The sequence below is a fragment of the Gadus macrocephalus genome, chromosome 22, assembly GCF_031168955.1.
Source record: "Gadus macrocephalus chromosome 22, ASM3116895v1".
Classification (NCBI taxonomy): domain Eukaryota; kingdom Metazoa; phylum Chordata; class Actinopteri; order Gadiformes; family Gadidae; genus Gadus; species Gadus macrocephalus.
In genome coordinates, this window is record NC_082403.1 from 13983978 (window position 1) to 14055763 (window position 71786).

At 43.8% G+C, this 71786-nt stretch overlaps 4 protein-coding genes across 5 annotated transcripts in view; all 4 read right to left on the reverse strand.

Moving 5' to 3' along the window:
- Positions 1 to 4211, reverse strand: part of LOC132450926 (toll-like receptor 13) — a 4329-nt gene extending 118 nt beyond the window's left edge. Inside the window, exons 1-3 of the mRNA XM_060043120.1 lie at positions 3646 to 4211; positions 2223 to 2340; positions 1 to 897 (exon numbers count right to left, since the gene is read on the reverse strand). The exon at positions 1 to 897 is cut by the window's left edge and continues 118 nt beyond it. Of these exons, the coding sequence (XP_059899103.1) occupies positions 636 to 897; positions 2223 to 2340; positions 3646 to 3883 (618 nt within the window). The 5' untranslated portion in view covers positions 3884 to 4211 and the 3' untranslated portion in view covers positions 1 to 635. The remainder of the gene's footprint in view (positions 898 to 2222; positions 2341 to 3645) is intronic.
- LOC132450924 (toll-like receptor 13) lies at positions 2501 to 7527 on the reverse strand. The gene has a single exon (XM_060043118.1). The coding sequence runs from the start codon at positions 6149 to 6151 to the stop codon at positions 3953 to 3955; it is 2199 nt and encodes a 732-aa protein (XP_059899101.1). The 5' UTR covers positions 6152 to 7527; the 3' UTR covers positions 2501 to 3952.
- A 14914-nt stretch (positions 7528 to 22441) lies between these two features.
- Positions 22442 to 32780, reverse strand: LOC132451553 (toll-like receptor 13). 2 transcript variants are annotated; one of them, XM_060044097.1, is made up of 4 exons: positions 32644 to 32780; positions 27244 to 29895; positions 24681 to 24798; positions 22443 to 23352 (listed from the first exon to the last, which is right to left on the reverse strand). In XM_060044097.1, exons 2-4 carry the CDS (start codon positions 29747 to 29749, stop codon positions 23091 to 23093), a joined length of 2886 nt encoding a protein of 961 aa, XP_059900080.1. In that variant the 5' UTR covers positions 29750 to 29895; positions 32644 to 32780; the 3' UTR covers positions 22443 to 23090. The 2 variants fall into 2 exon arrangements, with proteins under 2 accessions (XP_059900081.1, XP_059900080.1); XM_060044098.1 differs by lacking the exons at positions 27244 to 29895; positions 32644 to 32780 and having other exon boundaries at positions 22442 to 23352; positions 24681 to 25541.
- A 25206-nt stretch (positions 32781 to 57986) lies between these two features.
- On the reverse strand, positions 57987 to 68339 carry LOC132451554 (toll-like receptor 13). The gene is made up of 4 exons (XM_060044099.1): positions 68286 to 68339; positions 64445 to 67085; positions 61776 to 61893; positions 57987 to 59430 (listed from the first exon to the last, which is right to left on the reverse strand). The coding sequence occupies exons 2-4, from the start codon at positions 66924 to 66926 to the stop codon at positions 59169 to 59171; spliced, it is 2862 nt and encodes a 953-aa protein (XP_059900082.1). The 5' UTR covers positions 66927 to 67085; positions 68286 to 68339; the 3' UTR covers positions 57987 to 59168.
- Between the last annotated feature and the right edge of the window lie 3447 nt (positions 68340 to 71786).

Here is a 71786-nt window from a genome sequence, read left to right on the forward strand (position 1 = left end):
GATCTTTTAGTTATTAATTATCCATCATAAAACTTGATTCTTATACAAAATATTTGATTATTATAAACTTTTATCAATGGTGCTATCTACACAGCAATGTGCATGGGCAAAGTCAGGCTTAGAAATTCTAATAACATTGTTGGGTACACAGACACAAGTGTCACAGACATTTTTTGCACACCTGATCTGGAACATATCTTGAAATGCAGGCCTTTCCATACACTTAGGGAACTTCACTCTTGTTATAGGCCTACATACCTTTGCATGCTAATGATTGGTTAGCATTTGAGCTAATAAACTCAGCTATTGGCAAAGAACAGAACTCCCACCCTGAAGGAGTCTTCATTGTCGAAGACAAACCTCAGGTCAGTTCTCCCCAGATTTCATCAGAAGTAGAAATCAGTAGCCGAACCGCACAAATTGGAAAACATTAGACAATGTTTACACCGATGTCGCAATGAATAAAAATACAAATCCACACCAAATGTACCCATTAACTAGATTAAGAAGGGGTTTTACAATACACAAAAACAAAAAAGCTGTCAAGTGGAACAGTTTCACTTTCCCTCCATAGAGACAGACCTCGGGTGTCTGTAGTATAATCCCTCACCCCGCCCCAAGCATTTCTTAGCCTTTTACTGGTCTGGTCTCTCTCCAGGGGGTCTGTCCTCCACTGTGAGCAGTATATGCTCCCCCATTGGGTGCTCCTGGGTCTCCAGGGCCTGCCGGAGCTTCTCCCAGAACAGGTTTGGGTGTGCGTCTGCGCGGGACCAGCTCAGGTAGGTTTGTCTCTTCAGGAGCCTCCTCATGCGGTAGTACGGAGAAAGCTGCTGCATGGGAATGTCCTCCAGGAACACCAGGATCAGCACGTCCTTCTGCTCGTCAAACAGACGGAAACTGGGGAAGTCGAACAGGGAGAGTTGTTTTCTAAATTATTTGTGAGCTCTTTAAACTTTAGGGGAAGGTCGGCCTGGGCTCATGCCCATATGAAGACATCATTGTACCCCTGGGCACCCAGCCCCATCCAGCAGCACACAAACCATACCTATCTACAGGGTTGAATTGGTCCTTGAGTAGAAATACTTTCTGATTGTACTCAAGTGCTTTACTTGATTATGTTTTTTGACACATTTTCAACTTGCTACATTGTCCACGGATTGATGTAGACAATCATTGATCAGCAAGTCAGTTATGAGAAAATAACCAGGTGGTGATGTGGTGTTTTAAACGTTCAGCCCCCTAAAGTGTGGTTCTTTTTTTGACCTGCTCAAACAGGGTAAATGCAGGATTCTTTCCAAAGACACCTCATGCACCATGGGCAGTCACTGAGACACATTGCAAGAAAATAAGTTACAGCATTATTGTTTTTTGTCACTTGTCCGATCCTTATGCACTGTATTATTGCCATACAATCTTTTCCCTTTAAAATATTTAATCAGGCCCAGTTGCCCACATGATTATGGTTAACATAACACCCTTAACATTCTCAATGTCTTAGCAATACATGTTCCCTGGACCCTGACTGGCCTTATGTCTTCGATTTAATTGAGGTGGGTGCTGTAGCAGGGGGCATGTTTCCACTGTTGAACCGGACTGCTTGTCTTATAGAGTGACTGATTCCCTATGGGTTAACCTCATTACTGAGGCCTTACAGGTGGTGTAAATATGATTTGAGAGTAGAGAGAGAGAGAGAGAGAGAGAGAGAGAGAGGAAGAGAGAGAGAGAGACAGAGACAGAGACAGAGACAGAGACAGAGAGAGAAAGGAAGAAACATTTTGAAGCAAGATTCTACTCCCTTTCACCCTACGTTTTAGGTCAGTCAGGGCAGAGATACCCTGATTGGTCAGAAATAAGGGCCGGGAGTGGCCTAAAATCTAAATTGAGCCATGCAGAGGCTGGTGTGGTGGATCCTAATAGCTGCGCATTCATAAATACTTCCACCCAAATAAAAGCTCTTGATTCTTAACTATAGCAGCTTTTAATTAAGAAGGCTATATAAACCAACTGGGTTTGCCGGCTGAACTTCTGGCTCAGTGGTCCGAGCATTGTAGCTCATCTGCAGGATGTGTCGACACAAATTTGTAATTTAGGCTTTGGTCCGATGCACTTTACAGTTTGAGGGAAGATGTATGAGGGTCGTACAATATGACACATGTACACATGTGAACCTGATTTAATGAACAACCATATTCTGGAGATGCATGTAAACTCTGGGATCTTACCTGGCAACCTGGATCTCTCTGGAGCACCATTCACTCTCGAGGTAATCGCGACTGACCACACAGATGGTCTTCCGGCTGCCATAGATGGCGTCTGTAATGTTTTCCATGATGGGTTTGCCTGAAAAGCATCGGTCAGTGAAAATACGTTCAAAAAATATTTGAAGTACCCTTCTCTGTACTTTCTCTTGGTCCACTCTCTCACTAGCCAAACTGATCTTAGTTGCCTAAGAACATTTGGCTAGTCAGTCATCTCAGGTCCAGCCATCTGACTGTTATAGCAGAGCTTCTTGGGTGAGATGGCACAGAGCCTGGGCCAGAAACCAACAACTGTGATGGGTGAGTTACGCCATGCTTCCTCTTACGTCATGGTTATGATGTTCTACCGTGTTTGTGTTGGTCAGATACTAGCCTACAGATCCCCACCTCAAGAAACATGATTGGATGAAACAAATTAATCGAAAAGTAAGGGAAACGCACCGTTCTGAGCTTTTTCGTCATCAGACTTACAATATGAATAAAAAGTCGTAGTAGTGAGATTAGTGAGTCAGTCAACGCTAGCCAGCTTTGAGCTATCCATTAGCTTACTTGCTAATGCAGACATACATCTGCTCTGTTTCACACTTTACTTCTTAGGCCAACAATACTGATTTAAAATGATACAATATTAGTTTATGTAAGTAGTATAAGTTATATAATAAAACCAGATTGCATTCATGTTATGAGGGAGTTTTAAGTGATTTTGCATCTCTGAGAGTTTTCCTGTCTGTTTAATTTGTGTGGCCCTTCCTCTACGTTTTAGCTTGTCAGTTGTGCTCCTCATGCAGTCCCCTCTGTATGACGCCATTCCATGGTCTCAAACGCAACATAAACTGTTGTGTTAAACAGCCGTTTCCATTTATTTGATATTATAAGTATTTCTTTGACAGATTTTATAGTCTTAATACGAAACTCTTTGGCATGTTCTTGCATTAACATTGAGTTAAGAAGAAAATATTTTATTTTATTTTAAAAGCGCAACAAGGCATCTTGTAACAGCTTCTTATTCTACAAAATTGGATGATAGGACATGTAATTAAAGAATTTATTTGATATTAATCAGTTCAGTACTGCCATTCAATATGTGTTTTCCTTTACATTTACAAATGTTTACTTTTAATAAAATGAAATATATTTTTTAATATTTTGCAGTGTAGTTAATTTATGACCTATTTCTGTTCAAACCATTAACAGATCTGTCTGGTTTCCGATATGTGTCGTCCCCCCCGTTGTTAAACTCATTCCTACGCCCCTGGTTCAAATACATTAAATCTCTAAAAAATCTCCTACCATGTCCTATCCACTGGCAAGTACGATGTATGAAAAAGTGTAGGCTAGCTTGTATGCTAATGGAGGTGCAGAGGATGTTCAGGGTAGGGCTCCTCACCTGGCTGGAAGTCTCGGTGGTGCAGACACAGTCTCCAGCCCTGCTCGTCCTCCAGCTTGGGCAGCAGCTCCCCCAGCACCCAGCCCTCGTCCTTTGTGTTGTAGGAGACGAAGGCGTCGTATTGATGAGCACGCTTGTCCTTGTTCTTTGAGTTGTAGAGGAACGCCAGCATGAGGTAGTACGCGTAGACCAGATGCCATTGCAGGAAATGGTGAGTGAAGGAGACTGCTAGGGTCATGATGACCGCGCATGCCGTGGAAATATAACAGATGAAGTCTGTGTCTACTGTACAAGAACGGACGTCAATCTACAACAGTTTTCTACCTTTAAGGTTTGGAGGATAGCTGCATTCAAAGTTGTATGCATTAAACACTTGTGTTTGCTTGTTGGTGTTTACCCATTGGAGGAACCACGCATTGTCACAGTTACAGGTGAAGCTATTACCCTGCATATCCAGGTCAGTAAGTGCTGGCAGAGACAGCATCACTGGCTCTCTAATCACAGAAAAGATATTATACCCCACCTGCAACACTTCCAGCTCTGTGAGGTTAGAATGGAGCAGAAAATCTAGAGACCTCAGGTTTGTCATTGAAATGTAAAGACTTTTTAGTTTTTGAATTGGGGAAAACAAATTGTCGGGAATGTCTGTCAAAAAAAAAAAATTTTTAGACAAATGAAGCACATTCAAATTAGGAGTATAGTTGAAGGTGTGTGGGTGCACGGATCTAAGATGGTTACTTTGCATGTATAGTATTGACAGATTTGTCAGGCCTTGCAGAAAGTTTTGAGGGAAGTTGGACCACTTATGAGGTCTGCTTTGAGCTGAAATAAACAAAGTATCTAGCTGTGAAAGCTCAGCAAATGGTGGAAACGGAATAGGCTCTACCGATGCATATTTAATTTGATTGCTCTGCAAATTCAATGTCTTTAAAGCTTTCAAATCACCAAAAGTAGCGTTTGTAATTTCAGTTATTTTATTTGATTCAAGATTAAGATTTTTAAGACTGGCCAGTCCAAAAAAAGTCCCATCATTAAGTTGTTCTAATTGATTCCCTTTTAATGTCAAAGTCTGGAGGGAACTAAGAGATTTAAATTCTCCATGATCTAGAACAGTGAGTTTATTGTTCAACAAAGAAAGAGTTTTAAGATTTGGCGTGTTTTTCTTGAAGGTGCCGTTTAAATGATGAATGCTGCTGTTTTGCAACATTAATTTATTTAAATTGACCAAATCTTTGAAAACACAATCATTGAGTGCCAAGAGAGGATTATTGTGTAGATAGAGAACCCTGAGATGGATCATATTGGCAAAATCATCACAGCCAAGAACATTGATGTTATTGCAGCTGAGATCCAGTTTTGAGATTTTACTTTTCCTTACAGCATTGGGGACCGATGTGAGACAGTTAGACTCTATGATTAAAGTGTTCAGCTGCCTAAGAGATTGAAACGAATTCTCAGAGATCGTAGTTATCTCATTCATCCCCAAGTCTAATATTTTCAGATAAGTACACAAGTGCAGCATGTCTGATGTAATCAATTTGATGCCATTATTTCGGATTTCAAAAGAGCTCAGCTTTGGGATTTTGCAGGAAACATTGATGAGAACTTGCAGGTTGTTATTTATATGGTTTAACTGCAGATACCTCAGTGAGGAGGAGGAGTTAAATGACTCCAGCACTTCCTGCAGTCCATGAATCGAGTTGCGAACCCCACTGATATCGAGTCTAACCACACTGCTAAGGTACGATGTGTCATTCACCTCCCAAACGATGCCATTCTTTATACCATCCTCAAGGTACAACGTTTTGAGTTTGGGAAAGATACCTGCAGTGAGCCTAAAATACATGAGCTCATTCTGAGACAAATCAAGGATAACAAGTTCTGTAGACTTATTTGACAGCTCCCATGAATTAAAAGTGGACATTTTGTTTGCTGGAATGTACAGGTTTTGTAAATGTGGTGTATGTTGTAAGAAGAAGTTTGTTAAGTGGCACATTTTGTTATGGCCTAGGTCCAAAATCTTAAGCTTGCTCAGAGTCTTGAAAGAGGCCGGTGCTACTGATTGGATCTGATTGGAAGCCAGATACAATTCTATGAGATTGACTAATCCATCAAACATACCCTCCTGTAGATTACAAAGGCTATTGTTGTTTAAAATTAACACCTTTAGAGAGATTTGAACCACAAAAGTGGCAGATTCAATCTTGGAGATCCTGTTGCTTGTCATGTCCAAGCGCATCAGATTTGGTACATTTTCCAAATCTGTTTTATTTAGTGTAGACATGTTGTTTCCAGAAAGGTCTATACTTGTGACTCTTGCTGGAATGTACTTTGGAAATACTTTCATACTGGCATTCCGACAGATGGCCTGTGAGTTCTGTGTGACCATGCAGTCCTTCAGCGTGTAACTAGCAGTGGGGAAAATCAAATTGTTCAAAAATAAATATAATATTCCAAATGAACAAAAACAAATTCCCCTAAACGGCATCGCAATTTTCGTTTTCATTCCAGCACACGAAGAGTTTTTGTTGATGTTGGTAATTTCCAATACAATGGATCTCCAGTCCTACCAGGTGGATCTTTGGTTTTGTTCATTCATTTCTTTCAGTCCGAGGAATTCCTCAGGTGAAAACCGCAAATCCTAAAAGACTGTCAAACTGACACACAAAGATACACAGACGGCGCTCATTACAATCTGCTGTCAAAATACTGGAATGGAAGCATAGCATCCTCTTGCTATGGGTTTGAGATGTATCTCAAACCCATAGGCCTACATGATGTAAGCATCCTCAACATCCTTAAATATAATCACGTGTAATTCATCTTTTGTAGGAATATAATGAATTTGAGTCATAGCCATTGTCCTCATAACAATTTTTTTACACCATAACAAAAAATATATACACAAAAGCAAAGGAAAACCTTTTTTTTTCAGGCTAAGCAGTGCTGCCCTTAAACCAATTTTAACATGAGGAGGTGATGTATCTGTTGCTCTGGTAGGGTTGCTGACACTTATTTTTAGTCAGCTAGCAGATCTGCTATACATTTATATTAGTCAACTAGTACTCCCAGTTATTATTTATATTGAGTAATCTTTCCGAGTAGAACATTCTCTACTTCTGTAACCGACACACCGACAAGTATCATTCTCACTATTAACACTTTTGTGCCACTTTTCTGAGTACATCTCTGTTTTGCTTCACTTTTATCTGTTAGCCCTGAAAATAACAGGTAGATTTAGACTTTTGACGTCCGGGTCTTGGTCTCCCCTTGAACAAAGTGTATATATGCTGAAGGCATCTCAATAAACGTATGATTTCTCTGAGTAATGATTCCTTGTATCCTATTGATTCAGCTCGCTGCTTTGCATACAGAGATTATCATGAACCAGAGCACTCAACCACATCATAGGACATCGAGAAAGCATCAGTTAAGGTCTTCCTTACCTTCTACACATATATTTAGTCAGCTAGCATGCCTACTAGATATATTTATTCAGGCAGTTAGTTGGCCTTATTTATCCAAAGGGACTTTCAGATGAGGCAGAGAACAATCCAAGCATACAATTAATGTTGCCACAATTCCAAAACATGACGTGTTGCACAACCAAGCTTATAGGGAACGACTAAATTCTATATTCTATGATTTTCATTTCATTTCAGAAAAAATCGTTAACTGGTTAAAAAAAAAAAAAAAAAAGCCCCTATATGATCGTTAACTTGTTTGATCTCTCCTCTCCAAAGGTTACTTATAATGATGACAATTTTCATCACAAACTAACCAAAGGCAAAAATAAACACATGCTTGAAATGGTCATGTTACATTCCTTTTTGCTGAAAGATAATCAACTTGAGTTTTAGCTGTATTGTAGTGAAAGAAGTGGGTTCAATTAAGTTAAATACTTACTGTACATATTTCTATTATCAAAAAATAATATATCCAAATCCACAAAAGCAAATGTTCCTCGATCTGGTCTGTTTCCTGATGTGTCCGGCGAATCAAAGTAATGTGTTATTGATAAAAGCTGGTTGAAAATGGTCTTTCGTGTGTGGTCTATTGGGTTATATATAAATGATGACACAAAAGGAAGTAGTCAAAGGAAGTTAGGAAAGGGGAACTATCTGAAGGGAACTAAACACCATCTTTATTTTTCTTAAAAAAAATACCATAAATGACACTGTCTATATGCAACCAGGATTCAACACAATAACGTCATCATCCTTGAAGCTTAATATGTTTGTTCTAATTTGTTGTTTTGTTAGACATTTTATTCATTAATGTTAAACATAACATAAAAACTGGCCTTGTATGGGAATATCCACGGGTTCGATAATCGCCCCATGTCAATGGCCCACATCATGCAGGATTCAACTGGGTGTTAGGCTGGGTCTAAGTAGGCAACATACATAAATGTGAGGTGCGTGTGAAATACATATATGGGTGAATGTGGTAGTTGTGTCTTAATGGAACGGCTCCGTCTAGTCTGCGACACTCATTAGCACCGGTGGGTGCGCCCTTCTGTGTATGTCATCCTAAAATGAGTAGTGGGTTTCATGTGAGTCATTTGCAATCATTTCGTGGGGCCTCACTCCCAGTGTGTGTTGTGGTTGTCAAGACGGCTGTGTCATTTGCGATCATTTCGTGGGGCCTCACTCCCAGTGTGTGTTGTGGTTGTCAAGACGGCTGTGTCATTTGGCGGCTGTGTCATCTCCTTTGCCATGGAGGCGGAGCAGCTGAACCGGTTCTTCGCCCGCTTTGAGGTGGAGGGAATGACAACCACCAGTCCGGCTCCAGACACCAACAGCCAGACCCTCGTCCTTCAGCCTGCTGACGTCATCCGCACTCTCCGCAGGATCAACACACGGAAGGCAACCGGCCCAGATGGGGTCCCAGGACGGGTCTTCAGAGACTGTGCTGCAGAGTTAGGTGAAGTATTCACAAATATCTTCAATCTCTCTCTATCACAGTGCACTGTCCCCGCCTGCCTGAAGACATCCACCATAGTTCCAGTTCCCAAACAGACTTCAATAACATCTTTCAATGACTACTCAGGCCTGTGGCACTGACACCTGAAATCATGAAGTGTTTTGAAAGACTGGTTCTACAACACATCAAAGCTGCACTACTACCCACTCTGGATCCTCATCAATTTGCATATCGGGCCAACAGGTCAACAGACGATGCAATCTCCACGACCCTCCACTCCGTTCTGCGCCACCTGGAGCTGCAGGGGACCTATGCACGGCTGCTGTTTATGGAGTACAGCTCTGCGTTTAATACCATCGTCTCCAGCAGACTGTTCTCCAAGATGTCCTACCTGAGTATACCACTCAACCTCTGCCTTTGGATTAAGGACTTCATGACAAACAGGCCACAGGCGGTCAGAATGGGCCCGCACCTTTCGCCCACTCTGACACTCAGCACAGGGGCCCCACAGGGTTGTGTACTGAGCTCTTTACTCTACTCTTTGTACACACATGACTGTGCTTCATCTCACACTACCAACACCATAGTGAAATTTGCAGATGACACAACTGTGGTGGGACTGATCACCAAAGGTGATGAGGCCGCTTACAGAGAGGAGGTTCAAAGGCTGACAGAGTGGTGCTCAGAGAACAACCTGAGCCTCAACATCAAAAAAACTAAAGAACTAATCATTGATTACAGGAAGAAGCAGGACACACACACACTACTACACATCAACGGGGAGACGGTGGACAGAGTGTCCAGCTTCAAATTTTTGGGCGTACACATCTCAGAGAACTTATCATGGACAATAAACACCACAGCAATAGTAAAGAAAGCACAGCAGCGGTTATACTTTCTCCGCACACTCTGGATTCAGACATCGAAAGGGTATGCTGTCGCCAGTCCCCGCAGGAGAGTTGACATAGCCAAATGCTGTGTGTGGAAGATTAGCGACTAATAATAATAGGGACACAGGTTAGAGAACTAAAGAGGCAGAGACAATAAATATACTAACTGTTTCTTTGATTACAATAATAATAACTAAATAAAGAAAACTGGAACAAAACCAAACCAAACAGCAAAACAGGAGTTATGTAACCCAGCAATCCAATGGTGAAATAATGAAACAGAAAAAGGGGAAATAACACAAAAGCAAACTGAACCAAAGCAATCAAAAAAAATAGCAAAACAGAACCAAGACAAAACCAATACAAAACAGAACAACTAAAACCATACAAAACAGCAGCAGGGGCTCCTAAAATAACAAGAGACACTTATTAATATAAGTTCAAATGGGAACTCAAAACATTTTATTGCCATGGCCGAAACACCACCCAGCCACTAAGCACAGGCATCAGAGAGTTAGTAGCCCCAATAGCACTGCTCCCAGCAACCTGAGGAAGATGGTGGAGGTTTGGGTGTCTGCCTGCGGTTGGACGGGTAGTTCTTCTCAGGGAGGCCTAACTGGTGCTTGGAATTTCAGTGCTAGTTGTTGAATACGCTGGGCCTTCGCTTGGCTGAGATGTAGCAACAACATCTGTTTGGTTTGGTGAGAGGGTGATGATGACAGGCCGCGCTGGTAGGTGGTTTCTTGGGACAGCCATGGGTTCAGAGGTCACTACAGCCCAGTCGCTTTCAAATGATGACTCATCTGCTGAGATGGATCCCATCTGTTCAGGGGGTTCACTGGTGGGACAATTAGCAGCACAATCCACTCTGCCTTTTATGAGAGAATGGTGAACATGCTTTACCTGCTGGGGGTTATGCAACGGAGCCACAGTATACACAGACCCTCCCATGCCAGGGGCCTTCAGCACCTTATACACTGTTGAGCTCCAGATGTCTTGAATTTTGTGACGGCCCCTTACGCTGGTGTCTTTGAGGAGGACCAGCTGACCTTCTTGCAGTGGGACATCACAAACATTCCTGTCATAGTGTTCCTTCCGCCGGGCAGCTGCAGCTTCAAGATGCCTGGTTGTACTCTCAAAAGCATGACGTAGCCGTGTCTGGTGTTCCACGATCCAATCATGATGGTGGCCAGGTACAGGTTCCTGTACTCTGCCCAACAGAAAATCAACAGGTAATTGTGGGTCTTGGCTAAACATCAGGAAAAACGGAGACTCACCAGTCGACAGATGTGCTGTTGTATTGTATGCAAAGGTCACTTGGAGCAGGTAGCTGGACCAGTCTCTCTTCTTGGTGATGGGCAGAGTGCGGAGAAGGCTGTGTAAGGTGCGGTTGAACCTCTCACATTGGCCATTTCCAGCTGGATGGTAGGGTGTGGTACGGCTCTTCTCAATGCCGTACATCTGGCAGAGCTGCTGGATGAGGTTGCTTTCAAAGTTCCTGCCCTGGTCAGAGTGGAGGCGACCAGGCACACCGAACCTGCAGAACCACTCATTAACCAATACTCTGGCCACTGTGGATGCCCGCTGGTCGTGGGTTGGGATGGCTTGTGTATACTTCGAAAAGACATCGATCATGACCAGGATGTTCTCTGCCCCACTCTTCGAAGGCTCCAGGATGGTGAAATCGATGGCCAGGATCAGGTTTGGACGTGAAGCAAGCAAGTGACCCATATAAGCACAGGCAGTAGGTTGCGTGTGTTTGGATACCTGCCAGCGTTCACATTCCCGACACCATTGCTTGATGTCGCGGTGCATCCCTGGCCAATTGCACCGTAGATGGACCAGCTCTGTTGTTCGCTCAGTACCTTGGTGCCCATGTTCATTGGGCAACTGCTGAAGTACCTTTGTCTTGAGCGATGTAGGGAGTACTAACTGGAGCACTTCATCTCCTCTAGGGATGGTGACACGGCGATAGAGCACCCCTCCTTGCTCCACCAGCCGGTCCCACTGTTTGATCAGCACCAGGACTTCTTTGGAAGCCTGCCGTCGCTCAGCTGCATCCGGGGCCCTCTTTCTGGTCCAAAACGTCCAAATTCTCGGATTACTGGATCAGCTTCCTGTAACCCATGCAAGTCAGGGGGGGAGTAGCAAGGGAAAGCTGAAACAGTAGCCTAGCTCGATTCTCCACAACAACCTGTTGTAGTAATTCCGGGACTGATGTGCCTGGAACTACATACTCCGATGCTTGATGGACGTTGCCTGGAAAGTGCATCTGCATTCTTGTTGCTTTGACCGGACCTGTATGTCATGGTCTAGGGTAACCAGACAATGATGGAGGACAGAGGCGTGGGTCCATTTCCACAATGATCACGGTTTATTTTACAACATAACCAAAAGGAGATCAAAACGTTGCAGCGTGGCAAGCAGGTAGAGATGCCAAAAAGGAAGGGGCCGGACTGCTGGAACAGAGCGCACCATATAGGCCACCAACGCGGCGACTCTGCCCCTCTTCATCAGTCCTAATTGGGAGACAGGCATACCGGTCCTAATTGGGAGACAGGACAATCATCGGCAAGGCCTTCCGGCCGTCACATCTCCCCCCATAAAAAAGAAATCCACCGGATTTCCGATTCGGTCAATACAGCAATTCCACTACCTACTGCTCTTAAATAAAACTCATCAACGTGGTTCATCAATCAACCATTTTTAGCAATACAAATATTCTAGGTCAAACAGTCGTAACCCACACATAAAGTTACTCAACACTACAATATACAACCTGACCAACAGCTCCTGGTCTCGTACTGACCCCCGTATTCCGGCGCCTGGAATAACTAAGGATAAGACAAAACGAGAGACTGCATAGAAAATACCACAATTGCATGTTAGACACACTAGATGGCAGGAGCGCGTGACAGCGCGTCCGCGATCACGTTCTCTTTGCCCCCGATATGCCTAATGTGCAGATTGTATGGCTGGAGGAAAATACTCCAGCGCATCAATCTCTGGTTCGGGTTTTGAAGTGAGTGAAGGAAAGTTAACGGGTTGTGATCACTATAGATGACGATGGGTGTTGGGCTACCCCCAATGTAAACCTCAAAATGTTGCAAAGCCCAAATTAATGCCAATGCTTCTTCAAATCAGGCCGCACAGACGGCAACTCCTCTTCCTCCCCGTCTCGGTTAAAGTAGGGCTTAAGCAGATTTGCGTGACACAGCTGTGTACGTCTTTTCTTATCTGGCGTGGCCACTACATAATTGTCATTTTTCTCTTGGCGAATCACCTTGTATGGCCCTGCAAATTTAGCCTGAAATGGAGAGTGTATGACAGGTAGAATGACCATCACCTGGTCTCCAGGTTTGAAAGAGCGACACCTAGCTTTCCTGTCATACACTTGCTTCATTTTCACCTGCGCTTTTTGCAGTTTCAACCTTGCCAATCCCCCAACAGCATACAATCGTCGCCTGAATCCATTAACGTAATTGGTCAAAGTCTGCGGCGGCTCATTGCTTGCACTATCCATCAGTGATGCTACTGGCCCCCGCACTGTGTGGCCAAACACAAGTTCGTTCGGGCTAAACCCGGTACTTGCCTGAGTCACCTCCCTAACCGCCAGCAGCAGCCAGGGAAGAGCGTCCTCCCAATTGCTGTTTAATTGTACACAATAGGCTCTCAGCATCGATTTGTACGTCTGATGGAAACGTTCTAAGACACCTTGACTCTGGGGGTGCCGAGCCGATGACTTATTGTGTCGGATCTTCAACAAGCGCAATATTTGTGAGAACGTTTTGGATGTGAAATTTGTACCACGATCCGACTGTATCACTGTAGGCAATCCGAATATGGAAATGAATTGGGACAGCGCCTTAACGACTGGCTTGACCTTGATTGAACGCAGAGCATATGCTGCGGGGTAACGGGTTGTTTGACACATCACTGTCAGCAGATAAATACAACCCGATTTCGAGCGAGGCAGCGGTCCGACGCAGTCAATCACAAGATGATCAAAAGGTTTAGGTGTAGGAGTTATCGGCCTTAAAGGCACGGGCTTAATCGCCTGGTTCGGCTTACCAGTTAACTGACACACAAGACAGGTCTTCACGTGTGAAGCGATGTCTCGTTTAACTCGAGGCCAATAACAGTAGCGCAGGATTCGGTCATACGTCTTTTTAACCCCCATATGACCCGCATCATCATGGGCCGTTTCTAACACTATTTTGCGCAGTGAAGATGGCACTACCAACTGCCAGTCATCTACTCCTGGCAGTCCGCTGCGTGCTGGACATCTGCGCATTAGGACATCCTCTCTAACCACATAACCATGTACGGTATCGCTGTCCTTCACTCTAGCGTATAGAGACTGTAACGAAGTGTCAGATCGTTGCGCATCGATCAGCTGTTCTCTCGGGATCGAATCAGGCAAACCAGGCAACGGTGGCAGCGCAGAACTGTCGCCATCACCTGTTTTGGCAGCAGCCCACGAGGCAGAGCGTGTCACAGCAGCCACTGGGTGCACACAGGGGGTCTCACACCCCTCAAAGAGAGATCCTAGGTTAGATTTATCAACGCTAGGCGGTGCATTGGCCCATACTCTGGACTTGGCCAGTCCGTTACCAAGAATCATGGCGGCGCCCTGTAACGGGAGCGCCGGACGTACGCCAACAGCCACCTCACCTTGGACCAAGTCGGAGTCTATATACACCCTATGCAGGGGCACAGACAAAACATTTAGGTCAAAGCCACGCACTAAAACAGACTGGCCAGTGTCGGAAGCAGGCGAGAACGGCAACGCTGACTGCAAGATAAATGATTCGACCGAACCAGTATCTCTGAGTATCTTAATCGGCACTTTCTCTCCATCCGCGCCTAGTGAAACAGAGCCATCTGAAATAAAGGGGGCAAAACTCACTTGCAATTCAGGCTCGTTCACGTTAATCGGTTGACCAGGGAGAGATATGGCCAAAGCAGATGCTTGTGCTGCGCCTTTAGTCTGAGTAGCGGTACCAAATTTGGCCTTATATTTTTGTTCATTCTCCTTTTTCTTTTTCAACGCCTCACATTGCCATTTCGTATGCCCTACGCCTAGGCAGAAGTGGCACGTTACGTTATGATCCATTTTATTTTGAGTGCGCTCAGCACGAAATCCTGAATCACCAGAAGCAGAGGGCGCATTAGACGTGGTTTCACGGGGAGCTTGGTGGCTCCACTGTGCACGTTCGTTACTGACTGGTTGTCCACCAAACAATCTTGTTTTGTGGACCAACGCATAGTTATCCGCTAAAACTGCTGCTTCAGAAAGTGTAGTCACCTGGTGTTCTGTTACATACATCGCCATCTCCTCAGGGAGCCAATTCTTGAATTGCTCCACCAAAAAGAGACTGCGTAACCCGTCATACGACTCAACTCCCGATGACGAACACCAGCGATCGAACTGAATAGACAAATCGTCCGCGAACACCCCATAAGTCTGACCAAAACGTTTGCGCATTCCACGAAACCTTTGACGGTATGCTTCTGGCACGAGTTCATAGGTTTTAAGCACTGCCTCTTTCACACACGAATAAGAACGACTCTCGGGCACACCGAGGGCTACATAGGCTTGGGCAGCACGACCACTCAAAACACACTGAAGCAGTAAACATTGCGTCGCATCAGGCCAATCGTGCAGGTCAGCCGCACGCTCAAATAAAGTAAAAAAAGTATCTACATTAGACTCTTCAAACTTTGGCAGAAGTCTTAAGTACCTCGTAACATCAATATTGCCACCATTAATAGGTGTAATAGGAGTTGATTTACCCTCCTCAATTAATGCTAAGCGCCTGTGCTCCAGCGCCATTTTTTCGCGTTCAAACTCCTGTTTTCCAACTTCGATATCGCGCTCCAATCTGCACTTTTCAACAAGAGCTTCACGCTCTAAAAGTTGCAGTTTGCCTTTGTCTATTTGCAATTGCAAAAGCTCTTTTTGCTGCTCAAACGACAAGCCAATGGGAGGCCGCTCGGGAGGAGGTTCGGGTTCTGCAGGCAGAACCTCCTTCTCAACTAGCGCGTCTCGTATAATCGTTTGCGTTACGCCTTTATTTCTCTTTGCAGAGCTAGACAACGACACTCCATAATGGCCCGCAAGCAACACAAGCTGTTCCTTGGTAAATTCCTCGAACGCCTCCAATGTGGGAGTGGCCACGAAATTATCAATCTCAGCCATGGCTGTGGCAGATGGCTCATCGCTCAGCTGTTCTTAAAAATAAATCAGACGAGACATGCAACGCGCAACTCTACCCACGTAACAAGACATCACAGAGCTCCCCCTAATTCCCCCCCGACTAATCTTACCTATCTTCTGACTGCGTCCGAGAGCCGGGGATTAGCAAAAAGGCTCTGCCCACATAATACCGCTGGAGTTCCAGCCATCCCGACTATGTCGATTCAGCCTTCCTTCCAGGGCGGTGACCACCAGCCCAGACGCAGTCGCTGGAACCTAGGCACAAACGCCGGAGCGTTCTAACTGGGGAAAACGTTGCTCTGCAATTGTTATCTTGTCACACGAGCATGAGCAGCGAACATGAAAACGAAATAAACTATGTATCCGAAAACACAACCCAACGCTAGAACGTTGGTAGGATATTGAACAGCTATCCGAGACCACTCATGATCAGACCTACCACGCCCGACCTTTACATTTAACATTACAAAAAACACATTTTAATAACCAACATCGCACACCTCTCGCCCTCCCAAAAAAAAAGAACGATCTCGGCTCAGTTACTACGTAACCAACGTAAACAATCACTGGCGTTACTCACGTGATGTGTCCATTCATTCATAAAATGGAACCAAACAAAGCCGACTAAACAAACCACGGAGCATGGCTATAGTTTGACGAGCCCCCACGTTGTCATGGTCTAGGGTAACCAGACAATGATGGAGGACAGAGGCGTGGGTCCATTTCCACAATGATCACGGTTTATTTTACAACATAACCAAAAGGAGATCAAAACGTCGCAGCGTGGCAAGCAGGTAGAGATGCCAAAAAGGAAGGGGCCGGACTGCTGGAACAGAGCGCACCATATAGGCCACCAACGCGGCGACTCCGCCCCTCTTCATCAGTCCTAATTGGGAGACAGGCATACCGGTCCTAATTGGGAGACAGGACAATCATCGGCAAGGCCTTCCGGCCGTCACACTTATTTACTCGACTTGCACACGCCAACCTCACCGTCAACCTGGCGAAGTGTGAGTTTGCCAGGGCGACGGTGACTTACCTGGGAAAAGTGGTTGGTCAGGGCTTTGTGCGCCCAGTGCGCGCAAAGGTCCTGGCCATAGATGGTTACCCACCACCTACCACTAAGCGAGAGTTAATGAGATTTCTCGGAATGATCGGATACTATCGAAGTTTTTGCGAGAACTTTTCCTCAGTCGTTGTGCCTTTGACAACTTTGTTAAAAAAGGACAAGCCTTTTGTTTGGACGTCCACTTGTCAAGCGGCGTTTGAGAGAGCCAAAGACCTTCTCTCATCTGCGCCCCTTCTGTTGGCTCCAGAAATTAATAAGCCATTCAGGTTGCACGTAGATGCAAGCAATGTGGGAGCTGGAGCCGTTTTGCTCCAAGATGATGAGGATTCCGTTGAACGTCCCATATGCTATTTCTCGAGAAAATTCAATTTGTATCAGCTGAATTACTCAACCATAGAAAAAGAAGCATTGGCATTAATTTGGGCTTTGCAAAATTTTGAGGTTTACATTGGGGGTAGCCCAACACCCATCGTCATCTATAGTGATCACAACCCGTTAACTTTCCTTCACTCACTTCAAAACCCGAACCAGAGATTGATGCGCTGGAGTATTTTCCTCCAGCCATACAATCTGCACATTAGGCATATCAGGGGCAAAGAGAACGTGATCGCGGACGCGCTGTCACGCGCTCCTGCCATCTAGTGTGTCTAACATGCAATTGTGGTATTTTCTATGCAGTCTCTCGTTTTGTCTTATCCTTAGTTATTCCAGGCGCCGGAATACGGGGGTCAGTACGAGACCAGGAGCTGTTGGTCAGGTTGTATATTGTAGTGTTGAGTAACTTTATGTGTGGGTTACGACTGTTTGACCTAGAATATTTGTATTGCTAAAAATGGTTGATTGATGAACCACGTTGATGAGTTTTATTTAAGAGCAGTAGGTAGTGGAATTGCTGTATTGACCGAATCGGAAATCCGGTGGATTTCTTTTTTATGGGGGGAGATGTGACGGCCGGAAGGCCTTGCCGATGATTGTCCTGTCTCCCAATTAGGACCGGTATGCCTGTCTCCCAATTAGGACTGATGAAGAGGGGCGGAGTCGCCGCGTTGGTGGCCTATATGGTGCGCCCTGTTCCAGCAGTCCGGCCCCCTTCCTTTTTGGCATCTCTACCTGCTTGCCACGCTGCGACGTTTTGATCTCCTTTTGGTTATGTTGTAAAATAAACCGTGATCATTGTGGAAATGGACCCACGCCTCTGTCCTCCATCATTGTCTGGTTACCCTAGACCATGACAACGTATTTGATGGAAAAGTCAAAGGAAGCCAACTGTGCAGCCCAACGTTGCTCGGTAGAACCCAGCTTGGCTGTAGACAGGTGGCTGAGGGGATTATTGTCTGTATACACCACACACTTCTGTCCCAATAGATAGTCCTGGAATTTTTCAGTCATAGCCCATTTAAGGGCGAGAAATTCCAATTTCTTGGAGCTGTAGTTTGTCATGTTGCGTTCTGTTGGCTTAATACCACGGCTTGCGTAGGCAATAGGTCTGACCTTACCCTGCTGTTCTTGGGACAGTACAGCACCCAGTCCGTTGTAGCTGGCATCAACCTCCAAGATGAAGGGTGATGAAAAGTTAGCATAGGCCAGGACAGGAGTTGACACCAACCTTTTCTTCAGCCCCTCGAAGCTCTGCTCACACTCCTCTGTCCATGCAGCATGAAGGCTTCCACCTGATGGTTTCCGGGCTTTGGTGCCAGTGAATTGAGCAACCAGGCGATGTAAAGGGGCTGCCAGCTTTGCAAACCCCTCAACGAAACGTCTGTAATAGCAGGCAAATCCTAGAAAAGAGAGCAGCTCTGACACATGGTTAGGCCTTGGCCAACCTGCAACAGCCTTGATTTTTGCCAGGATCAGTGGCTACACCTTCTTTAGAAATGATGTGACCTAGGTAGTTCACCTTTGGTCGGAAGAAGGAGCACTTCTCCAACTTGGCTTTCAGTCCTTCTTGCTGTAGGCGACCCAACACGGCATCCATGCGTTGAATATGCTCTTTCACAGTGTCCACAAACAACAACATCATCCAAATACAACAACAATGATTGACCATGTTGATCCCCAAAGATCCTCTCCATCAATCATTGGAAAGTGCTTGGGACGTTGCACAAACCGAAAGGCATCCGGTCCACTCGAAAAACCCAAAAGGGGTACAGAATGCCGTCTTTGCCTTGTCCCCCTCTGTGACAGGTACTTGATGGTACCCAGCAGCCAGGTCCAACGTGGAGAACGGGTGGGCCCCTGATAATGCATCAATGTATTCTTCAATACGGGGCAAGGGGAACGCATCCTTGCGAGTCTTGCTGTTCAAAAGCCGGTAGTCCACACACAACCGAAGGCTGCCGTCTTTCTTTTTCACAAGCACAATGGGAGAGGCAAAGGGGCTACTACTTTCTCTGATGACCTGTGCATCCAGAAGTTGGCAAATGTGGGCTGTTGCCGACTCATACTCTGAAGGTGGGATACGCCGATATCGCTGGCGCACTGGCTCATCATCTAGTAATGGAATATCGTGAGAAATGAGGTAAGTACAACCTAAATCTCCCTCATAGGCTGAAAAGATACCACTGTATTTCTGCAGTAGCAGCCTAACTTGACACTGCTCGTCCTGAGTGAGTGCTGTTAAATCAACTGCAGCGACCTTATCCTGTACTGAACTGGTAGTCTGTGAAGAGACTGTAACTTCTACCCCCTCCTCCATGAGGTTATCAGGTGAGTTGGCAAGGTGAGCTTCACTAACAGTACCTAGAATGGTATTGGGGTATAGTACAACACACTGGGTCCCCACATTGACAATGGGAATATATACAGTACCTTTAACCATGTGAACCAGGGCTGGAGAAGCCAATAGCCCTGCAGGCAAGCCACTGCTGCTGGGCTTAAACAAAATCTGATCGACCAAATGTTGGGGACCTGTGGCTGCCACAATTTTCATAGTACCACCTGGGACTCTGCAAACCCTTCCCCCTTTTACCCTTACACAACCTGAACGTTCAGGAGGGGCTTTCGTTTGGACCCGATGACACTGATGAAGAACCTGCTGAATGGGTGTGGGGGCCTGTAACACAGAAGGCAAGTCAAAGAGGGCAGGCCCATGTTGCACAAACAACTCCCCGTAACATTCTTTGATGATGTTCATTCCTAGTACACCAGGGACTAAGGATACACTATGTGGAGTGTTTCTGACAACCAACACCCACCGTCTTTTAACAGTTTTTCCACAAAGCTGCACGTCCAATTCCAGATAACCCACATATGGAATTGCTAACCCATTTGCAGCCGTCAATCTGAGCCAATTACAAGACTGGAGTTTTTCTGGGCCCCAGGGCTCAAAATGTGCAAAAAAATAAGCTCTCGGTTATCGTTGACACCATTGAGCAGGGAACCTGCACCCCTCCCATAAGTACAAAAATATTTGGACGTGCAGAAACCAATCTTTCATGACTAGCAGCCAAATTGGAGCCAGATGAGCCCCCACCTGAACTTTGGCTCAATGGTTCAGGGGGTGCAAGTTTCCCTGGTTTCTTGGGCAGGACATGGGTTGTGTGGCAGCAGGAGCTTGCTGGGGCTGTATAGCTGCATAATCCTCTCTACACTCCCTAGCAAAGTGACCTGGTTTTTGACATCTCATATAGATCACCGTTCTCTTACCATGCCCTGTTCTAGGGCCTTCCTTATGGGCTGTAAGGCTCTTCGTGAGGTGGATCAGTTGCTCTTGCTGGTTGCGGAGGATTTCCTTCAGTTCACTCAACTCAGAACTGAAGGATGAGTTACCTGCCACCTGGGGCTTGGACTGATTACCTTGTACAGTGTGCTGGTAACCAAATGCACTGGGAACAGAATAGCTTCTGCCCCTTGCACCCCCAGGCATCACTTCTTGTTCCCATCTAATAGCCTCAGTACGGACCTCTATCAGGGTGGCGGTAGGGTGGCCCCGGACAAACTGCTTTAGTTCTCTGCGAACCATCCCAACCCATTAACCCCACTTATCCTAACAAATACAAAGGACCCAGAAGGGCCTTTATTCAACAGGCAACTAACGAGTTCCCAGGATCCCCTGCGCGAACTTGGAAGAGGCGTCCACGCCAGCTCCCACCTGAGGGTTTGATCGTCCCGACGACCCCATCACCCAACACATAGTCCTTCAAGTGTTCAGGGGCCCGGCGCCACCGGTTAGGCCACTGGATCACCCCAGGAGCGGCAACTGCAGGGCCAACGGACCCATCAGGGGAGCCGCCCGGGGAACCGCAGGGAGTTCCGCCTCCCTCCCCAGCAACGACTGGGGGCGAGGGGGCGGTACGACAAGAGTCTGTCTAGGTGCAGCCCCACCACACGCCCCCGGTAGCCTGGCCCCGGCATCCGCAGGCGGTACACCAACTCGGACACTCTGTCGAGGATCTCCCCAGGCCCCTGCCAGTGGCCAAAGTATTACATGGTGGAAATCCTTATTGGAAGATTTCATAGGAGCCAGTTGAAGCCAGGAAGTGAAGTTGCTGGAGGACAACTTTCTCAATGCTTTTACTTATGAAAGGTAGATTTGATATTTGACTGTAGTTGTTAATAATAGAGGCATCTAGGCTCCGCTTTTTTATATAATATATATAAATATGTTCTTACAAGAACTTAAAGAACATAAACCAGAGAACTATGTAGAGTCAACGCCAGTTCAACTAATACATCATGAACCAAATCTCCTTACAACTGGCGCAAGTTTGAGTGACAGGTCTGATGGCCCTTCCTCACCCCTTATTACTATTGGACAGGAGTCCATCTCCCGCCCCTTAATACTAATGCTATTGGGTCAAATTGAAACATAAGGAAAATTTGGTGGCGATTGAGAGCCCTTGTCAATCAAATTACCAATCTAGCTAGGACCAACATTGATTGGCCAAACCTGCTGTTCCCACGTCCCAACGTCATGACATTTCTAATTGCCTCAGCTTTTATTTTGTAGCGAGAAACAAAGATGCAAAGTGCAAGTGTATCAAAGTAATGTCATGGTCTGTCGTGTTTTGGTGTGTTTCCCTCCTGTGTTGATTACTGTTCCCTCCCCTAATGTGTCTCAGCTGTTCCTCGTTGTGTTTGTTACTTAAGCCCTCGTCTTTCCTTTGTTCCTTGTGCTGTCATTGTGGTTAGTTTGTCCTGCATGTTCTCTGTTGTCACCTGTGTTCCCTTGCTCCTTGCCTTAGCCTTAGCCTTTGGCAGAAATAAAGTGCTGTTCTCCCCAAACCGTCTGCATCTGGGTCCTACCTGCCTGCCTGCACCCGCAACCATAACAAGAAAGAGTATACATTTTATTGAGGAAAAGTAACTGAGTAAAAGTGAAAGTTGCTAGAAATGTACACACTAAATATAGTGAAGTACAAATCCCCAAAAAACGTACAGTAACAAACTATTGCTACTTTGTTACTATACACCACTGTATACATGTGTATGTAATCATGACATATGGCATAATGATAGGATTAAGGTGTAAAAGTCGAGTGCAGCGTAACAGTGATATAGAAACTTATCCTACTTATCCATCATAAAACTTAATTCTTATACAAACTATTTGATTAATATAAGCTTTTATCAATGGTGCTATATACATGGCAGCCCTCTAGGGGTCACTACACAGCAATGTGCACGGGCAAAGTCAGGCTTAGAAATACTCAACCTTTTACAGATGGTAAAGTTGCACTTTGATTTGTGGTTTAAAAAAGAAGTTAGATTTCAAATGACCATAGTTTCCCCTTTTAAGTTAGGCCTTGATACAATAATATAGAGCTATGGGCTACACAAATAAACAATATAGAGCTATAGAGCTACGGAAAGAAACAAGCGATAACGTTGTTTGGTACAGAGACACAAGTGTCACAGACATTTTTTGCCCACCCGATCCGGAACATATCTTGAAATGCAGGCCTTTCCATACACTTAGGGAACTTCAGCCTTGTTATAGTGATGGCGGTCTACATACTTTTGCATGCTAATGATTGGTTAGCACTTGAGCTAATAAACTCAGCTATTGGCAAACGACAGAACTCCCACCCTGAAGAAGTCTTCATTGTCGAAAACAAACCTCGGGTCAGTTCTCCCCAGATTTCATCAGAAGTTGAAATGCCCAACCGCACAAATTGGAAAACATTAGACAATGTTTTCATCAATGTCGCAATGAACAAAAATACAAATCCACACCAAATGTACCCATTAACTAGATTAAGAAAGTGTTTTACAATACACAAAAACAAACAAAGCTGGTAGGGGAACTGTTTCACTTTCCCTCCAAATACAGACCTCGGTGTCTCTAGTATAATCCCCCCCCCCCCCCCCCCCCCCCCTCAACCCAGCATTTCTAAGCCTTTTACTGGTCTGGTCTCTCTCCAGGGGGTCTGTCCTCCACGGTGAGCAGTATATGCTCCCCCATTGGGTGCTCCTGGGTCTCCAGGGCCTGCCGGAGCTTCTCCCAGAACAGGTTTGGGTGTGCGTCTGCGCGGGACCAGCTCAGGTAGGTTTGTCTCTTCAGGAGCCTCCTCATGCGGTAGTACGGAGAAAGCTGCTGCATGGAAATGTCCTCCAGGAACACCAGGATCAGCACGTCCTTCTGCTCGTCAAACAGACGGAAACTGGGGAAGTCGAACAGGGAGAGTTGTTTTCTAAATTATTTGTGAGCTCTTTAAACTTTAGGGGAAGGTCGGCCTGGGCTCATGCCCATATGAAGACATCATTGTACCCCTGGACACCCAGCCCCATCCAGCAGCACACAAACCATACCTATCTACAGGGTTGAATTGGTCCTTGAGTAGAAATACTTTCTGATTGTACTCAAGTGCTTTACTTGATTATGTTTTTTGACACATTTTCAACTTGCTACGTTGTCCACGGATTGATGTAGACAATCATTGATCAGCAAGTCAGTTATGAGAAAATAACCAGGTGGTGATGTGGTGTTTTAATCATTCAGCCCCCTAAAGTGTGGTTCTTTTTCATTACAGACGAGTGGTGGATAATTGGGTGACCTGCTCAAACAGGGTAAATGCAGGATTCTTTCCAAAGACACCTCATGCACCATGGGCAGTCACTGAGAAACGTTGCGAGAAAATACGTTACAGCATTATTGTTTTGGTCACTAGTCCCATCCTTATACACTGTATTATTGCCATACCATATTTTCCCTTTAAAATATTTAATCAGGCCCAGTTGCCCACATGATTATGGTTAACATAACACCCTTAACATTCTCAATGTCTTGGCAATACATGTTCCCTGGACCCTGACTGGCCTTATGTCTTTGATTTAATTGAGGTGGGTGCTGTAGCAGGGGGCATGTTTCCACTGTTGAACCGGACTGCTTGTCTTATAGAGTGACTGATTCCCTATGGGTTATCCTCACTACTGAGGCCTTACAGGTGGTGTAAATATGAGAGAGAGAGAGAGAGAGAGAGAGAGAGAGAGAGAGAGAGAGAGAGAGAGAGAGAGAGAGAGAGAGAGAGAGAGAGAGAGATTTTGAAGCAAGATTCTACTCCCTTTCACCCTACGTTTTAGGCCAGTCAGGGCAGAGATACCCTGATTGGTCAGAAATAAGGGCCGGGAGAGGCCTAAAATCTAAATTGAGCCATGCAGAGGCTGGTGTGGTGGATCCTAATAGCTGCGCATTCACTACTACTTCCACCCAAATAAAAGCTCTTGATTCTTAACTATAGCAGCTTTTAATTAAGAAGGCTATATAAACCAACTGGGTTTGCCGGTTGCAAACTTCTGGCTCAGTGGTCCGAGCATTGTAGCTCATCTGCAGGATGTGTCGACACAAATTTGTAATTTAGGCTTTGGTCCGATGCACTTTACAGTTTGAGGGAAGATGTATGAGGGTCGTACAATATGACACATGTACACATGTGAACCTGATTAATGAACAACCATATTCTGGAGATGCAGGTAAATTCTGGGATCTTACCTGGCAACCTGGATCTCTCTGGAGCACCATTCACTCTCCAGGTAATCGCGACTGACCACACAGATGGTCTTCCGGCTGCCATAGATGGCGTCTGTAATGTTTTCCATGATGGGTTTGCCTGAAAAGCATCGGTCAGTGAAAATACGTTCAAAAAATATTTGAAGTACCCTTCTCTGTACTTTCTCTTGGTCCACTCTCTCACTAGCCAAACTGATCTTAGTTGCCTAAGAACATTTGGCTAGTCAGTCATCTCAGGTCCAGCCATCTGACTGTTATAGCAGAGCTTCTTGGGTGAGATGGCACAGAGCCTGGGCCAGAAACCAAACCAACAACTGTGATGGGTGAGTTACGCCATGCTTCCTCTTACGTCATGGTTATGATATTCTACCGTGTTCGTGTTGGTCAGATACTAGCCTACAGATCCCCACCTCAAGAAACATGATTGGATTAAACAAATTAGTTGAAAGAAAGGGAAACGCACCGTTCTGAGGTTGTTTGTCATCAGACTTACAATATAAATAAAAAGACTGACTAGTGAGATTAGTGAGTCAGTCAATGCTAGCCAGCTTTGAGCTTTTCATTTGCTTACATGCTAACGCAGACGTTCAACTGCTCTGTTTCACACTTTACTTCATAGGCCAACAATACTGATTAAAAATGATAAAATATTAGATTAAGAAAGCAGATATAATAAAACCAGATTGCATTAATGTTATGAGGGAGTTTTAAGTGATTTTGCATCTCTGAGAGTTTTCCTGTCTGTTTAATTTGTGTGGCCCTTCCTCTGTGTTTTAGCTTGTCAGTTGTGCTACTCATGCAGTCCCCTCTGTATGACGCCATTCCATGGTCTCAAACGCAACATAAACTGTTGTGTTAAACAGGCGTTTCCATTTATTTGATATGAAGTATTTCTTTGACATGTTTTATAGTCTTAATACTAAACTCTTTCACATGTTCTTGCATTGACATTGAGTTAAAGATGTACCTACATTATTGTTTTTCATGTTAAGAAGGATACATGTGCTATTTATATTATTTATCTATACAATTCATAACATTCTGTATATCAAAGATTTATTTTTTGATTTAGAGAATATTATCTGGTCTTATTTTGAAACTTACCATTGCTTATAGCTTTCTAGTTTTATGTTGCATGTATGTATGTTCTTGCCTAATAATCTGTGTATATGTCACAAGTTTAAGAGACAGACAAAAAAGATTGATTCACAAAATATCAAACCTACTAACAAACTAAGCTAATGCAAAAACTCTCTCTGTTAATATAAACAAAACATACAAGGATTCTCTGTATTGTGACTAGTCACAATGTGACTCTACATGATCATCTTTATTTTGAAACTGCTCCTGTAAAGAACTATACCAATTATAAAAGATAAAGCAATAGCAGCCTTGCGATGAATAACAATAGTTCAAATCAAGGGGTTATGAACTGCGGCGGAAGGAGGGGACGTGTCCCTTCCAATATTGGAGAGAGGCGCATTTGTCCCACCCAACAATTATACCGCGAGGAGAAAAATATTTTATTTTGCGCTACAAGGCGTCTTGCCACAGCTTCTTATTATACAAAACTGGATGATTGGACATGTAATTAAAGAATTGATTTGATATTAATCAGTTCATTACTGCAATTCCATATGGGTTTTCCTTTACATTTACAAATGTTTATTTTTAGGAAAATAAAATATATTTTTATTTAACCACACTTTTGCAGTGTGGTTAATTTATGACCTATTTCTGTTCAAACCATTAACAGATCTGTCTGGTTTCCGATATGTGTCCCCCCCCCCCCCCCCCCAATGTTTAACTCATTTCTACGCCCCTGGTTCAAATACACCATGTCGGAACGGCTCAAACTTTGCAAACTCAAACTCGCAATTGAACGCCCTGTTTAGCGCCACATTACATTAGTTATATTTGACATGAAGAACAGGACGGATATAATCAGTGGGCATTAGACAAGGTTTAAAGCCAAGAATTATTAATTCAAAGCCAAGATCTAAAAATATATATTTTTCAATGGATACATGAGATGCAGAGCGGCAAGAATTTAAGGACGATGAACTGGAGGAAGAGAGGGTGGAAGGATTGATGGGTAGGGTTAATTTGTGCTTAGAGTTTTCTTTTTTTTGTGACTCTGATATTAAGGACCAGTCAATTGACCAGTTAACCACCAATGCAATTCCATGGTCCTTCCAATGTTGTAATACCATTTTAAATTCGATCAGTTTAGTTGATGTGGTTTCATTTAATCAAGCATAATATCAATTTTTGCTTATGAAACGGTAATAAACAACATGAAAATGTATTGTTTTCTGTTACATAACGTATCACAGACTCTGATTGCCTTTACTGTACGCGGACCATTCATGCTTATTGCAGTCACCAACCGAAAGCTCATTCTGAGTCAGGAAAAAATCTCCTACCATGTTTATGATCATCTAATAACAAATCCACTGGCAAGTACGATGTATGAAAAAGTGTAGGCTAGCTTGTATGCTAATGGGGGTGCAGACTAGAGGATGTTCAGGGTAGGGCTCCTCACCTGGCTGGAAGTCTCGGTGGTGCAGACACAGTCTCCAGCCCTGCTCGTCCTCCAGCTTGGGCAGCAGCTCCCCCAGCACCCAGCCCTCGTCGTTTGTGTTGTAGGAGACGAAGGCGTCGTACTGATGAGCACGCTTGTCCTTGTTCTTTGAGTTGTAGAGGAACGCCAGCATGAGGTAGTACGCGTAGACCAGATGCAATTGCAGGAAATGGTGGGTGAAGGAGACTGCTAGGGTCATGATGACCGTGCATGCCGTTGAAATATAACAGATGAAGTCCATGTCTACTGTACAAGAACGGACGTCAATCTGCAACAGTTTTCTACCTTGAAGGTTTGGAGGGTAGCTGCACTCAAAGTTGTATGCATTAAACACTTGTGTTTGCTGGTTGTTGATTACCCATTGGAGGAACCACGCGTTGTCACAGTTACAGGTGAAGCTATTACCCTGCATATCCAGGTCAGTAAGTGCTGGCAGAGACAGCATCACTGGCTCTCTAATCACAGAAAAGATATTATACCCCCCTTCCAACAACTCCAGCTCTGTGAGGTTAGCATGGAGAAGAAAATCTAGAGACCTCAGGTTTGTCATTGAAATGTAAAGACGTTTTAGTTTTTGAATTGGGGAAAACAAATTGTCGGGAACGTCTGTTAAAAAAAAATAATTTTTAGACAAATGAAGCGCATTCAAATTAGGAGTATAGTTGAAGGTGTGTGGGTGCGCGGATATAATATGGTTACCATCCATATAGAGTATTGACAGATTTGTCAGGCCTTGCAGAAAGTTTTGAGGGAAGTTGGACCACTTACGAGGTCTGCTTTGAGCTGAAATATACAAAGTATCTAGCTGTGAAAGCTCAGCAAATGGTGGAAACGGAATAGGCTCTACCGATGCATATTTAATTTGATTGCTCCGCAAATTCAATGTCTTTAAAGCTTTCAAATCGCCAAAAGTAGCGTTTGTAATTTCAGTTATTTTATTTGATTCAAGATTAAGATTTGTAAGACTGGCCAGTCCAAGAAAAGTCCCATCATTAAGTTGTTCTAATTGATTCCCTTTTAATGTCAAAGTCTGGAGGGAACTAAGAGCTTTAAATTCTCCATGATCTAGAACAGTGAGTTTATTGTTCAACAAAGAAAGAGTTTTAAGATTTGGCGTGTTTTTCTTGAAGGCGCCGTTTAATTGATCAATGCTGCTGTTTTGCAACATTAATTTATTTAAATTGACCAAATCTTTGAAAACGCAATCCTTGAGGGCCAAGAGAGGATTATTGGATAGATAGATAGCGTTGAGACGGGTCATATTGGCAAAATCATCACAGCCAAGAACATTGATCTTATTGTGGCTGAGATCCAGTTTTGAGATTTGAGTTCTCCTTACAGCATAGGGGACAGATGTGAGACAGTTAGACTCTATGATTAAAGTGTTCAGCTGCCTAAGAGATTGAAACGAATTGTCAGAGATGTGAGTTATCTCATTCATCCCCAAGTCTAATTTTTTGAGATAAGTACACAAGTGCAGCATGTCTGATGTAATAAATTTGATGCCGTTATTTCGGATTTCAAAATAGCTCAGCTTTGGGAATTTGCAGGAAACATTGATGAGAACCTGCAGGCTGTTATTTATATGGTTTAACTGCAGATACTTCAGTGAGGAGGAGGAGTTAAATGTCTCTAGCACTTCCTGCAGTCCATGTATCGAGTTGCGAACCCCACTGATATCTAGTCTAACCACACGTCTAAGGTACGATTTGTCATTCACCTCCCAGACGATGCCATCCTCTATACCATCCTCAAGGTGCAACGTTTTGAGTTTGGGAAAGATACCTGCAGTGAGCCTAAAGAACAGAAGCTCATTCTGAGACAAATCAAGGACATCAAGTTCTGTAGACTTATTTGACAGCTCCCATGAATGAAAAGTGGAAATTTTGTTTGCTGGAATGTACAGGTTTTGTAAATGTGGTGTATGTTGTAAGAAGACGTTTGTTAGGTGGCGCAGTTTGTTATGGCCTAGGTCCAAAATCCTAAGCTTGCTCAAAGTCTTGAAAGAGGCCGGTGCTACTGTTTGGATCTGATTGGAAGTCAGGCGCAGTTCAATGAGATTGACTAAGCCATCAAACATACCCTCCTGCAGCTTAAAAAGCGTATTGTTGTTTAGAATTAACACCTTCAGAGAGATTTGAACCACAAAAGTGGAAGATTCAATCTTGGAGATCCTGTTGCGTGTCAGGTCTAAGTGCAACAGATTTGGTAAATTTTTCAAATCTGTTTTATTTAGTTTAGAAATCTTGTTTCCAGACAGGTCTATACTTCTGACTCTTGCTGGAATGTTCATTGGAAATACTTTCAAATTGTTATTCTGACAGCTTGCCTGTGTGTTCTGTGTGATCCTGCAGTTATTCAGCGTGTAACTAGCAGTTGGAAGAATAAAACTGTTAAAAAAGAAATATAATATTCCAAATGAAAAAAAAAAACTTCCCGTTAACGGCATCTTAATTTTCGTTTTCATTCCAGCACATGTGGGGGGTTTGTTGATGTTGGTAATTTCCAATACAATGGATCTGTAGTCCTAAAAGGTGGATCTTTGGTTCTGTTCGTTCATTTCTTTCAGTCCGAGGAATCCCTCAGGTTAAAACCGCCAATCCTATAAAAAGACTGTCAAACAGACACACAAAGATTCACAGACAGCGGTCATTACAAACTGCTGTCACATAGGCCTCACGTAGGCCCATAGGCCTACATGATGTAAACATCCTCAGTTAAACAAAATCACATTGTAAATAATCTTTTGCATAGAATATAATGAATTTGAGTCAAAGCCATAGTCCTCGATATTAAATGTTTTAAACCATAACAATATATAGATAAAAAAGCAAAGGAGATACAGTTTTTTCAGTGCTGGTCTTAAACACATTTTAACATGAGGAGCTGAGGAGTCTGAGTTATTATTTATATTGAGTTATTTTTCCAAGTAGAACATTCTCTACTTCTATAACCGACATTCTGCATGTATGTCACTCAGATCAGATATCTTGTTATTACGAAGGATGTCTTTCTTTGTTGGAGTTGTATTATTTTTTGTCATGTATGTATCATTCTCACTGTTAACAATCTGCGCCACTTTTCTGAATATGTGTCTGTTTTGCGTCAATCTTATCTGTTAGACCTGAAGATAACAGATAACATAAATAGACTTTTCACGCCCGAGGGGTGTTCCACGAACGGAGGTTTAACAAACACTGAGTTAACGCTGAACTCTAGGTTGATTGACCCTGTGCCGACCAACCCAGAGTTTTCGGTTCCACAGCAGCGGTTATGCATTAGTTCAATCAACTCGGGGTTGGTTAACACAGGGTTGTGCGCGTCCACGCCAAACCTAAAAAGACGTGATGTATGGATCATGGAAACCCTGATCGATATGGCGAAACGGGCCGCTTATTTCAATGAAATGGAACTCCAGGTTCTCCTGGAGAGCTATGACGAGGAGAAGGACATTATTACAAGAAAAGGGAACGCTAAAGCCTCTGCAACCCGGAGAACCAAAGCCTGGCAGCGGGTTCGCTGACCGCGTAAATGCGTTAGTTACACGTCAAAAGCATGATCCTTAATATTTGAGCCATGAATATATAAATATCCCAGTTAAGCATTCTTAAAGATCCTACCACATAACCCCTTTCTTCTAAAAAAATATGTAGCCTACTCCGATTGCTTCCAAGCGGTCAGAGGATCAAGTATAAAAATGAAGTATAAAAAACACACAAACTGGTAAGCTTTTCCCACCATCGTATTGGTATAAATTTTAACAAGCCATTTTTTTAAGCCAATCGTGAAAAGGCCGACAGTCAGCAGACTGGATCTGGCCCTCAAATTGTCTTGACCCCGGTGGAGGAGCTGTTAATAAACATAAATCCAGGGCGCCCTGGCATGGAGGGGGTGTAGGCTACCTACCACCTCAGAAAGTCAGGGGCCATACCCCACTGGTTGAATGTAGGTTTTTGTGTTTTCTTGTATTTTTTTTGCCTTCGAAGTAACACATGCAAACCGTGTGCTTGCCACAGCGCATACTATTCCAAATGTTTCTTTTTTTGGTAACTGGGTAGAAAACCAAAAAGTGACAATTCATCAACTTCACAGATCAAGATGGATTAGTGCTTGTAATGAAGCCGCCGGCTACGATCGAACATTCTCCAGTGGATGCAAGTCCGTTAGGACTATTTTATACTTTATGTTGTTAATGCCTCTCGGCATTGTAGGCCTACTCAGACAATATTGCTCTTTGTATGATAGGAGGCTGATACAAATCTTGGATGGGTCATTTGAAACGACTGAGATGTGCTCAGCATCTCCAACATAATAGCCTAGATAAAACTACCATTTGAAAAAAACGGAGGGCTACGCAAATAGTCTGGAGTGAACTGAGGCCAGGTCCTCGATTGGTAGTGTTGGCTATGTAAGGCTATTTAAATATATTAAAGATTTGCGCGAGAATCTATATCTCTCCACTCCAGCAAAAAGTCATTCGATATGCCAAGATGTCAAGCCGTGGTCTTATCAATCGCTCCCGGTGGATTGCACCGTACGTATAATTTGCGCTCCGATATCAGCAGTTCTCTCATCAAAAGGGCATACCATTGTGAACACATGAAATCTGCGGTGAACGCCGGTTGAAATACCCAAAACCGGGTTATGTTTCAAACTTAACCTGCGCAAAACCTGGTCCGACCAGGTTTGATTCAGAGCATATGTTTCTATAGCAACTAACATACCGTGATCCTTTTGGAACGGAAAAACTAGGGTTACCGCAAACCCTGGGTTAATTTACCCGGTTATGTGATAAAACCGGCTTTGTGGAATACCCCTCCGGGTTGTGGTCTCCCCTTGAACAAACTGTTATTATACTGAAGGCATCTGAATAAACGTATGATTTCTCTGAGTAATAATGCCTTAATAGGCCTTCTTTCCCTTCTATACATAAATGTATTGAGGTAGTTAGCTGCCCTCATTTATCCAAAGGGACTTTCAGGTGAGGCTTTGAACAATCCAAGCATGAAATAAATATTGGAATTAATAATAGAATTAATAAGACATGACGTGTTGCACAACCAAGCCTTTAGAGAACTACTCAATTCTACATTCTATGATTTGATTTAATTTCAGAAAAAGTAGACCTATATGATCGTTAACTGGTTTGCTCTCTCCCCTTTAACGGTTTCTTATAATGATGATTATAATGATAAAAAAATAAAAGGATTTTCAACACAAACTAACATAAAAGGAAAAAATAAACACATGCTTGAAATGGTAATAGGCCTATGTTACATTCCTTTTTTCAGAAAGATAATGTGCTTGTGTTTTAGCTGTATTGTAGTGAAAGAAGTGGGTTCAATTAAGTTTAATACTTACTGTACATATTTCTATAATTAAAAAAGATGCTCCTCGATCTGGTCTCTTTCCTGATGCGTCTGGCGAATCAAAATAATATGTTATTGATAAAAGCTGGTTGGAAACGGTCTTGTGTGTGGGGTCTATTGGGTTTCAAATGATATAGCAAAAGGAGGTAATCAAAAAGAAGCAAGAAAAGGGGAAGTAGCTAAAGGGAACTGAGCCCTGTTTCAGGTAGCTGGTTTTGAGGCAACCCCGAGTTTGTTCGCTCTGAGTTAGTGGAAACTCTGGGTTTTCCGTTTCAGGTAGCAGGTTCAGCGCAACCGAGAGTTAGTTGCTGCGGCAACATACGCCGTGGGTCTAACCTGCTCGGGAGGTGGTTAGACCCATAGACATCATGATGTCTATGGTTAGACCTACTCTGAGTTTGTTGTCAATAAGGCTGAAGGCAGCTCTCCGACAGAAGGAAAGAAATGGCATGTCCTTTTCTACGAGAGCCTGTGGACGTATGAGGCTGCGATCCTCAGAAGGAATCTCCGTGAGGAACGATTATTAAGACCCCGGTTGGATATAATTTATTTTCCTGGTAATTTTCTTCCCGAGCGCAATCGTTTTTCAGCGCAATCTATCATTTATTTAGACCACCTTCTCAGCCCCCATGTTAACTGTCAAACGCACCGGGGGCATGCTTTAAGTTTAAGTTTTGTTTTTTTATCGCAATTAACGCATGTGCAGAATGATCCGCCCCGTGCATCCCACCCGCTCTGTACTACAGTCACTTTAACGTTGTGGCTTTCCCATGATCAGAGTAGCTGACTAACCACGGACCTATAACTGCTGCAAGTCAAGAAACTCATTTTAAGAATGCAAGGCAGAAAATACCCTGGTACTGCTTTTAACCAGATGCTGTTCTTCTCTACATGCACATGCTCAGCATAATCGTCTGCATTGTTCACTGAAATAAAACCCTTTGAGTAAACTGTTAAACAAAATAACTTGTCCCACCACAGCCCGTGTTCTAATAAAGACAATCTACTTATTATGCAACCCAGTCTCACCAATATGCGTACAGATCGCACGGTTTGACACTTTCAAAATGCGTGCAGTACATACGCCAAATGACCATTTCGCGTGCATATGATACGCAAAACCCAGCATTAACTACTGTGGAGGGCGGATGCGTCCATTTCGCGTGCATATGATACGCAAATCCCAGCATTAAAGGTCCCATGACATGCTATTTTATGTATTCTTTAATATAGGTATTAGTGGGCAACTAACACAGTATTCAAAGACGTTCCCTAAATTCAGCCGTGGTGCAGAGTTACAGCCACTCCGAGCCAGTCGCACATTGAGCTTCCCCCAAATGCGCTGTTTCGGTGGGCGTGTCAAGGAGGAGGGTGGGGGTGTGGCCCTGAGCAGCTTGCAGCCACCATGCGCTCTGTTTACAGTGGATGTATCGCAATGGTGAGCCGCACACAGCCTTTAGCCGTGTTCTGTAAATATTCTAGAACACACGGGAGTCCTGGAGCTCTATATCTAAATATTATCATATAGCCTACACATATCATATAATATATATTATCACGGCCAAAAGCTGTGTGAGCCGATATTATGAATCTCAAACGACCGCGTTGGGTTCTCCGACGTTCCTGGTTCTTCAACGTCCACATCAATGTGAATACACACACTTTAAGTGTTTCTTGTCGGTTCTTTGACATGTCTTGTATTTCCACAACGAGACTGTCGTGGGGGTTATCTGAGCCATGGTTGAGAAGGAATTGGGGGAAAGGAACTTTGATTTGACTCACTGAAGTACATGAACTGCGACATCCCGCCGGTTGCCGCGAGGCACCATCGCCCGGCAGCGGGCAGCCGGCAGCAGGCAGCGCGCGGTTCAGTCGACTTCAGGTTGATGTGAAAGTGGAAGAACCAGAGACGTCGCAGAACCCGACAAAGTCGTTTGTGATTCATAATATCGTCTGGAGGCGCACACAATATGTTATATGATATAGATATCTATGTATATGATATTATTTAGATATAGAGCTCCAGGACTGTAACGCAAGTGTTGTACACTTCCTTGTTATTTGGATAACCGGTCTGCTGTTGGTGTGACGTCGGACTCTCGTATCTGGTATTTCTACAACGAGACTCGTATTGGGGGTTATCTCAGCCAAGGTTGAGAATGAATTGGGGGAAGGAACTTTGGCTTTGACTCCCTCAAGAACACGAACCACGACAAGGAGGAGAAAGGGATCTTTTCCGGGCAGCGCTTATGCACCTCCGCCTCCGGCGGTGGTCCCTCAGCGGGGCTCAAGCGGGAGACATTCGCCGCCAACAATCCCTTTCTCCTCCATGTCGTGGTTCATGTTCTTGAGGGAGTCAAAGCCAAAGTTCCTTCCCCCCAATTCATTCTCAACCTTGGCTGAGATAACCCCCAATACGAGTCTCGTTGTAGAAATACCAGACGTGTTATGCGCCATACACCAACAGCAGAACGGTTATCCAAATAACAAGGAAGTGTACAACACTTGCGTTACAGTCCTGGAGCTCTATATCTAAATAATATCATATAATACATAGATATCTATATCATATAACATATTGTGTGCGCCTCCAGACGATATTATGAATCACAAACGACTTTGTCGGGTTCTGCGACGTCTCTGGTTCTTCCACATCAACCTGAAGTCGACTGAACCGCGCGCTGCCTGCGGCCGGCTGCCCGCTGCCGGGCGATGGTGCCTCGCGGCAACCGGCGGCATGTCGCAGTTCATGTACTTCAGCGAGTCAAACCAAAGTTCCTTTCCCCCAATTCCTTCTCAACCATGGCTTAGATAACCCCCACGACAGTCTCGTTGTGGAAATACAAGACACGTCAAAGAACCGACAAGAAACACTTGCGTTACAGTGTGTGTATTCACACACACACATGTGGCGCTCGCACGGTCGAGTCTCATTGGCGGGCCAACGTCTCTGGGCGGGCCAGGCAGAGTAAGGGGAGGAGCTGAGATTCCTCATGACGTCATGAGCACATATTTCCAAATCAGCGCGCTTGAGCCTCCGTTTTTTCAAAGGCGAGCAGAACAGCTAGTGCTCGTTTTACACCAAACGCAAGTTTTAGCCACTGGGGGACCATAGGCAGGCTAGGGGAACTCATATTTATGTTAGAAAACCTCATAAATTGAGATTTTCATGTCATGGGACCTTTAACTGAATGGGAAATGCAATATTTTAGGACAGATTCACCATTAAACGTGTTTCTAATGACATTTCTAGCGAGAAATGTACTTTTTCCTTGAATAATCTTCAGTCAGTGAATGTGTATGATCTTTATTAATCTTTATTATCTGAATGGGAAATGCAATATTTTAGGACCGATTCACCGTTAAACGTGTTTCTAATAACGTTTCTAGCGAGAAATATACTTTTTACTTGCATAATCTTCAGTCAGTGATTGTGTCTGATCTTTAGTTTTATAGTTATTAGGAAGATTTTATCGGCTCGCTCGCATGTTTCAACGACGTCAGGTTGTTCAACCCAGTCGCCAAGAAAAAACGTCAGTGGTGTACGTTTCCATGAACACTGGATACGTAGCATTTCAACGTAAAAAATAGCGTGTTATACCTACAATATCCACGTGTGCCGCTGTGGAGGCGGGTTTCGGGGTTTGGGTTTCACGGCTTTCGCGGCAAATTGTGGACACGATTGTTTAGGGGGGGGGGGGGGGGGGGACTGTTGATGACCGGGGAGGGGGAGAGACACGTTTGTTGAGGGGGGGGGACGACACACGATTGTAGGGGGGGGGGACACGTTAGTTGAAGGGGGGGGGGGGGGGGGGGGGACACGTTTGTTGAGGGGGGGGGGAGACACGTTTGTAGGGGGGGGGGGCACGCTCGACAACGAGAGTTGGTTTTTATTGAACGCTCGACAACGAGAGTTGGTTTTTATTGAACGAGACTTCAACACGGAACAGCTGCGCGAAACGATGGTCACGTCACTCTCGGTGACGGTGTCGACAATAATGAACACACGAACAATGTTAATAGAACAACACACAACCACATAACATCCCGAACCCATTAACCCCACTTAATCCTAACAACAAAACAAGTTAACAAAAGCCCCATTTGTCAACTGAGAACCCCAATTCCCAGAATCCCCCGCGGCTCCGGAACACGGCGTAGCTTATATTAATCTTTATTATCTGAATGGGAAATGCAATATTTTAGGACAGATACACCATTAAACGCGTTTCTAATGACATTTCTAGCGAGAAATGTACATTTTCCTTACATAATCTTCAGTCAGTGAATGTGTATGACCTTTATTAATCTTTATTATCTGAATGGGAAATGCAATATTTTAGGACCGATTCACCGTTAAACGTGTTTCTAATAACATTTCTAGCGAGAAATATACTTTTTAATTGCATAATCTTCAGTCAGTGATTGTGTCTGATCTTTAGTTTTATAGTTATTAGGAGTTGATCGGCTCGCTCGCATGTTTCAACGACGTCAGGTTGCTTTCGCTAAACTAGCAGCTCACGTGCTTCCTGCGTTTGTGTTATTAAACTGTTACTTTATGTAACTTTTAATGATATCATCTTGTTAGAAACACGTATATCTGAGAGCCAACCCAGTCGCCAAAATCATACCTACGTTGACAGTGTACGTTTCGTGAACACTGGATTACGTCGCATTTCAACATAAAATAGCGTGTTATACACACACACACACACGCACGCACATGCACAGACACACACACACACACACACACACACACACACACACAAGCACACACAAGCACACACACGCACGCACGCACAGACACACAGACACAGACACAGACACACACACACACACACACACACACACACACACACACACACACACACACGCACACGGTGCATTTCGCTGCTAAAACCACAACAAAAAAATATTCCCTCAAATATTAGTACTTTCAAAACGTTGGCCAAAATGGCCAATAATATCATTTTTTTTTGGGATGCTTCTAGGACATTTTGGGTGGATTTTGAACGGTATGTGGGGGGCACGTTTTTTGCAGGACCTGGCAACCCTGCGCTGTTGCCCGAGATCTGGATCCACCCCGGCGTGGTGCCGTCTCCTTTTGACCTTTTGACCCCAGACTTCTGGGGGAATAGCTGAATCAATTCATTAGTCAATCAGAAGCATGTAAATATCTTTCCGGTGGCGTAAGAGGACAAACAAGGTATCCTTCAACATCTACGCTTCCAGGCGATTGCAACGGTGCCACACATGAGCATATTCGAACATGTTTAATGGTAGTAATTAGCTGTCGAAATTGGAGGCCTTAATCAATACTGAGCAGCTATTGATTTGCTTCCCGATAAAGATTTGTCACAAATGACATGTTATTTAGCATCTACACGTTGAGCTGAGTCCAATGACACCAAGAACGACACTCTAGCTAATGGTAACATGTATTTTACATGGTACACCTAGGTCTAGGAAATGATCTCGGTGTAGCAAGAGGCCGAGCTTGATCTCATTGGACTCAGCTTAACGTGTAGATGCTAATTAACATGTAATTTGTCAAAAATCTCCATCGGGAAGCAAATCTATAGCTGGTCATTATTGATAAAGGCCTCCAAAATCGACAGCTAATTACTACCCCGAAACATATTCAAATATGATCATGTGTGGCACTGTTGCAATCGTCTCGAAACGTAGATGTCAAAGGACACCTTGTTTGCTCTGCTGCACCACCGGGAAGATATTTTCATACTTCTAATGGATTGATTCATATTTTAAGGTTCTCGGAGTGAGACTTTAAGTGGCTGCAGCAGAAGTGTTGAGACGAAAGATGATATCAAGAGATTTATAGAATATTCCCATTCACATTATGATTCTTCGTCGTAACATCCGACCAAACATCCTTTACATTCACAGAGCGAAGATTATGAAAGTCCAGGCTCAGCAAGTGCTCCATCTCGTTGCACCTGCACCCAGCGGCTCGCTTGCAAGATTTTGGCCTGAAGTTCTTCCCAGACCTATACCCTAACAGTCCAATATGCATATCTGAGAATCAGGCCTCTCTTCAATAATGACAAAATGTAATGAGAGAAATACAGATTCACTTTTTGTTATCTCATAAGCGGCGTGGTGCCGGCTCCTTTTGACCTTTTGACCCCAGACTTCAAAGACGTGGCCACAGGCCAGCGGTGTCTACACACATTAAGCCACAAATGTACACCTCCATCCCGCAAAAAATGGGGCCTAGAAACTAACCTCTGTCTTATGTACATTGACTGTACTGTTGGAGGTCACGCCCCTTTTCCAGCCTTTTCGAGATAGCTAGGGATGCTAAAATGTTGACACACATTTCCCGGGGCCCCGAGAACGACATATGCAAGATTTGTAGTTCTAGCCCATAGAGAAAAAAAGTTTTCCCAAATGGACTGTCATTTGGACAAAGCCCCTTCAGAAGTGTTGCCTGCGAGACCTAATGGTTCAGAATGTGGTGGAAAAAAAGTTTTTGAGATAGGAAGGTCCTACCGCCCTGAAATTTGAATACCATATTCTAGGGCCTAACTGGGACCCCCGCACCGAAACTTGGCCCGGTCGGACCCCGAGGGCAGGAAGGGGGGGCCCTTCCTGCCCGAGACTTGGCGCGGTCAGACCCCAAGGGCAGGCCCCCCCTTCCTGCCCTCGGGGTCCGACAGGTCTTGCAGGCTACACTTCTGAGGGGCTTTGTCCAAATGACACTCCATTTGGGAAAACTTTTTATCTCTAAGGGCTAGAACTCCAAATCTCGGATATGTCGTACACGGGGCCCCGGGAAATGTGTGTAAACATTTTAGCATCCCTAGCTATCTTGAAAAGGTCGGCAAAGGGGCGTGACCTCCAACAGTACAGTAAATGTACATAAGACAGAGGTTAGTTTCTAGTCCCCATTTTTTGTGGGATGGAGGTGTACATTTGTGGCTAAAGGTGTGTAGACACAGCTGGCCTGTGGCCACGTTTTTGAAGTCGGGGGTCAAAAGGTCAAAAGGAGCCGGCACCACGCCGCTTATGAGATAACAAAAAGTTAATGTGTATTTCTCTCATAACTTTTTGTCATTATCAAAGAGAGGCCTGATTCTCAGATATGCATGTTGGATGGCTAGGGTGTTGGTCTGGGAAGAACTTCAGGCCAAAATCTTGCAAGCGAGCCGCTGGGTGCAGGTGCAACGAGATGGAGCACTTGCTGAGCCTGGACTTTCATAATCTTCGCTCTGTGAATGTAAATGTTTGGTCGGATGTTACGACGAAGAATCATAATGTGAATGGGAATATTATATAAATCTCTTGATATCATCTTTCGTCTCAACACTTCTGCTGCAGCCACTTAAAGTCTCACTCCGAGAACCTAAAAATATGAATCAATCCATTAGAAGTATGAAAATATCTTCCCGGTGGTGCAACAGAGCAAACAAGGTGTCCTTTGACATCAACGTTTCGAGACGATTGCAACAGTGCCACACATGATCATATTTGAATATGTTTCGGGGTAGTAATTAGCTGTCGATTTTGGAGGCCTTTATCAATAATGACCAGCTATAGATTTGCTTTCCGATGGAGATTTTTGACAAATTACATGTTAATTAGCATCTACACGTTAAGCTGAGTCCAATGAGATCAAGCTCGGCCTCTTGCTACACCGAGATCATGTCCTAGACCTAGGTGTACCATGTAAAATACATGTTACCATTAGCTAGAGTGTCGTTCTTGGTGTCATTGGACTCAGCTCAACGTGTAGATGCTAAATAACATGAATATCATTTGTGACAAATCTTTATCGGGAAGCAAATCAATAGCTGCTCAGTATTGATTAAGGCCTCCAATTTCGACAGCTAATTACTACCATTAAACATGTTCGAATATGCTCATGTGTGGCACCGTTGCAATCGCCTGGAAGCGTAGATGTTGAAGGACACCTTGTTCGTCCCCTTACGCCACCGGGAAGATATTTACATGCTTCTGATTGACTAATGAATTGATTCAGCTATTCCCCCAGAAGTCTGGGGTCAAAAGGTCAAAAGGAGACGGCACCACGCCGGGGTGGATCCAGATCTCGGGCAACAGCGCAGGGTTGCCAGGTCCTGCAAAAAACGTGCCCCCCACATACTGTTCAAAATCCACCCAAAATGTCCTAGAAGCATCCCAAAAAAAAATGATATTATTGGCCATTTTGGCCAACGTTTTGAAAGTAATAATATTTGAGGGAATATTTTTTTGTTGTTGTTTTAGCAGCGAAATGCACCGTGTGCGTGTGTGCGTGTGTGTGTGTGTGTGTGTGTGTGTGTGTGTGTGTGTGTGTGTGTGTGTGTGTGTGTGTGTGTCTGTGTCTGTGTCTGTGTCTGTGTGTCTGTGCGTGCGTGTGTGTGCTTGTGTGTGTGTGTCTGTGCATGTGCGTGCGTGTGTGTGTGTGTATAACACGCTATTTTATGTTGAAATGCGACGTAATCCAGTGTTCACGAAACGTACACTGTCAACGTAGGTATGATTTTGGCGACTGGGTTGGCTCTCAGATATACGTGTTTCTAACAAGATTATATCATTAAAAGTTACATAAAGTAACAGTTTAATAACACAAACGCAGGAAGCACGTGAGCTGCTAGTTTAGCGAAAGCAACCTGACGTCGTTGAAACATGCGAGCGAGCCGATCAACTCCTAATAACTATAAAACTAAAGATCAGACACAATCACTGACTGAAGATTATGCAATTAAAAAGTATATTTCTCGCTAGAAATGTTATTAGAAACACGTTTAACGGTGAATCGGTCCTAAAATATTGCATTTCCCATTAAGATAATAAAGATTAATAAAGATCATACACATTCACTGACTGAAGATTATGTAAGGAAAATGTACATTTCTCGCTAGAAATGTCATTAGAAACGCGTTTAATGGTGTATCTGTCCTAAAATATTGCATTTCCCATTCAGATAATAAAGATTAATATAAACTACGCCGTGTTCCGGAGCCGCGGGGGATTCTGGGAATTGGGGTTCTCAGTTGACAAATGGGGCTTTTGTTAACTTGTTTTGTTGTTAGGATTAAGTGGGGTTAATGGGTTCGGGATGTTATGTGGTTGTGTGTTGTTCTATTAACATTGTTCGTGTGTTCATTATTGTCGACACCGTCACCGAGAGTGACGTGACCATCGTTTCGCGCAGCTGTTCCGTGTTGAAGTCTCGTTCAATAAAAACCAACTCTCGTTGTCGAGCGTTCAATAAAAACAACTCTCGTTGTCGAGCGTGCCCCCCCCCCCTACAAACGTGTCTCCCCCCCCCCCTCAACAAACGTGTCCCCCCCCCCCCCCCCCTTCAACTAACGTGTCCCCCCCCCCCTACAATCGTGTGTCGTCCCCCCCCCTCAACAAACGTGTCTCTCCCCCCCCCCCCCTCCCCGGTCATCAACAGTCTCCCCCCCCCCCCCCCTAACAATCGTGTCCACAATTTGCCGCGAAAGCCGTGAAACCCAAACCCCGAAACCCGCCTCCACAGCGGCACACGTGGATATTGTAGGTATAACACGCTATTTTTTACGTTGAAATGCTACGTATCCAGTGTTCATGGAAACGTACACCACTGACGTTTTTTCTTGGCGACTGGGTTGAACAACCTGACGTCGTTGAAACATGCGAGCGAGCCGATAAAATCTTCCTAATAACTATAAAACTAAAGATCAGACACAATCACTGACTGAAGATTATGCAAGTAAAAAGTATATTTCTCGCTAGAAACGTTATTAGAAACACGTTTAACGGTGAATCGGTCCTAAAATATTGCATTTCCCATTCAGATAATAAAGATTAATAAAGATCATACACATTCACTGACTGAAGATTATTCAAGGAAAAAGTACATTTCTCGCTAGAAATGTCATTAGAAACACGTTTAATGGTGAATCTGTCCTAAAATATTGCATTTCCCATTCAGTTAATGCTGGGATTTGCGTATCATATGCACGCGAAATGGACGCATCCGCCCTCCACAGTAGTTAATGCTGGGTTTTGCGTATCATATGCACGCGAAATGGTCATTTGGCGTATAATAATAATAATAATACATTTAATTTAGAGGCGCCTTTCAAGACACCCAAGGTCACCTTACAGAGCATATAGTCATCATTCAAAACTATGTAAAACAGACTAGGAATAAAAGGAAAACAGAGGTTAAACATGAAGAATAATAATTAATAACACTCAAAGACGCCTAAAGTGAAGGGGGGACCTCACTAACCACCACCAATATGTAGCACCCACTTGGGTGATGCACGGCAGCCAATCGGTGCCAGAACGCTCACTACACACCAGCTTGAGGTGGAGAGTTAGGGATGAGGTGGAGAGTGAGGGAAAAGAACATTTAAACACTATCGACCATATTTAAACACTATCGATCACATTTAAACAATATCGACCACATGTAAACACTATCGACCACATTTAAACACTATCGACCATATTTAAACACTATGGACCACATGTAAACCCTATCGACCACATGTAAACACTATCGCCCACATTTAAACACTATCACCCACATTTAAACACTATGGACCACACGTAAACCCTATCGACCACATTTAAACACTATCGCCCACATTTAAACACTATCGCCCACATTTAAACACTATCGCCCACATTTAAACACTATGGACCACATTTAAACACTATGGACCACATGTAAACCCTATCGACCACATGTAAACCCTATCGACCATATATAAACACTATTGACCACATTTAAACATGTAAACCCTATCGACCACATTTAAACCCTATCGACCACATTTAAAAAACTATCGGATTTAATGCGTGCAGTATGTACTGCACGCATTTTGAAAGTGTCAAACCGTGCGATCTGTACGCATATTGGTGAGACTGGGTTGTATTATGAGGATTCCTTTATTTCCTGAAAGCACAAAAAAAATTAAGTAATTTATATTGGGTATGTTTTTAGAGCAGGGAACAGTATCCCAGTTTGCACCTCCCCCACCTTTAACTTATGTTCCAAAATTTGGATCTCCAAAGCATCCTTTTGCATCTTTTGAATTGTTACAATTGCATGGAATTTGGTGAGGGCATCTGGTTCAAGTAGGGCGATGACGCCATCAGATGATTAGACACTGCAATTATTACTTGAGCCAGAATATTGCCCCATCTAATTTGCAACGCGCTGGGTTGCGTGTACATATTTAATTATTTTGAATAACCAACCTCTTATAAAGGCACTTCTATCCTGGGGGGTGGGGGGATCAGAGGAGCTCCCCCCAGTGATGCCCTCATCCACAGCCTACTCTGTTGGCTGAGGGCCATCTCCTCAGCCTCTGTGAGGGCTGCAGAGGTGGAACCCCTCCAGTCTGCCGGGCCTCTGCTTTTTTTCGATTTGCTAACATGGAGGAAAATGTTACCCTAATATTCAGTAAGCGCTATTTTGAAGACACACATATATATATATATATATATATATATATATATATATATACATACATACATACATACATACATACATACTGTGGCAACCCGGCCTGGGCCAATTAAGGATATTGAGAGCACCTGAGGAACAAGTGGAGAAGCAGGGCTTAAATAGCCCGCTTCTCCACTCATTCGGGGCTCTCCCAGCCCTGGAGCTCCTGCAAGGAGAGACCGGTCCTCGTGGGTGACGGGTTTCCAAATTCCACCCACGAAGAAGGGGACCGTTGATTCCTCCCGAGGTTAAGTTATTTGTGTTTTGAGAGACTTTTATGTTCTGTAGATTAAACATGCCTTTTTGTGGCTTTCACAACGCAAGTGTGTCCTGTTTGGGAGGAGTTGGTGCACTCAACGTGGCGGGTTGCCACATATGGTGGAGGATGCGGGCAACTCGACCGAGCTACGGGCCATTTTGGGTGGGAGCGCCCACCTCAAGCCACCCCCAAACCGGAGCCGAAGCAGCCGGGGCCGACGCAGCCGGAGCCGACGCAGCAGAGACGATGCCGCCAGAGACGAAACGCCGCCAGAGACGACGCCGCCAGAGACGAGGCTGCGGGAGACGAGGCCGCGGGAGACGAGGCCGCGGGAGACGAGGCCGCGGGAGACGAGGCCGCGGGAGACGAGACTGCGGGAGACTAGGCCGCGAAACGAGCCACGCCGGCAGCAGAAGCAGCCATGCTGCGCGCCGGACCGCTGCCACCTCCGAAAGGCCACCCGAGGCTTCAGCAAAGGGTGGAGGAGTGTGGCAACCCGGCCTGGGCCAATTAAGGATATTGAGAGCACCTGAGGAACAAGTGGAGAAGCAGGGCTTAAATAGCCCGCTTCTCCACTCATTCGGGGCTCTCCCAGCCCTGGAGCTCCTGCAAGGAGAGACCGGTCCTCGTGGGTGACGGGTTTCCACCCACGAAGAAGGGGACCGTTGATTCCTCCCGAGGTTTAAGTTATTTGTGTTTTGAGAGACTTTTATGTTCTGTAGATTAAACATGCCTTTTTGTGGCTTTCACAACGCAAGTGTGTCCTGTTTGGGAGGAGTTGGTGCGCTCAACGTGGCGGGTTGCCACAATACATGCATATATACATACATACATACATACATACATATATACATATATATATACATACATATATACATACATACATACACACATGTATATATATACACATACATACATACATATATATATATATATATATAAAATGCATTTTGCCTAGGTGTAGCCTTCTAATATATCTAAATCCTATTAAATATTGGCAGTGTTGGGGTGGCTGGGAAATGTACTACTTACATTTACTGCTTAAATGCATCACATGTTGAATATAGCTGTTAAATTAGGTAGAGCAGGCAAAACAGCACAATTGATTTGATTTCAATTAAACATTAGTTTACCTGTTTAAACTATATTTTTGTACTTCATCTTCATTTGCTGCCAAGTCCTCGTGGGGCAACTCGGGGTTGCGTAAATTGACACACACACACAATTTACATATTGAATAAGTGGAAGATATTAAACTTTCCTCTTATTTTATTTTATTTTATTAATTTATTTTACCCACGCATTGACTTGTTCAGCTATTTACTGCCAAGCTCTCTCTCGCGCTCTCGCTGCCGCGGCGGAATTGCTTTTTTTTGTTAAAATGGGTAACTGTTTGGCATACGCGTTCATTAGAATTTCCAATTCCGTGGGGGAAAAGTAAGTGGATCTACGCTTTTGGTCCATGTTTGATCATGTTATCAGAGATCCATTGATGATGGCTCTTCATAGTCAACAGGCACGCCCTCAACCCAGAGTGAACATACTCAGAGTTGATTAAACCAACGCTGATCACCTGTTCTGAAACCGAAAACCCAGAGTTGCTTTTCAACCCTGAACTCTGAGTCAACCAACTCAGAGCGCAGGATTAAACTCAGAGTATGTTAAACCAGCTACCTGAAACAGGCCTCTGACATCATCTTTTCTATCTTCTCTAAATAAAATAGCATAAATTACACTCTCTGTGTGCAACCATATTCAACACAAAAACGTCATCATCCTTGAAGTTTAAACAAATTGATTTAAACTATTGACGATTAATCTGTTTATTCTAATTTGTTATTTTGTAATTGACATTTTATTTACTAATGTTAAACATAACTTCAAAACGGTCCTTGTATGGGAATATCCATGGGTTCGATAATGGCCACATGTCAATGGCCCACATGGGTTTTATGCAGGATTGAACTGGGTGTTAGGTTGGGTCTAACTACGCATCATACATAAATGTCAGGTGAAATCTGAACCCAAAAGCAGAGTAAAGTTCCAAAGATGTGTTTGAAACAGAGCACGGCTTCAGTTCAAACAATAACAAAAATCGACCCCTGTTTCTCAAGAGGAAATGCAAGAACACAAAATGTTGCTGTTGACAAAAACAGGAACAAAAACCAAACAAAGTAAGAATAATATTAATATCCAACTTCCACAAAAACAAATGTTCCTCAATCTGGGGCCTGTTTCAGAAAGCAGGTTTAGTGAAAACTCTGAGTTAGTTAACCCTGAGATGAGGGAAACTCTGGTTTTTCAGTTTCACAAAGCCAGTTCAGCTTTACTCTGAGTCAGTTACCCTGGCAATATACTCCGTGAACCTAACCTGCTCGCTGGCAGGTTTTCTTCAACTAACCCCGAGTTTCTCCTGCTCTTAAGTTAAAGCCTGCAGACTGAAGGCAGTGGCAGACATGGCGTGTCCTTTTATTGAAGAGCCAGTTGATGTCGAGGCGCAGATACTTGGATGTTTTATCATTCCCTGATGAGTAGCTACCTGTTTGAGCGTTTCCGTTTCTCTGCATCATCAATAATTTATATAAACAATATTCTCAGCCCTCACATCACTCACATGACACATCGTGGACACGCTCAGGTCCGAGCAAATTCTTTGTATTGCACTTCGTTTTTTTGCCAATGGCAGTTTTTTGTATAACGTCGGTGATGCAGAGCATGTGTCCAAGGAAACTGTCTGTCGGGCTGTCCGAAATGTGACACTTGCACAGAAACGGCTACTAGGCACGTTTGTAGTGTTCCCAAGTCACAGACCCACCAGACTTCTCAAAGAAGTGTTCCACAGAATTGCAGGTATCAGTCTAAGCAGTAATTCATTTATGTCATAAAGCTTTGAGACTTGAAGCACTAATCAGTCAATTTGATATATTTTAGGGTTTCCAGGTGTGATTGGCTGCATAGATGGCACTCACATTCCTATCATAGCTCCTTCAATAAATGAAGGAGATTATGTGAATAGGAAATCTGTCCACAGCATTAATGTACAGGTAGGTCTAAATAGTAGCCTTTAACATTCCAAATGAAATATGCTTCACTATACAGCTAATTACTGTTCTCCACTGTGAAGATCATATGTGACGCAGCCCACATGATAAATAATGTGGAAGCGAAGTGGTCTGGGTCTGTGTATGACTCACAAATGTTTCGTGAGTCTACACTGAGTGCCAGATTTGCCTGTGGTGAGTTTATATATATAGTTTATATATCCAGTATATAGTTATATCCTATGATCAATATTTTTCCTCCTATTACAACTGAAACAATAAAGTGTATCTTGTATTATCATAGGAGAGTTTGATGGTTATCTACTCAGAGACAGAGGGGACCCCTGCCAGCGCTATCTGCTGACCCCTTACCTTGACCCTGACCCTTGCCCACAGCAACACTACAACTTGGCTCACTGCAGGACACGAGCGAGAGTGGAGATGACCATCGGCATACTCAAGGCCCGGTTCCAGTGCCTTCGTAGGCTCAGGGTCACCCCGGAAAGGGCTTGTGACATTATAGTGGCATGTTTGGTTCTCCACAACATTGCCACTATTAGAGGAGAACAATGTCCTACTCTTTCCCCCAATGATCCAGATAATAATCCTGACCCCCCTGCTGATGCACGAGATGGAAGAGCTGTTAGAGACATGATATGCTTCAATCATTTCTAACTGACTCTGCCTTTTTTCTGTTGGCTATAATGGAGGTCAAATTTTAAGATAACCAGAAAACACAAATTTGGAGACTTGTATGTATAAAAGGCATTTAGGTGTTGCTTTCATATAGACAATTTTAAATACTGGCAGTGTTGGGATTTTTCTTTGTTTAGCAGATTTCCCTAATTACTTAAATATATCTATCACATGTTGAATGCAGCCACTAAATGCTGTTTAATGAGGGCAGGCTAAACAACATCACAATTGCTTGTACTTAAATTATACCTTATCTGTTTGAACTACATTTTTATATTTCATTTTTAGTTGCAGCCAAGTCCGTTTGGGGCCTGTTGGGTTGCACCTGTGCGCACAAACACACATATGGGATATAATTGTTGAATAAGTGGAACATTCAAGAGAAAACATTTTCTTTTTCTCAAATACTCTGACTCGGTCAGCTATTTTTTTCCACGCGAGCTCCCGCTTTTTGGCTGCTGCGATAGTATTGCTTTTTAGTAAAAAGATATGCTCGCTTTCTGCATATGCAGTCATTAAGATTTGCAACTCCGCTGGGGAGAAGTAGGAGGATCGAGGCTTGTTAGTACTTGTTGCCATGGTGAATCATGTTATCTGTGTCCCATTGATGAGGGCTTTTTATATCCTCATGCACGAGCTTCACTCAGAGTTACCTTGACTCAGAGTTCATTGAACTAAGCGTTATCACCTGAGGGGTGTTCCACGAACGGAGGTTTAACAAACACTGAGTTAACGCTGAACTCTAGGTTGATTGACCCTGTGCCGACCAACCCAGAGTTTTCGGTTCCACAGCAGCGGTTATGCATTAGTTCAATCAACTCGGGGTTGGTTAACACAGGGTTGTGCGCGTCCACGCCAAACTTAAAAAGACGTGATGTATGGATCATGGAAACCCTGATGATATGGCGAAACGGGCCGCTGTGAGATTGAGATTGAATGTTTGAGTGTGAGACGTCCTACGAACATAGTTTATGACAGGGAAACAATATTAAACATTAGGACAATGAGAGCGAGTAACGTCACTGGCATTCGCTGGCATCTGGACATACTACGCAAACACAGGATACTAACGGACACTGTGACAACGTGCCCGAAACTGCCGGGAGGAGGAAGCAGCAGAGACGGGGTGGACGTAAACAAACTGAACAGCTTCTTTCAGCTCCTACCCTCCAAGAAACGCTATCGCAGCTTAAGATGCTCCACCACCAGGCTGCGGAACAGCTTCCTACCTCAAGCTGTCAGGATGCTCAATGCACCAGCGTCCCAGATCTTCTCACTGGAATTTATTTATTATTTATTTATTTATTCATCATTGGGACGTTTGTTTGTTTGTTGGTTTGAAATGTATGTTTGATCTTGATCCGTGAGAAACGCCTTCTCGTTTTGTTGTTCAATCAACAAAATGACAATAAATTTGATTTGATTTGATAACCGCTGCGTCCGCACACGCGTGTGTATGGTATGTGTGTGTGGTGTGTGTCTGCGTGTGTATGCGGTGTGTGTGTGTGTGTGTGTGTGTGTGTGTGTGTGTGTGTGTGTGTGTGTGTGTGTGTGTGTGTGTGTGTGTGTGTGTGTGTGTGTGTGTGTGTGTGCGTGCAGTGTTTGTGTGCGTGCTGTGTGTGTGTGTGTGTGTGTGAGGTGCGGGCTGCTTGGCACATGCGCACTTGACCACGTGTGGAGGAGTAACTTGTCAGACAGGCCTGCTATTATATAGTAGTAAGACATGAATCCATGTTGGGCCATCACTATACATATTTGCCTATTTTACAGAGCCACACATCCACAAATGCAGCACCATTCACTGTCTAAAAATAGGCATAGAGGTATAAAGTGCAAATCGTATTTGTGGTCCAGACCACTGAGCCCGATACATATCACGATACAACATCAACGAAACCTTTTAAAGCTGTTTTGTTTGTGTGTGAATTATTTCAAAAGTGGAGTCTATTCACTCATTTATATATGGGAGGGGGGGGGGGGGGACATCCAATATAAACTTGGATAAGATGTAAGCATTTTTTGCAAATCATTGATCATTCATTAAAATGTCAATTTACAAGACACAAGTTGTCTCCATAAGTAATAATAGTTACGAGATAAATGCCTCTCATTAATTCCCCATGGAATACTATCGGAAACAATAGAATCCAATTTTATTTGGCCGTGTGTTGGTCGCTGGAGGATATTGGATCCTGTGTGCAGCATTCAGTTGCTGTTGTTGCTTTTACTTCATAGTGTATATATATAGGCCCCAGTACCGAGCCTTGAGGGTCACCAGTTTCAATGGTGCAAGGTATGGACAAGGAGCCATTCCATGTTACCTGATAAGTGTGATTCGTCAGGTAGGATGTGAACCAGGAAAGGGCGGAATGAAAGAAGGGATACCGGTCCGTAGTTCTTGATGTTGGTGTATTCTGGCAGTCTACAAAGGTTCTGGAACAATGCCTGAATTGAAAAGTGAGGTGAGAAATGGCAGGATGTCGCTTGAGACAGCCTGGAGGAGAGAGGAAGGGATAGTGTCAAGGGGGCAGGTGGTGGCATGGTGAGATGTTATTATTCTGTTGACCTCGTCGGAGGTGAGAGTGATAAATTGAGTAAAGACAGAGGTTGGGATGGGAGGAAGGAAGATGGAGGCAGGGATAAAAGAGGAGCTAATGTCCTTTACCTTCTGGGTAAAGTAGGTAACGAAGTCATCAGCAGTGAGGCAGGGAGGAGGTGTAGGGGAGGGAGGGTTGAGGAGGGAAGAGAAGAAGGAAAACAGTTTCATGGGGTTTGATTTTGGTGTGTTAGAAGGCAGATTTGGCTGTTGACACAGCGGAGGTGATATCAGAGATAAGGAAAAGATAGTGAGATAGATCATGTGGACTGTCTTATCTCTTCCATTTCCACTCAGCTGCCAGCAACTCTGCTCTATAAGTCTGCAAAGATTCGGGTTGAACTCGGCACCAGAGAAAGGGATTGTACTCCTGGAGCTTAGCTGCAGGGCTAGTGCCGAGTTCCCCCTGCCGGAGCTGCTCTTCCACTGGTCCACAAAATCTTAATGATGCTCTGATTGGAGGGGAGTGGGGAAGTGGGAGGTAATATTCAAATGTGCCCCCTTCCTAAGTAGGAGGGGGCGCCGAAACTGACTCGCTCGTTTGGTAGCTGGAGGCGGGCTGCCTCCAGAAATGCGTATCGCACTCAAAAAATCATGTACGGACTTGTTTCAAAGTTTGTATGCGTGTGGGAGAGCCATCTGCCCACAACAACGCCCCAAATCCCAGGAAAAGTGCTGTTTTCATAATATGTCCCCTTTAAAGCATGCCCTCTTGTTACATGGAGTGCCTGAAGGTGTTTCAAGAGGAGCCATTGAAGAAACAACAGGGACCATCAAAGCCTTAGGAAAAGTTAGAGTTAGAGGCAGAATGTTTCTCCCTCAACAACAGTCGCTGATGGTGTTATGTGAGTGTCGTGAAGAGATCGACCCCACCTGAGATAATGCCTATAAGTGGAGGAAGTGGTTGGAATAGTGTCTACTACACAGAGCCTCAGTTTGATAACTTTGAAGAGAAGCTACTTACCTTTTTGCAGAGGTAAGGGAGAACCTTAGAGGACATCCAAGGTCTATGTTCCCCCACCAAAGAGAGTAACAGCAACCCTGAAGACATCATCCGTGCAGTCGGTGATGTTATGAGCAGAACAAACAAGCAACCTGAGGGTCACCCATACAGATGTCTACGGACATTTTCCGGGGTCAGTCCCACCCCCGCTGGAGAAGAGTCTTTAGACAACTGGCTGGAGCAGGCAACACTCTTAGCAGAGGAAGGTGAGTGCTAAGACAAAGAGAAACTACGTTGGATATTGGAAAGTCTTAAAGGGCCCGCCTTTGAAATCATTCAAGCTGTGCGCCTGACTCAACCTGATGCTAGCCCACATGAGTACATAGAGGCTATAGAGAGCATTTTTGGTACAGTAGAGTCCCAAGAAGAACTATATCTGTCTTTCAGAGCCCTCCACCAACAGCCTGGTGAGCTTCTGTCTGAGTTCCTAAGAAGAGTGGAGAGATCCCTTGTCAAAGTAGTACAAGGAGGTCATTTACCTGTTAGCGCTGCCAACAGCGCTCATTTAGAGCAGCTTCTTAGAGGGTCCACCTCTGAACTCATGTTGCTTCAGTTGAAAATTAGGGAGCAGAGTAGTAATCCCCCTAAGTTCTTGAACCGATTGAGAGAAGTGATGGAAGAGGAAGGTTGCCAGTCAGCCAGACAAAGCAAAGTGTCACACCTCAGCGTGTGCACACCGTCCAAGCTGAAAAAGAGAAAGAACCTGAATCAGTCTCTAGGAGTTAACTGCATGCTCAGATTCAAGAATTGAGAGCGCAGTTAGAGCAGAGAAGCAACCTAAAACCTCAGCCACCATCTGATGAGTCCTTTAAAGGTCCTAAAGAGAAACAAAAGCAGAGAAATTAGTCACAGAGTTAACTGCAATCACTAAGGAAACAAGTGAAAGCCCTAGAAAATAAAATGAGTGTAATGGCGGAGAAATACACATCAGACCGCCCACGAGAACAGACACCTCAGCCCCACCGATACAAAGCAGCTCCAGGTCACAAGCCCGCTCATTCCAGAGTCTTCTCTCCCCAACAAGACAATGATGAGTATTTCTGTTATCGGTGTGGGGAAAATGGCCACATAGTCACCAGATGTACTGCCCCTGAGAATTTTCAGAAAGTCTTCAAAAAGCTCATTCGCTTGGTGTGAGTTTCCCCTTCCCCCAGCAAGGAGAACCCAAAGCCCACAGCTGAAGAACACTGTGTAGCTAGAACCAACAAGGTTGAAGTCCCAGAACCTAACACCGACTTACCTGAAGGTCTTGTAGGTCCATCATTTATTCACACCATCAAAGTTAATGATTTAGTCTGCGATGCTCTCATCGACAGTGGGTCTAACGTGACTATTATTTTTGAAAGCTGGTATAACAAACACTTGCCTGATGTCCCGATAAACCCCTCTCTGGCCTTGGACTCTGGGGCCTTGCTGACGCCGAGTATCCTTACAAAGGATACGTTGTTGGTGAGATGGAGTTTGCAGAGGAGATCACATAGGTTGTCGGACGAGTTGAAGTGCTCACCTTAATTTATCCTGAGCCAAGAAACCAACAACCAACCCCTGTACTGGTTGGAACCAACACATCTCTGTTCCGCCGCCTATGGGAACTGGTGAAGACAAAAGGTGAACAAAACACTGTGTGACCAAAACACTTTATTATAATTTGTTGTTTTGTTATGGACATTTTATTTATTAATGTTAAACATAACATAAAAACAGGCCTTGTATGGGAATATCCACGGGTTCGATAATGGCCTTATGTCAACGGCCCACATTGGTTTCATGCAGGATTGAACTGGGTGTCAGGTTGGTTCTAAGTAGGCAACATACATAAATGTCTGGTGTGTGAAATCTGAACCCAAAAGCAGAGTAAAGTTCCTAAGACGTATTGAGCAAGGCTTCAGCTCAAACAACAACATGAATCCTGTTTCTCAGGACGAAATGCAAGAACACAAAATGTTGCTGTTGTCAAAAACAGGAACAAAAACAAAACACAGTAAGAAGAAGAATTATATCCAAATTCTACACAAACAAATGTTCCTCGTTCTGCTCTCTTTCCTGATGCATCTGGCGAATCAAAATAATGTGTTATTGATTAAAGCTGGTTGGAAATGGTCTTTTGTGTGTGGTCTATTGGGTTATAAATGATGAAGCTAAAGGAAGTAGTCAAATGAAGTAAGAAAAGGGGAATTATCTAAAGGGAACTGACACTCTTTTTTTTTTTATAAAATAATATAAATGACACTGTATATGCAACCAGGATTCAACTCAATAACGTCATCATCCTTAAAGTTTAAACACATTGATTTAAATTATTGAAGATGAATCTGTTTATTCTAATTTGTTGTTTTGGACATTTTATTTATTAATGTTAAACATAACATAAAAACAGGCCTTGTATGGGAATATCCACGGGTTCGATAATGGCCTCATGTCAATGGCCCACATGGGTTTCATGCAGGATGGAACTGGGTGTTAGGTTGGGTCTAAGTAGGCAACATACATAAATGTCAGGTGTGTGTGAAATCTGAACCCAAAAGCAGAGTAAAGTTCCAAAGATGTATTTGAAGTAGAGCAAGGCTTCAGCTCAAACGATAACACAAAACGATCACTGTTACTAAGGAGGAAGGAAGAAATTTGCATTTTTGGCGTTTCCACCGCGAAAACATGGTATCTGGTACCTGAAGTGGCTGCTTTTTTAGTACCGCCTCGCTCTAGGTTCCAAGCGAGCTGAGCCGATGCTAAAAGGTGACGTCGGCAGACGGCCGGCCACTGATTGGCCAGAGTGTGACGAAGTCACGAGAGCGACATGGCAACCATGCTGGTAACAGCCATAGCAGCGCCGCAGCCAACATATTCCACTTCTTCAACATGCCAGCTAATAATAGTATGTTAATAATAATAATAATAATAAATTTTATTTATAATGCACTTTATATTCAAGAATCTCAAAGTGCTTCAGAGAAAAAAATACCAAAAAACTATTAAAAAAAGGGGGAACCTCAAAGAAAGTTTAGCTGAATGCTCTTTTAAAGAGATGGGTTTTGAGGTTCCGTTTAAAAAGAGCTGTAGTCTGTGGAGCCCTCAGGTGGTCAGGGAGGGCGTTCCATAGTCTAGGGGCAGCAGCAGAAAAGGCCCGATCACCCATGGTGCACAGCTTCGTATGTCGGGTTTGGAGGGTGTGAGTGGATCCTGAACGGAGTGTACGTGAGTTTGTCGGGGGGGTGAGGAGTTCCTGAAGGTAGAGGGGGGCAAGTCCGTGAAGGCACTGGTGGGTGAGGAGGGAGACCTTGTACTCAATTCTGAGTGAGACAGGGAGCCAGTGCAGTGATTTCAGGATGGGGGTGATGTGGTCATGCTTGCGCACCCTCATCAGGACCCTGGCAGCACTGTTTTGAATGTATTGGAGCCTCTGGATGCTCTTGCCAGGGATCCCAATGAGGAGTGCATTGCAGTAGTCCAACCTGGAGGAGACAAAGGCATGGACGAGCTTCTCTGCATCAGCCAGGGTGAGTGATTGGCGGAGTTTGGCGATGTTCCTGAGGTGGTATAAAGCTGTCTTACAGAGGTGTTTGATGTGGGTGTCAAAATTAAGTTGTGGGTCCATTTTAACACCGAGGTTGGTGACGGATGTGGAAAGGGGGACGTTTTTGCCAGAGAAGGTGATATTGGTGATGGTGGGGGAGCGGAGCTGATGTGGCGTGCCAACAAGGATGGCTTCCGTTTTATGGCTGTTAAGTTGTAGGAAGTTGAGCTTCATCCACGCCTCTATCTCCTCCAGGCAGGTGGTCAGTGTGGATGTTGGCAGAGGGGCAGAAGAAGTGGGGGTTGTCCTGATGTAGAGCTGTGTATCATCAGCATAGCAGTGGTAAGACAAGCCATGCCTGCTAATGACACTACCCAGGGGGAGCATGTACAGTGAGAACAGTGTGGGGCCCAACACCGAGCCCTGGGGGACACCGCAGGTGACGTTGTTGGTGTGTGATTTTGCTTTGCCCAGGGCAACGTGCTCAGTTCTGTCAGTGAGGTACGAGGTGAACCAGTTCTTTACATTTCCTGATAGTCCAATGGTGTATTGCAGGCGGTGAAGGAGAATATTGTGGTCAACCGTATCAAAAGCAGCTGTTAAGTCCAGGAGGATGAGGAGAGATGGGGAGCCGTTGTCTGCTGCCATCAGGAGGTCATTTGTGACCCTGACCAAGGCTGTTTCTGTACTGTGGCCATAGCGGAAACCAGACTGGAATTTTTCAAACAAGTGATGTTGTATGAGGTGATCCTGGAGTTGTGCTGCAACTGTTTTTTCCAGAACTTTTGACAGAAATGGGAGATTTGAGATGGGCCTGTAGTTGGAGAGGACTTCTGGATCAAGGGTAGGTTTTTTTAATGTTGGTCTGATGACAGCAGTTTTTAATGCAGATGGGATATGGCCGGCCAGGAGGGAGTGGTTAATGATATTGGTGATGAGTGGAGAGACAGCAGAGATGTTGGCCTTCAGCAGAGCTGTAGGGAAGGGGTCTAGTGCACAGGTGGATGGCTTCATTTTCCTGATGACGTCCTCCACCTCTTCCTTTGTGATGCTGGAGAAGGAGCAGAGGGTCTGGACAGAGTCAATCGGTGGGTCAGCAGTTTGAAGGGGCAGGGCAGTAGTGATGGAGAGGTGTGAGCGGATGTTATTCACTTTTTGTTTAAAAAAGTTGATGTGCATGTTGCACCTCTCCGTGGTGACATCAGATTGGGATGGTAAAGGGGGTTTGAGAAGGTGATGGACAGTTGAAAAGAGCTGTTTGGAGTTACCAGGGCTATTGTTGATTATTGCGGAATAGAACCTGGACCGTGCATTATTCAGGGCTTCAGCATATGCCCTCCTGTGTTCCCTGTATGCCTGTTTGTGAACGGTCAGACCAGAGGCCTTGAGTCGCCGCTCAAGGACACGCCCAGCAGCCTTCATTGTACGTAGTTCACTGGTGTACCAGGGTGCGGAGCGCGAGAAGGAGACTGACCTCGATGTTAAGGGGGCGTGGAGATCCAGGAGACTGCTCAGGGACTGGTTGTATAAGTCCACTGAGTCAGCAACAGAGAGGGAGTCAGTTGAGCCAGAGGAGAGATGTTGAAGGTCCAGGGCCAGGGCATCCATGTTGATATTTTTCACATTCCTGAAGTGGATCTGCCGCTTTGGTTTGGTGTGGGAGGAAGGAAAAGGGAGCTCCATTGACACAACTCTGTGATCCGAGACGCCAAGATCATAGAACTGTAGGTTGCTGATGGGGGCGGAGTTTGAGATGACCAGCTCAATTGTGTGTCCTCTGGAGTGTGTGGGGGCATCAACATGTTGTTGTAGGTTGAGGGAGTCTAGCAGCTGAAGAAAATCAGCAGCGGGCTGGCATGAGGGGGTGTCAACATGAATATTTAAATCACCCAGAATGATGGTATTGGCAGAGGTAGTACAGAGTGTTGTGAGGAGATCAGACATTTCCACATATGTTATGTGGGTTCTGTCCATGTGTGGGTTGCTTAGGTGTTGTTTGCGTCGCGTACAAAAATACGTCACGGCCCTTTCGCGCAGCCGACACCGCCCACGTCCAGGAGGTACTATTTGCGGTGGAAAACGACCCGTGCTGCTACCGTGTCGAGTCGAGTCGAGCTACATGTGCGGTGGAAAAGCGGCATTAGCAGGTGTCTGTTAGGCTATATCAGGAGTTAATGCACGCACTGCAGCCAATCAGAATACGAGTATTCCCCCAGACCGTGGTCTAAACAATATTATTCACGAGTTATAATCAACCCCTACACATCAATATTAATGATAACCCTGTGGAAATTGCAATAAGTGAGAAATACAATTTCGCACGTTGAGCACACAGTTGTGTGACTCGTTTATTTAGTAAGAGAGAAACAGGAAATCAAAACGTGCTGCAAGTAAACAAATCCCGCATGGGCTCTGACGTCATGAGACGGTCGTATTCCTTAAAGGGCCAGCGATCCCTGAACCACCAAGACAGTAAACGACATGCCTAACACAATTGAAAGAACAACACATAACAAAATACTGTAGGTGAATTATGTTACACTCACTACAACCCATTAAATACGGTATGATTTCTAGATGTCATGGTAAAGAAAATTTGGTGGCGGTTGAGAGCCCTTGTCAATCAAATTACCAATCTAGCTAGGACCAACATTGATTGGCCAAACCTGCTGTTCCCAAATCCCAACGTCATGACATTTCTAATTGCCTCAGCTATTATTTTGTAGCGAGAAACAAAGATGCAAAGTGCAAGTGTATCAAAGTAAAAGCATACATTTTACTGAGGTAAAGTAACTGAGTAAAAGTGAAAGTTGCTAGAAATGTAAATACTAAATATAGTGAAGTACAAATCCCCAAAAAACGACTGAAGTACAGTAACAAAGTATTTCTACTTTGTTACTATACACCACTGTATACATGTGTATGTAATCATGACATGTGGCATAGTGATAGTATTAAGGTGTAAAAGTCTAGTGCAGCGTAACAGTGATATAGAAAAAAATATCTTCTGTAAACGAGAATTTTACTTTTAATTAAATTCATAGCGAAGAAAAACAGCAGTTTCAGATTCATCTTCTAAATTAGGTTAATATTGAACCTGCATTGATCCTTGATCCTACTTATCCATCATAAAACTTGATTCTTATACAAACTATTCGATTAATATAAACTTTTATCAATGGTGCTATATACATGGCAGCCCTCTAGGGCTCACTACACAACAATGTGCATGGGCAAAGTCAGGCTTAGAAATACTCAACCTTTTACAGCTGGTAAAGTTGCAGTCTTTGATATGGGTTTTAGAATAGAAAATATGTTTAATTTCAAATTAACAATGACCATAGTTTCCCCTTTTAAGTTAGGCCTTGATACAATAATATAGAGCTATGAGCTACGCAAAGAAACAATATAGAGCTATAGAGCTACGGAAAGAAACAAGTGATAACGTTGTTTGGTACACAGACACCAGTGTCACAGACATTTTTTGCCCACCCGATCTGGAACATATCTTGAAATCCAGGCCTTTTCATACACTTAGGAAACTTCAGCCTTTTTATAGTGATGGCGGTCTACATACCTTTGCATGCTAATGATTGGTTAGCACTTGAGCTAATAAACAGCTATTGGCAAGCAACAGAACTCCCACCCTGAAGAAGTCTTCATTGTCGAAGACAAACCTCGGGTCAGTTCTCCCCAGATTTCATCAGAAGTTGAAATGCCCAACCGCACAAATTGGAAAGCATTAGACAATGTTTTCATCAATGTCGCAATGAACAAAAAAACATTTCCACACCAAATGTACCCATTAACTAGATTAAGAAAGTGTTTTACAATACACAAAAACAAACAAAGCTGGTAGGGGAACTGTTTCACTTTCCCTCCAAACACAGACCTCGGGTGTCTCTAGTATAACCCTCCCCCCAGCATTTCTAAGCCTTTTACTGGTCTGGTCTCTCTCCAGGGGGTCCGTCCTCCACTGTGAGCAGTATATGCTCACCCATTGGGTGCTCCTGGGTCTTCAGGGCCTGCCGGAGCTTCTCCCAGAACAGGTTTGGGTGTGTGTCTGCGCGGGACCAACTCAGGTAGGTTTGTCTCTTCAGGAGCCTCCGCATGCGGTAGTACGGAGAAAGCTGCTGCATGGGAATGTCCTCCAGGAACACCAGGATCAGCACGTCCTTCTGCTCGTCAAACAGACGGAAGCTGGGGAAATGGAACAGGGAGAGTTGTTTTTTTATATATGTGAAATAGTATATGAAATAGATGGATACAGAAGGGTATGTACGAGCGTCAAAATCATTGTCACTGTCATACTGTAGGCTATATTAAAGCACTGGTAAAGGTAAAGATGCAAAGATGGATTCATGAGTACCGTACAATGATATTTATTTGAACACATACACATCTCAAAGATTTACAAATAAGGTAACTGACAAATAAACAAAAAGTCTCTTTATGACCTTCACCTCTTTATCAGGAGAAGTCTACACATCTATATTTATTTAGAAGCTGTGTGGAAACAGCATAATTTTGCCAGAACGACATGTACTAAAAAGGCAAGAAACAAGGTTTAAAACTAATAGAATTTCAGACTTAAGGTGAGGTGGCTCATTACCACCAATCAACCTGGAAAATGTTATAGAACCATCAAAGCTCTTAAATTAAACAAAAAAAGGCCATACACTACTGCATAGAGCCTTTTCAAATGATAATTTTTCACTATTAAGCTGTATCGCCGCGCCTTCATGGTGGCAAAGCGGTCAATAACTTGGCTTTGACTCACTTTGCATAGCCTTCCTTGCCCCATGGTTGACCTAAGCCAGGTGTGGAGCCTTCTCGACACACTGAAAGATCGCTCACAACTACAACTGTTTACAGGAATTGTGAGTGCAATCTGAATTATATGTGTCAGTGTTGGGAACATTGTTGGATCCAGTATGTTAAAAACACCCTGTAGGCTATATCCATAATTTCCTATTTTGTGTTAAGGAATTTTTTGTCCACTAAAACTTCCTCAAGTTTTGAAGACAGACAATTTTTCATTCATTATTCATTTTCCGCGTGTTTACCTGCACGCATGGTGTGTGTGTGTGTGTGTGTGTGTGTGTGTGTGTGTGTGTGTGTGTGTGTGTGTGTGTGTGTGTGTGTGTGTGTGTGTGTGTGTGTGTGTGTGTGTGTGTGCTATAAAACTACAGGCTACAGACGCTCAGTATTGAAAAACTGGTGCTAATTATGTGGGCAACATTCTCTAACAGCAATCAAGTCGTTTGTGTCAAACAAGTTGTGAATTTGTTGTAACGTTAAAACAGGAGATGACTCTTACTCTGTGCTGTTTCCAGCTCCCGTGGTTTCCAACGAAACGATTCAGAAGAGTCACGTGGACGAATCCGGAAATAACTGATTTTTTTCATTGGTTGTTGCGTTAAATCTTACCCAGACACAGTAGGGCTATTTTCTGATTGGCTTTTATATAGCCCCTTTCGTTTTTTGATTGGCTGGTAAGTGGCAGGCTCGACTGAAGACTCCCGAGGCAGCAGGAGATGCACTTGATGAATCCTGCCGATTCCATAGCGAGAGCGGCGCTTCTGCAGATTAATTTAATAATGATCAATAGAATTTTACTGGGGCACTGAAGACTTTTACTGGGGCACGTGCCCCAGTAAAAAGGGGCTGACGACGCCTCTGGCAGTCACTGAGACACATTGCGAGAAAATAGGTTACAGTATTATTGTTTTGGTCACTTGTCTCATCTTTTTGCACTGTGTTATTGCCATACAATCTTTTCCCTTTAAAATGTTGGTACAGTCCCAGTTGCCCATATGATTATGGTTAAAATAACACCCTTAACATTCAATGTCTTGGTAATACATGTTCCCTGGACCCTGACTGGCCTTATGTCTTGATTTAATTGAGGTGAGTGATGTAGCAGGGAGCATGTTTCCACTGTTGAACTGGACTGCTTGTCTTATAGAGTGACAGATTCCCTATGGGTTAACCTCACTATTGAGGCCTAAAATTTGGTGTAAATATGATTTGAGAGTTGTTAAGACAGAGAGAGGAAAAGCAAGATTTTGAAGTAAAATTCTACTCCCGTTCTCACTACGTTTTAGGCCAGTCAGGGCAAAGATACCCTGATTGGTCAGAATTAAGTGACGGGAGTGGCCTAAAATCTGAATTGGACCATGCAGAGGCTGGTGTGGTGGACCCGAAACAACATTGCATTTCACTCAGTAATATCTGCGCATTCCTAAATAATTTCACCCCAATAAAGGCTCTTGATTCTTACCTATGGCAGCTATTAATTAAGATGGTTACATACACCAACTGGGTTTGCCGGTTGCAAACTTCTGGCTCAGTGGTTAGAGCGTTATATATTTGTGTCGGCAAGATGTACCGACACAAATTTGTAATTTAGGCTTTGGTCCGTTGCACTTTACAGATTGAGGGAATATGTATGAGGGTCGTACAATATGACCACAAGTACACATGTGAACATGATTTAATGAACAACCATATTCTGGTCATGCATGTGAACTCTGGGTTCTTACCTGGCAACCTGGATCTCTCTGGAGCACCATTCACTCTCCAGGTAATCGCGACTGACCACACAGATGGTCTTCCGGCTGCCATAGATGGCATCTGTAATGTTTTCCATGATTGGTTTACCTGAAAAGCATCGGTCAGTGAAAATTCATTTGAATAATATTTGAAGTACCCTTCTCTGTACTTTCTCTTGGTCCACTCTCTCACTAGCCAAACTGATCTAAGTTGTATTAGACCATTTGGCTAGTCAGTCATCTCAAGTCCAGCATTCTGACTGTTATAGCAGAGCTACTTGGGTGAGACGGCACAGAGCCTGGGCCAGAAATCAACAACTGTGATGGGTGAGTTACGCCATGCTTCCTCTTACGTTATAGTTATGATATTCTACGATTACAATTACAATTAGGGCATTTAGCAGATGCTTTTATCAGAAGCGACTTACATCGGTTAATACACACATTGACACACCGACGGCAGAGTCAACCATGCAAGGCGACAGCCAGCTCGTCAGGAGCAGTTAGGGTTAAGTGTCTTGCTCAGGGACACATCAACACTCATCTAGGAGGAGCTGGGGATCGAACTAGCAACCTTTCGCAAGACAAATGCTCTACCTCCTGAGCTAAGCCGACCTGTGTTTCTACCATGTTTGTGTTGGTCAGATAGATCCCCACCTCAAGAAACATGATTGGATCCCCACCTCAAGAAACATGATTGGATGAAACAAATGAATCGAAAGAAAGGGAAACACACTGTTCTGAGTTTGTCATCAGACTTACAATATAAATAAATGGTCTGACTAGTGAGATTAGTGAGTCAGTCAATGCTAGCCAGCTTTGAGCTATTCATTAGCTTACATGCTAACGCAGACGTACAACTGCTCTGTTTCACACTTTACTTCTTAGACCAACAATACTGATTAAAAATGATAAAATATTAGATTAAGTAAGCAGATATAATGAAACCAGATTGCATTCATGTTATGAGGGAGTTTAAAGTGATTTTGCATCTCTGTTTATATTTGTGTGGCCCTTCCTCTGCGTTTTAGATTGTCAGTTGTGCTCCTCATGCAGTCGCCTCTGTATGACGCCATTCCATGGTGAGTCTCAAACACAACATAATCTGTTGTGTAAAACAGCCGTTTCCATTTATTTGATATTATAAGTATTTCTTTTACATATTTTATAGTCTTAAAGGCACCCAGTGCAACTTTCGAGGCTTAAAAATAAACATTCAATTTCTAGTCTTTTTTACACGTAGTAAGTTTCAATAACTCCATACCATTACATACCGACATTTAAGCAGCAAAGATGAGATGTCGTTGTGTGGTGAGAACTGATACAAAATCGATAACAACAACAATGCCGCCATTTTCTTTATTTTTTGTAACCTACAATAAATAAAGCAGGCTTCCAGTCAATGGAAAAATGGCTTCTCCCCACCGGCGATTGTTGTTGTTTACGATTTTCTATCAGTTCTCACCACACAACGACGTCTCATCTTTGCTCCTTGAATGTCGATATGCAATGGTATGGAGTTTTTGAAACTTACTACGTGTAAAAAAGACTAGAAATTTAATGTTTATTTTTCATTGAATGTTTAGATAAAGTTGCACTGGGTGCCTTTAATACTTAACTCTGACATGTTCTGTGTCAAAAATATTTTATTTTCTTTTGAAAGCGCAACAAGGCGTCTTGTCACAGCTTCTTATTCTACAAAACTGGATGATTGGACATGTAATTAAAGAATTAATTTGATATTAATCAGTTCATTACTGCCATTCAATATGTGTTTTCCTTTACATTTAAAAATGTTTGTTTTTAGTAAAATAAAATCTATTTGTGAATATTTTGCAGTGTAGTTAATTTATGACCTATTTCTGTTCAAACCATTAACAGATCCGTCTGGTTTCCGATATGTGTCCCCCCCAATGCTAAACTCATTCCTACGACCCTGGTTCAAATACATCATGTCGGAAAGGCTCAAACTTTGCAAACTCAAACTTGCATTTGAACGCCCTATTTAGCGCCACGTTAAATGATTTATATTTGACATGCAGAACTGGACGGATATAATCAGTGGGCATAAGACAAGGTTCAAAGCCAAGAATTATTGATTGAAAGCAAAGATTGAAAAAATACATATTTTTCAATGGATACATGACATGCAGAGAGGCTAGAATTTAATGATGAAGAACTGGAGGAAGAGAGGGTGGAAGGAGGGATCGTAGCGTTGGGTTAGGGTTAATTTGTGTTGTGAGTTATCTTTTTATTTGTGCTTTTGAAATGAAGGACCAGTCGTCGTCACCCACCAATGCGATTCCCTGGTCCTTCCTATGTTGTAAAACCATTTTTAATCTGATCAGTTTTGTTTATGTGGTTTCATTTACTCGAGCAAAATATACATTTTTGCTCATCAAATGGTCATAAACAACATGAAAATGTATTGTTTTCTGTTACATAATGTAACACAGTCTCCAATTGCCTTTACTGTACACGGACCATTCATGCTTATTGCAGTCACCAACCGAAGGCTCATTCTGAGTCAGGAAAAAATCTCCTACCATGTTTATGTTCATCTAATAACATATCCACTGGCAAGTATGATGTATAAAAAGGTGTAGGTTAGCTTGTATGCTAATGGAGGTGCAGAGGATGTTCAGGGTAGGGCTCCTCACCTGGCTGGAAGTCTCGGTGGTGCAGACACAGTCTCCAGCCCTGCTCGTCCTCCAGCTTGGGCAGCAGCTCCCCCAGCACCCAGCCCTCGTCGTTTGTGTTGTAGGAGACGAAGGCGTCGTACTGATGAGCACGCTTGTCCTTGTTCTTTGAGTTGTAGAGGAACGCCAGCATGAGGTAGTACGCGTAGACCAGTTGCCATTGTAGGAAATGGTGAGTGAAGGAGACTGCTAGGGTCATGATGACCGTGCATGCCGTGGAAATATAACAGATGAAGTCTATGTCTACTGTACAAGAACGGACGTCAATCTGCAACAATTTTCTACCTTTAAGGTTTGGAGGGTAGCTGCATTCAAAATTGTATGCATCAAACACTTGTGTTTTTTCGCTTGCGTTTACCCATTGGAGGAACCACGCGTTGTCACAGTTACAGGTGAAGGTATTACCATGCATATCCAGGTCAGTAAGTGCTGGCAGAGACAGCATCACTGGCTCTCTAATCACAGAAAAGGTATTATACCCCACCTGCAACAACTCCAGCTCTGTGAGGTTAGCATGGAGCAGAAAATCTAGAGACCTCAGCATTGTCATTGAAATGTAAAGACTTTTTAGTTTTTGAATTGGGGAAAACAAATTGTCGGGAATGTCTCTTATAAGATTGTTAGACATAATAAGTACATTCAAATTAGGAGTATTGTTGAAGGTGTTTGGGTGCACGAATGTAAGATGGTTACCATGGATATAGAGTATTGACAGATTTGTCAGGCCTTGCAGAAAGTTTTGAGGGAAGTTTAACCGCTTATGAGTTCTGCTTTGACTTGAAATATCCAATGTATCTAGTTGTGAAAGCTCAGCAAATGGTGGATACAGAATAGGCTCTACCGATGCATATTTAATGCAATTGCTTCCCAAATTCAATATCTTTAAAGCTTTCAGGTCACCAAGAGCACCGTTTGTAATTTCAATTATTTCATTTGATTCGAGATCAAGATGTGTAAGACTGGACAGTCCATAAAAAGTCCCATCTTTAAATTGTTGTAATTTATTCCCTTTTAATGACAAAGTCTGGAGGGAATTCAGTGCTTTAAATTCTCCATGATCTAGAACAGTGAGTGTATTGTTTAGCAAAGAAAGAGTTTTAAGATTAGGTGTGTTTTCTTTGAAGGCTCCGTTTAATTGATCAATGCTGCTGTTTTGCAACATTAATGTTTGTAAATTGACCAAATCTTTGAAAACACAATCCTTGAGGGCCGAGAGAGGATTATTGTATAGATAGAGAACTCTGAGACGGGTCATATTGGCAAAATCATCACAGCGAAGAACATTAATGTTATTGCAGCTGAGATCCAGTTTTATGATTTGAGTTTTCCTTACAGCATTAGGGACCGATGTGAGACAGTTAGACTTCATGATTAAAGTTTTAAGCTTCCTAAGAGATTGAAACGAATTGTCAGAAATGTCAGTTATCTCATTCGTCCCCAAGTCCAATATTTTAAGATTAGTACACAAGGGCAGCAGGTCTGATGTAATTACTTTGATGCCGTTATTTCGTATTCCAAAAGTTCCCAGCTTTGGGTTTTTGCAGGAAGCATTGATCAGAACCTGCAGGCTGTTATTTATATGGTTTAACTGCAGCTTCCTCAGAGAGGAGGAGGAGTTAAATGTCTCTAGCACTTCCTGCAGTCCATGTAATGAGGAGCGAACCCCACCGATATCTAGTTTAACCACACTTCTGAGGTACGATTTGTCATTCACCTCCCAGACGATGCCATTATTTATACCATCCTCAAGGTGCAACGTTTTGAGTTTGGGAAAGATACCTGCAGTGAGCCTAAAGAACATAAGCTCATTCTGAGACAAATCAAGTATAACAAGTTCTGTAGACTTATTTGACAGCTCCCATGAATAAAAAGTGGAAATTTTGTTTGCTGGAATGTATAGGTTTTGTAAATGTGGTGTATGTTGTAAGAAGATGTTTGTTAAGTGGCGCAGTTTGTTATGGCCTAGGTCCAAAATCCTAAGCTTGCTCAGAGACTTGAAAGAGGCCGGTTCTACAGTTTGGATCTGATTGGAAGTCAGACGCAGTTCTATGAGATTGACTAAGCCATCAAACATACCCTCCTGCAGCTTACAAAGCCTATTGTTGTTTAGAATTAACATCTTCAGAGAGATTTGAACCACAAAAGTGGAAGATTCAATCTTGGAGATCCTGTTGCGTGTCAGATCTAAGCGCAACAGATTTGGTAAATTTTTCAAATCTGTTTTATTTAGTGTAGAAATGTTGTTTCTAGACAGTTCTATACATGTGACTCTTGCTGGAATGTCCTTTGGAAATACTTTCAATTTTTTGTCCTGACAGTTTGCCTGTCTGTTCTGTGTGACCCTGCAGTTCTTCAGCGTGTAACTAGCAGTTGGGAAAATAAAATAGTTAAAAAATAAATATAATATTCCAAAAGAACAAAAACGAATTCCCCTATATGCCATCGCAATTTTCGTTTAAATTCCAGGTTACAAAGAAGTTTGTTGATGTTGGTAATTCCAAGACAATGGATCTCCAGTCCTACCAAGTGGATCTTTGGTTTTGTTCATTCATTTCTTTCAGTCCGAGGAAACCCTCAGGTTAAAACCGCCAATCCTAAAAGACTGTCAAACAGACACACAAAGATACACAGACGGCGCTCATTACAATCTGCTGTCAAAATACTGGAAGCATAGCATCCTCATGCTATGGGTTTGAGATGTATCTCAAATCCATAGGCCTACAAGATGTAAACATCCTCAGTTAAACATAATCACATGTAATTCATCTTTTGTTGAGTCATAGCCTTTGTCCTCCATAATATTTTTCTGACACCATAACAAAAAATATAGACACAAAAGCAAAGGAAAAACTATTTTTTCAGGCTAAGCAGTGCTGGCCTTAAACCAATTTTAACATGAGGAGGTGATGTACCTGTTGCTCTGGTAGGGTTGCTGACATTTATTTTTAGTCAGATGGCAGATCTGCTATACACTTATATTAGTCAACTAGTACTCCAAGTTATTATTTATATTGAGTTATCTTTCCGAGTAGAACATTCTCTACTTCTGTAACCGACACACCGACACGTATCATTCTCACTATTAACACTTTTGTGCCACTTTTCTGAGTACGTCTCTGTTTTGCTTCACTTTTATCTGTTAGCCCTGAAAATAACAGATCAATTTAAACTTTTGAAGTCCGGGTCGTGGTCTCCCCTTGAACAAACTGTTTGTATGCTGAAGGCATCTGAATAAACGTATGATTTCTCTGAGTAATAATGCCTTGTGTCCCATTGATTCAGCTCGCTGCTTTGCATACAGAGATTATCATGAACCAGAGCAATCAACCACATCATAGGACAGATCGAGAAAGTGTCAGTTAATAGGTCTTCCTTACCTTCTACACATATATTTAGTCAGCTAGCATGCCTACTTGAAATATTTAGTCAGGCAGTTAGATGGCCTTATTTATCTAAAGGGACTTACAGTTGAGGCTGAGAACAATCCAAGCATAAAATTAATATTGGCACAATTCCAAAACATGACGTGAACAACCAAGCTTTTAGAGAACTAATTTCTACATTCTATGATTATTTCATTTCAGAAAAAATAGCTCCTATATGATCGTTGACTGGTTTGCTCTCTCCTCTCCAATTATTTCTTGTAATGATTCTAATGACAATTTATCACAAACTAACAAAAGGCAAAAATAAACACATGCTTGAAATGGTAATATGTAACACTTTTTGCAGAAAGATAATTTACTTGAGTTTTAGCTGTATTGTAGTGAAACAAATGGGTTCAATTAAGTTAAATACTTACTGTACAGATTTATTATTAAAAAATAATATCCAAATTCCACAAAAACAAATGTTATTGATAAAAGTGTTATTGATAAAAGCTGGTTGGAAATGGTCTTTTATGTGTGTTCTAGTAGTCAAATGAAGTAAGGAAAGGGGAATTAACTAAAGGGAACCAACACCAGCTTTTGTTTTCTAAATAAAATACCATGACACTGTCTATATGCAACAAGGATTCAACAAAATAACATCGTTGAAGCTTAATCTGTTTATTCTAATTTGTTGTTTTGTTAGAAATTGTATTTATTAATGTTAACTATAACATAAAAACGGGCCTTGTATTGTTACAGTTAGCGGTGCAGGCAGGCAGGTAGGACCCAGATGCAGACGGTTTAGGGAGAACAGCACTTTATTTCTGCCAAAAGGCTAAGGCAAGGAGCAAGGAGCAAGGGAACACAGGTGACAACTGAGAACACGCAGGACGAACTAACCACAATGACAGCACGAGGAACAAAGGAAAGAGAAGGGCTTTAGTAACAAACACAACGAGGAACAGCTGAGACACATAGGGGAGGGAGCAGTAACCAACACAGGAGGGAAACACGACACAGACCATGACCGTACACCCCCCTTAAGGGTCGATGACCAGGCGACCCACAACAAGCAAAAAAAAAAAACACGAAGAAAGTCAAACCCAAATAGGGTGGGTGGAGGGGAGCCCCAGGCGGACGGCCTGGGGTGCAAGCAGAGGCAGAGTTAAGGCGGAACCCTTCAGGAGGCCGGAGGCAAGGACGATGAGGGCTCAGTCCCTCAGGAGGCCTGCAGCGACAAAGAAACCCCTCTGATGGCCGGCAGCGGCGAAGGCGGAACCCTTCAGGAGGCCGGCGAAGGCGAGGTAGATGGCGGGTCCCTTCTGGAGGAAGGAGAGGTAGAGGGCGGGTCCCCTCTGGAGGAAGGAGAGGTAGAGGGCGGGTCCCCTCTGGAGGAAGGCCAGGTAGAGGGCGGGTCCCCTCTGGAGGAAGGCCAGGTAGAGGGCGGGTCCCCTCTGGAGGAAGGCCAGGTAGAGGGCGGACCCCCTCTGGAAGGCGGGACCCCTCAGGAAGGCAAGGTAGAGGGCTGGTCCCCTCTGGAGGAAGGCGAGGTAGAGGGCGGGACCCCTCAGGAAGGCAAGGTAGAGGGCTGGTCCCCTCTGGAGGAAGGTGAGGTAGAGGGTGGACCCCCTCTGGCAGGCGGGACCCCACAGGCAGGAGCGGAGGGCGGGCCCCCTCCGGCAGGAGAGGAGTGGGCTCAGGAACCGGACAGGGCTCGGGGACCGGAGTCAGTGCAGGAGCTGGAGTGCCAGGAGGAACCGGGTGGTACCCCAAACTCACCACCCCCACTCTGATTGTCCGTAAGGGAGGAGGCTGGTAGCTGGGGACCGGGGGCAGAGGCAGGTAGCTGGGAACCGGGGGCAGAGGCTGAGAGCAGGAGCGTGGAGGCTTAGGCCGGTTACCAAAGTCCGGTCGCAGTGGCATGTAGCTCTCCGGCCAAAAGGTTGTGGGGTTGAGCAGCTCGACTACCAACTCGGGTAAGGCGTCCTCCAACTCTGGCCTTGACGCAACAGCCCTGCTCGTACGCCCCAACACAGCCTCCTGCTCCTTCCTGCTAGGAATGTTCTCCCAGCCATCCATAGCTAGGATTATTGTCACCAACAAATCCTCCAACTCACGGAAAAACAGAGCGTCCGCTGGGTCCAAACTTGGTGCTGTCATTCTGTCACGGTTAGCGGTGCAGGTAGGCAGGTCGGACCCAGATGCAGACCGTTTAGGGAGAACATCACTTTAATTCTGCCAAAAGGCTAAGGCAAGGAGCAAGGAAACACAGGTGACAACTGAGAACACGCAGGACGAAATTACCACAATGACAGCACGAGGAACAAAGGAAAGACAAGGGCTTAAGTAACAAACACAAGACACGCAACGAGGAACAGCTGAGACACATTAGGGGAGGGAGCAGTAATCAACACAGGAGTGAAACACAGGGTAACACACCAAAACACGACACAGACCATGACATGTATGGGGATATCCACGGGTTCGATAATCGGCCCATGTCAATGGACCACATGGGTTTCATGCAGGATTGAACTGGGTGTTAGGTTAGGTCTAAGTAGGTAATATACATAAATGTCAGGTGTGTGTGAAATACATATATGGGTGAATGTGGTAGTTGTGTCTTAATGGAACGGCTCCGTCTAGTCTGCGACACTCATTTGCTCCGGTGGGTGCGCCCCTCTGTGTATTTCATCCTAAAATGAGTAGTGGGTTTCATACGAGTCATTTGCAAACATTTCGTGGGGTCCCCTCCCAGTGTGTGTTGTGGTTGTCAAGATGGCTGTGTCATTTGCAATCATTTGCATGAAATCCATGTGGTCAATTGAAATGGGGCCATTATCAAGCCTGTGGACAATCCTATATAGGGTTTGTTTTTCAGTCCATTGGTTTGTTGGTCTGTAAAGAATGTAAAGAATGTTCAGCAAAGGTTTCAAATCCGCATTGGGTTGGCCACCACTAGAAATATACTTATTCAAATGCCCTTCTGAATGCGTCATCGCTGTACTTATTTCCCCAAAGAAGTATAACCACAGTATCATGCTTTGCACAATTGAAGCATGTTGTATACCAACCAGCTCCCGGCCTACTTGAGCCTGCCATTTGCTACCATTCCACCTGGGGTGCCACATTGTGTATATCCTAACAAAAGAGAGAGAGAGAAACGCCTCCTAAAACAGGGAATCAGTGTTGTGGTAGGCCTCCCCGGGCTGGGAACTGATGAGGTGATTTGTGGAACCGGACGTGCTGATTGGCAGCCCGGGGAACCACGGGGAGTTCCGCCTCCCTCCCCAGCAACGACTGGGGGCGAGGGGGGCGGTACGACGAGAGTCTGTCCCGGTACAGCCCCACCACAAGCCCCCGGGTGCCTGGCCCCGGCATCAGTAGGCGGTACACCACCTCGGACACTCTGTCGAGGGTCTCCCCAGGACCCTGCCAGTGTCTCCGCAGTTATTCCAAAAGTATTACATGGTGGAAATCCTAGACTTCATAGCAGCCAGTTGAAGCCAGGAAGTGAAGTTGCTGGAGGACAACTTTCTTAATGTTTTACTTATGAAAGGTAGATTTGATATTGGTCTGTAGTTGTTAATAATAGAGGCATCTAGGCTCTGCTTTTTTATATAAAATATGTAAACTTTATACATGCACAGGAAGCGCACGCGTTGCCTGTGCATGGACACAGCTACAGAAATTGTATGTTTAGTACATGAGCTAAAATCCCTCAAAATATTCATGCATGAAATGATATTACATTTATGTCGAACTTCAACTTGAAATATTCATCCAAGAACTTGAATAACATAAACCATAGAACTATGTAGTCATCGCCAGCTCGACCAATACATCATGAACAAAATCTCCTTACAACTGCCGCAAGTTTGAGTGACAGGTCTGATGACCCTACCTCGCCCCTAATTACTATTGGACAGGTG

What these genes read in the sequence shown, in the direction of transcription:
- LOC132450924 (XM_060043118.1), bottom strand. Translation starts at nt 6,151, where the DNA reads ATGAAAACGAAAATTGCGATGCCGTTTAGGGGAATTTGTTTTTGTTCA.
- LOC132451554 (XM_060044099.1), bottom strand. Translation starts at nt 66,926, where the DNA reads ATGGCATATAGGGGAATTCGTTTTTGTTCTTTTGGAATATTATATTTA. An exon ending in CCACCGAGACTTCCAGCCAG is followed by an intron (nt 61,894 to 64,444) that starts GTGAGGAGCCCT and finishes GATGCTTTTCAG; the next exon opens with GTAAACCAATCATGGAAAAC. An exon ending in AGAGAGATCCAGGTTGCCAG is followed by an intron (nt 59,431 to 61,775) that starts GTAAGAACCCAG and finishes CCATTTCCCCAG; the next exon opens with CTTCCGTCTGTTTGACGAGC.
- LOC132451553 (XM_060044097.1), bottom strand. Translation starts at nt 29,749, where the DNA reads ATGAAAACGAAAATTAAGATGCCGTTAACGGGAAGTTTTTTTTTTTCA. An exon ending in CCACCGAGACTTCCAGCCAG is followed by an intron (nt 24,799 to 27,243) that starts GTGAGGAGCCCT and finishes GATGCTTTTCAG; the next exon opens with GCAAACCCATCATGGAAAAC. An exon ending in AGAGAGATCCAGGTTGCCAG is followed by an intron (nt 23,353 to 24,680) that starts GTAAGATCCCAG and finishes CGACTTCCCCAG; the next exon opens with TTTCCGTCTGTTTGACGAGC.